Below are 72,089 nucleotides of genomic sequence, written 5' to 3'. Positions count from 1 at the left end.
CATTTACCGTAGCGTGTGTAATCGTCCGATCTATTAAAATAAAACAATACTATTTCTGCACGATGAACGGCTTTAACTAAAAGCGGTAAAAAAACGCAGAGATTGCTTTTTTAAATTACATTTTATGTATAAAAAAATTTGTAAAAAGCGGTCAATATGTTTGATCTAGAAAAAAATTTTACTAATAAAAACAAGAGATGGCGCAAAAAATGACACCCCATTCGACCCCATAGGTGAAAAAATAAAATTCACAATGAGTCACAATAGGGCCACCTATTTGAAAAGAAAAAGTTTTACTGCTAATAAAAATAGTAAAACGTTAGAAAACCTAGTAAACCTGAGTTCAGACCAACCTATAGAATAAAGTAAAAATGTCAGTTTTACCGTAAAGTGCATTACGTAAACACGGAACCCCCCAAAATTTGCAGAATCGCATATTTTGACCCAGATTCACCCCATAAATGATATTTTGGGGGGTTCCGTCATTCGTTTTATGGCAGATTGAAAATTGCTATTACAACGTACACCTCTTCCTGAAAAAAAGACAAGCCCTCACATAGCCCTGTAGATGGAAAAATAAGAGCGTTATGGGTCTTAGAAGGCGAGAAAGAAAAAACGGGGAGGTAAGTGACCTCCACCGTCCATAACCCCCCCTCCACAACCATAGCTTAAAAATACCCCTGGGCCGAAGTACCCCTTTAAGGTCATTTCAGGCACGGTCCTTAAGGTGTTAATGTGTGTGTCGCTTGTACTGTGACACACAAATTCCCCACAGCTTTGTTCTATGGAGAGCAAGACATGGTGCATGGTGCCTCTGTAGGGTGCCACGTTACAGAGAAATAACTCTGTAATTGGAGGCTTGTTAAGGTGCACTATGGCCTCATACACTCAGTTTGTACAGAGCTGTAACACAGCCATGCGTAAGGGGCCTAAATGTTTACTGAACTATTTTCTTACTCAGCAGGTAATCCTCATACAAATAATCATCGTGGTCCTGTGTCTTCTAAGCTTTATAGAAAGAAAAGTAAATTAAAAAAGGTAAAGGAAATTTATACATTGCAATATTTTTACTTTATAAATGAAAGGCATTTTTTATGGCTTGAGGGTGAAAGGTTTAATTCGGTGAAAATGTATTAGTATTTAATCTACCAACTTTTGATCCCAGTCTTTGATATTCATGGTTATGAAATTTGCATAGTGATTACATTTTCAACTGTGATGGCTCAGGAGATAAGCTTGTGATAATGGCAGCAGGGCTCATCTCTGTATTGCTGCTAATGCTCTGCAGCTACAGGCAGGAACTACCTCTGATCCTGGCCATTTAACCACTTAGATGCTCCCTCTATTACCCTGACATCTGTTGGACCTCACAGTGATCACTAGGGATGAGCGAACCGAACGAGGTTCGGGTTCGTATGAGGACCGCCTGGACAACCGGGATACAGCCATAGGCTGTATCCCAGTTTTCTAGGTGGTCCTCAGGCTGTATTCACCCTCTCCACGGAGCAGGCAGACAGCGGGTATCAGAAGCCGATAGTTCAGGTTCATACGAACCCGAACCTCGGCCAGTTCGCTCATCCCTAGTGATCACTGGGTGCCAATGAGTGGCCTCGGCAGGCTAGGCCATATTTCCCTGGGAGCAGTGCCTATAAGTATGCATGTGAGTATTAAAGGAGAAGTCCGGCAAAATTTTTTATTAAAGTTTTGTATTGCCCCAAAAGTAATACAAATCCCTAATATACACTTATTACAGGAAATGCTTATAAAGTGCTTTTTTCCCTGCACTTACTGCTGCATCAAGGCTTCACTTCCTGGATACCATGGTGATGTCACGACCCGACTCCCAGAGCTGTGCGGGCTGTGGCTGCTGGAGAGGATGATGTCAGAGGGATGCTCAGTGTCCCTCCAGTGCCCTGTGTCCCTCAGTGTCCCCTGCCATCATCCTTTCCAGCAGCCACAGCCAGCACAGCTCTAGGAGTCGGGTCGTGACATTACCGTGTTATCCATGAAGTGAAGCCTGGATGCAGTAGTAAGTGCGGGGAAAAAAGCACTTTATAAGCATTTCCCGTAATAAGTCTATATTGGGGATTTGTATAACTTTTGGGGGGCAGTACAGTACTGTAATACAAATTTTTGACGGACTTCTCCTTAACAGAAATATGGAACAATTTAAGTTTTTTTTCAGTCCCAGTCCCCCGTACTTCCCTACATACACACACACAGAAAATGAAAGGGGATGTCTGGGAAGCAAGAAAGGTATTATCTGTTTGCACTGCCCTTCCGACTTCTAAGAAAAGGGGTAGATGCAATATTGCAATGGCTGCATGCTGACAAAACCATGCCTAAATGTGGTATCCAATGGCAGCATGCATACGTTGATCACCATATGGTACTTGCCCCCTTTGTCTTAGGAGTAAATCTGAAAGCGACTCTGTACCCACAATCTGACCCCCCCAAACTGCTTGTACCTTCGGATAGCTGCTTTTAATCCAAGATCTGTCCTGTGGTCTGTTCGCCAGGTGATGCAGTTATTGTCCTAAAAAACAACTTTTAAACTGGGGGCTTAGAGTATCTGTGCCCTAACTTTGCACCACCCTTCCAACCCTCCTCCCCACCCTCTTCATCATTATGAACACCACTGAAACGTTTTCTCCTGTCTGAACATTGCACAGGTGTCTTAACGATCCAGCCCATGTTCATTATTCACACAGCTGATGAATAGGAGACAATCTGCCTGGAGCATTCCTAATGATGAGGAGGGCGGGAAGGAGAGACAAAGAGGTTGTGCCAGCCTAATGCATACACAGTCTAAGCCTGGCCGTTGGGCACGGGCCTGCCAGTTTAAAAGTTGTTTTTTAGCACAATAACTGCATCACCGGCCAAACGGACCCCAGGACAGATCTTGGATTAAAAGCAGCTATCTGAAGGTACAAGCGGTTTGGTGGGGTCAGATTGTGGGTACAGAGTCGCTTTAAGATACATGAGGGATGCAGAGCAACAGTGCAGCAGAGTAGGGATATATAATCTTGTCTGCTACCTGGACAATGCCTTTAATAGGGTGCATTCACACGTACAGGATCCGCAGCAGATTTAATAGCCCAGATTACAATCAAAGCTAATCTGCGCCATCAGATCTGCTGCGGATCCTGTACGTGTGAACATACCCTAATTAAAGGAAATGTCCGGCCATTTTCAAAAATGGGCAGCCGGCAGGGGCAGGGGGGAATGTAATATTGAGTTCTAACCTACCTCTCCCTGTGCCTGCAGTTAGCAGTGGAACCAGTCTTGGGACCCCTGCTGGAAGGCATTTTACACAACACCACCCCTCATGATGGCACCACAACTAGGGGTTTCCCCTCACTATCACTGTAGGCACAGTAAACAGAGCGATTAAAACCCCCTCCCTCTCAGTCCACCTCACTGTTTTTCCTTTTCCTATGGGGATGGGAGCAGAACGAGGGCCTGCACATCGATTGGGCCAGGGATTGCAGGCAAATTCTGGTCAGGTTGGCTCCATTTGTGCTCCTCCTGATGACGGACATTCCTGGCGATACAGCAGGCAGTGCCTGACGATGGGCCGCAGGCGCATTCTGGAGAGGGACCATTTGATCGCTATCCTCCTCACTGGCATCTGGTGCGGTCAGGGCCCTGAGAGTCTGTCATATGGGTGCCGTGTGTGACGCGCTGTGACGTCACTTCCGGAACTCCGGACAACACCAAGGCCTCAAAGCCTGAGCAGCTCCACACATGCTGGTGGCATTGCTGTGCTGCTACTCAGAACTATGGACGCTGCAGCCTCAAGGTCTGACCCTGCTGAGCCTTCAGGATCTCCGGAGTCTGTGAGTAGGGGAAGGTCCCCACTAAAAACCCTTTGGTTTGTTTTACCTGCTCATTTTTCCCTCTCTTTGCTTCTACCTATACAGGAGGAAAGAGTCGATTTTGAGATTTTTCCCCGAGTTGTGATGGTGTCATGAAAATACCTGTCCCGGCTGAAGGACAGCCTGCTAAGCCAATCAGTGACTGGAGTGATGCCCACCCTAGTCAGTGACATGTGCATCGCCGGAGATCCAGGAGCCTGGCAGGGATCCCTGAACGTAGGGCTGGGCGATATGGGCCTAAATCAATATCGCGGTTTATCGCACATGTAGCCGCGGTAACGATAATTCAACGATAATTATGACACGCCCCTTTTTGCAAACCACACCCACTTTCCATGCCAAACTGGCGATATTTTGATTAGAAAAAGTAAAAAAGAACTGAGCAGCAACCCATGGTTAGTCAATTATCATTATTACTATTTGTCATTATAAGGGGGTCTCAGCAGAGACCTGGATGTGTATATACAGGATGTGTATACACAGGGGGTCTTATAGGAATACATGTGTATAACTAAATGGGGGGAGGGGGGGATAGGTGCATATGACTATATGGGGGGGGGGGATGGATTGGGATGTATGACTATACAGGAGGTACATAGAGATAGGGCCAGATAGGGGTGTATGACTATACAGGGGGCACATAGGGGTAGGGGCGGATAGGGGTGTATGACAATACAGGGGGCACATAGGGGTAGGGGCAGATAGGGGTGTATGACTACAGGGGGCGGATAGGGGTGTATGACTATACATGGGAGTACATAGGGATAGGGGTGTATGACTATACAGGGGGCACATAGGGGTGTATGACTATACAGGGGGCACATAGGGGTGTATGACTATACAGGGGGATAGGGGTGTATGACTATACAGGGGGGGATAGGGGTGTATGACTATACAGGGGGGTATAGGGGGGTATGACTATACAGGGAGGGATAGGGGTGTATGACTATACAGGGGGGCGGATAGGGGTGTATGACTATACAGGGGGGATAGGGGTGTATGACTATACAGGGGGGCGGATAGGGGTGTATGACTACAGGGGGGATAGGGGGTGTATGCCTATACATGGGAGTACATAGGGATAGGGGGGCACATAGGGGTAGGGGCGGATAGGGGTGTATGACTATATGTGGGGGGGGCAGACAGGGGTGTATGACTATATGTGGGGGGGGGGGCAGACAGGGGTATATGACTATATGTGGGGGGGGATAGGGGTGTATTACTATATGGGGGGGTGGACAGGGGTGTAAGACTATATGGGGGGGTGGACAGGGGTGTAAGACTATATGGGGGGATAGGGGTCTATGACTATACAGGGAGGACGGGTGGACAGTGGTGTATGACTGTACAGGGGGGGACGGGGTGGACAGGGGTGTATGACTGTACAGGGGGGGCGGACAGGGGTGCATGACTATACGGGGGAGCGGACAGGGGTGCATGACTGCACGGGGGGGCGGACAGGGTTGCATGACTATACGCGGGGGGGGGGACAGGGGTGTATGACTATATGGGGGGGCGGACAGGGGTGCATGACTGTATAGGGGGGCGGACAGGGGTGTATGACTGTATAGGGGGGCGGACAGGGGTGTATGACTATACGGGGGGCAGGGGTGTATGACTACAGGGAGGACGGACAGGGGTGTATGACTATACGGGGGGGCAGGGGTGTATGACTATACAGGGAGGACGGACAGGGGTGTATGACTATACAGGGGGGCGGACAGGGGTGAATGACTGTATAGGGGGGCGGACAGCGGTGTATGACTATATGGGGGGGCGGACAGGGGTGAATGACTGTATAGGGGGGCGGACAGCGGTGTATGACTATATGGGGGGGCGGACAGGGGTGTATGACTGTATAGGGGGGCGGACAGGGGTGTATGACTGTATAGGGGGGCGGACAGCGGTGTATGACTATATGGGGGGGCGGACAGCGGTGTATGACTATATGGGGGGGCGGACAGGGGTGCATGACTGTATAGGGGGGCGGACAGGGGTGTATGACTGTATAGGGGGGTGGACAGGGGTGTATGACTGTATAGGGGGGCGGACAGGGGTGTATGACTGTATAGGGGGGCGGACAGGGGTGTATGACTATACGGGGGGATAGGGGTGTATGACTATACGGGGGGGCAGGGGTGTATGACTATACAGGGAGGACGGACAGGGGTGTATGACTATACAGGGGGGCGGACAGGGGTGTATGACTGTATAGGGGGGCGGACAGCGGTGTATGACTATATGGGGGGGGGCGGACAGGGGTGTATGACTGTATAGGGGGGAGGACAGGGGTGTATGACTGTATATGGGGGCGGACAGGGGTGTATGACTACGGGGGGGCAGGGGTGTATGACTATACAGGGAGGACGGACAGGGGTGTATGACTATATGGGGGGGGGGGTAGGGGTTTATGACTATACAGGGAGGACGGACAGAGGTGTATGACTATACAGGGGGCACATAGGGGTAGGGGCAGATAGGGGTGTATGACTATACAGGGGGGATAGGGGTGTACGACTATACAGGGGGGGATAGGGGTGTATGACTATACAGGGAGGGATAGGGGTGTATGACTATACAGGGGGGCGGATAGGGGTGTATGACTATACAGGGGGGGATAGGGGTGTATGACTATACAGGGAGGGAGGGTAGGGGTGTATGACTATATGGGGAGGAGGACAGGGGTGTATGACTATACGGGGGGGCGGACAGGTGTGTATGACTGTACGGGGCTGGAGGACAGGGGTGTATGACTGTACGGGGCTGGAGGACAGGGGTGTATGACTATACAGGGGGGGGCGGACAGGGGTGTATGACTGTACGGGGCTGGAGGACAGGGGTCTATGACTATACAGGGGGGGCGGACAGGGGTGTATGACTGTACGGGGCTGGAGGACAGGGGTGTATGACTTACGGGGCTGCAGGACAGGGGTGTATGACTGTACGGGGCTGGAGGACAGGGGTGTATGACTGTACAGGGCTGGGGGACAGGGGTGTATGACTGTACGGGGCTGGAGGACAGAGGTGTATGACTGTACGGGGCTGGAGGACAGGGGTGTATGACTGTAGTCCCCTCAGTAACAGTACAGGACTGTAACATAGGAGGAATGGATGTGCTGCAGTAGGCAGGATACCTCACACAACTATAACTTCTCCTGCCTGCTGCAGCCCATTATTCCTCCTATGTTTCAGCCCTGTACTGGTACTTAGGGGACGACTGGGCAGCCGCTCCTAAGTGCTGCTCCTCTACCTCCTGCTATCACATGGCAGCGTCCCTGCACACACAGGACAACGTGTGCAGCGCTCGCCGGCTGGGTGGGCACTCGGACGGGACTGGTCCGGGAGGGGGACCGGCAAAGTCCCGTCCGAGCGCCGCCCCCGGCCGGCCGGCGAGAGCTGCACACGTTGTCCTGTGTGTGCAGGGAGGCTGGCATGTCAGAGCTGGAGGAGCAGCATCACGTGGGGGCGGCTGTCCTGTACTCCCCTCAGTGTGCTGGGACGCCGGACCGGACGGGTGGTGGGTGCATGGACGGGACAGATGCGGCAGGACGGGGCCTCTGACCGGGCGGGTGGAGAGGGCGGACAGGTGCGCGCACGGAGCGGGGAGGGTCGCTTGGACCAGAAGGGGGCGGGGCAGGCGGCATTGTCATCTGGGCCCTGTTGCTCCTCCAGCTCCCGCTCCGATACTGGCGTCCCTGCACATGATGTGCAGCGCTCATGCCAGGCCGCTCGTGTGTGCTGGGGGCTCTGACAGGACGGGTGCGGGGACATAAAAATACCGCAATTACCGTCCTGGCTAAGTTGAAGTCGGTTAACCGACGCCAGTGACAGTATCGGTATTTTTGCGGTATACCGCCCAGCCCTACCTGAACGGCAATGCGGCGGTGGAGAGGCATGAGGATAGGTGATTTAATACTCTTTGTTACTTTCTACCGTGCCCCTGCCTTTCTTTAAACCCCCAATTAGCCCCCACCCACCCCCACCCCAGGGGGGTGCGGAAACATAATAAACAAAGTAAAATAAGCACCTTATTCAGCTGTAACGTCCCGTACCTGGCTGAGCGATCGCTCACTCAGCCAATCAGTGACTTGTGGGGGGGACAGTAGCTATGGAGGCATTGGGTAAGTTTACTTTGTTTTCCTGCACCCTCCCCTACCTATTGTTCCTGTTTGGGCAACAGTTTTGGTGTCCCGGAAAGGACTCAACTTTTTGCATGTAGTTACATAAGTATTCTAAAGACGTTTTTAATTCATTTTAAGTAGCTGGCTACACACATGGTACTTTCTAAACTAAACTTCCTTTTAGTTCCCAAAGAGAGAGAGACAAACAGTTGAGACACCACCTCAGACATTTATTATATAGGCTATAGATATGCTCTGAATGCTTGTAATTGGAGTAACCTTTTACTATTTTCCTCATAGATGTTACTTTTGTTTTCAGAAAGAAATTCAGCGTGTTGTGCTGAAACAAATTAGGAACATACTAAAAGAAAATAGACAACTAAGAATGAGATTACTGCAGTACAATTAGACACGTGAGTACAGTATATGTCTCTTATTTGATTCATAATTAAACTATTATAAAGATTAAAATCAAACTGTAGAATAGATCACCAACTATAGAAAAGATCACCTCATAGAAAACTGACATGTCAGTTTTGTGCAGCCACACAAAACTGACAGTGCAGACAATGTAAAGTGCGGCACTGGCCACACTTTACATTGTGTGCTATGGGGATTTGGAATGCGGGCACACCCAAATGCGCCCGCATTCCAAATCAAAAGAAGTGAAGTTCACCAGCCGGCTTGAACTTTACTGACAGCGGCCGTTCTGTGACACAGCTGTGTCACCAAATGGCCGTTGTCTTACTAAGTGTGAACCCGACTTGAATATGTAGTTGTTCCAATAATCATAGGTTTGCTTTTAAATAAATCAGTGGTAAATCTGAATACATAACACTATGTAACCTATCAGGGTTATGTGGCATTTTTCAGCAGCCTGTATCCCCCCTTTCCTGACGGCCATCTCTAAATGTTCAGAAATCATTCTCTGTAACCAAAATCTTATAAACAATTGTTTATTAGAAGGTTGATGCAGATGCAGTACAGCATGTCTACTTCTTGTGTTAGGCTATGTTCCCACACAGTATTTGGTTCAGTATTTAGCTTTTTTATCTATGCATTTGCATTTTTTTCTGGCATTTTTGACTGTATGTGTGAATGATCTTTTTTGTGGTTAGGGTGTTCTTCTGTGCGCTGAACTTTTTTTCATTCTGCCATCACGTGACCTAGTTGCAGGACCACAAAAGGTGACAAACGCCAGGAAAAAAAAAACGCTGTACACACAGCAAAGGCCTTTTTTGAAAAACTGCCTCACATAAAAAAAAGTGTGTGTAATAATTTATAAACCTCCATCGATTTCTGACATGTGGCTGCTGGCATTTTTTTTTTTTTTTTTTTGCCATGCTGATAGTTTCCTGAAGTACACTGTCATATTTTGGCAAAGATTATAAATGAGGTCTGATGTCATTTTACATGCATTAGACTGCCCCATTTCTGTATGTTTTGTATATTGTTAGTCAGGTCAACCCATCTAAAAACTTCCCCCATACACTGTGGCCCAAATTTCCCAAACTAGAAACTGGTGCAATCTTCATAGTAACCAATCACAGCTCAGTTTTGAGACTTGTGATTGGTTTCTGTGGGCAGTTTTTACCAGTTTCTATTTTATACAGTTGGATAAATGTGAGCCGTTATGTGACACAATAGTTTGCCTTATTATCCCAAATTTGAAATTATGCTGGAAATAGAAGAAAACAGCACCCGGCGTAAATAGTGTATTACCGTAGCATACTTTGTCCAATTAATTTAGATATGGTGTTGCTCACCTTTGGCGGTCGCGCTACTAGGCCGACACCGCCTGAAGCTTTAGCTGAACCAACTTAACGCCCGCTGCCCATCCGGGGGTCCGTAAATTTGGTGAGAAGATCCAAGAAAGTTTCACTCATCTGAGGTACGATGCGTGGAGTCCCTGGAAGCCTGGCGCAGAGCGAATCAGCCACGGATAGTAGTCCGATAGATGATTGTGTTAGATTGTTATTTATTGTTTATTGATATTAAGAAAGGTGTCTAACAATCTAACACCACGACTCCCATCATCTATCGGACTACTATCCGTGGCTGATTAGCTCTGCGTTAGGCTTCCAGGGACTCCACGCATCATACCTCAGATGTGTGAAACTTTCTTAAATTTGAAATTATGAAATATCCAATAGAAATGAAAAACTGCAGCTCACCAGTCCCCATGATGCTAGACTGTTATTGTTCATACAGCAAGTCTGGATTTTACAAGGTCTACATGCTAATATGAACCTATAGAGTACTATAATGTATTCCCAAATACATTAATATATTTTTATAACATATAAAGCATCATGATAATGCCATAACATTTGTGTTAAATATTTCCTATTATGTTAGTTTAAGGCCTAATTCACACGTCCTGTAACCTATTGATCCGTATTTCCGTATTTGAGTTAGTGCACATTGATATCTATTGGGTATTCACACTAGATCAGTAGATTACAAGGATGCAAACCGTAGATTACAAGGATGCAAACCAATGCTGGAAAGAAAAAAAAGAACATGTCCTAGTGCGGACCCAGATCATTTTTACGGATCCTCTCATAGAAATCATTTGGATCTGCTATTTTTTGTTTTTATGGATCGTAACCTGTTTGGCATCCATATTTCTGTAAAAAAAATTACGGATGACTCATAGGTCATAAGGTTGTGTTTCTAAGCAACAACTAGGAAGAAGGAACTACAGAAGCACATGTGCTTGCAAAAAGAGAATTAACTAAATAATTAATTAACAGAACTGTCTCACAGTAAAGCAAACCAGAAATGGCAAAGTAAAATGTCTGACAAGCAAACATGTGACTTATTTTAGGGGTTGGGCATACTGATGCTAGTTTTTTGTAACCTACCCAACTTTATAAACTAGCATTGTGCAGTCAGTAAAAAAATAAATGGAAATCCGCATGCAATTTGTAATTTTTTAGCGGATTGTGCGCAAGGACTCGAAAACAATACACACTTGAAAACAATACTGAATGTGTAAATAAGGCCTTAGTCTAGAATGAATATGTTGTAAAGTAGTACAGTTAAAACTGTAGAAAATCCTAAACCTGTTGTGAAGAGATCTGTTGCACCTGCATTACTTTACACTTCATGTAGTTTTATGGTGGTTTGTATGATGTAAATAATTGATGTAAATATAAATATTTTCATTTCAATTTCAGTGTAAAGCCGCTGATGGTTAAGACTGGAAGACAAAGCAGCTCAGAATCTGCACATTAAATGTTATTAGTTGGGGAAATTAAATTTGGAATGTATGCCACCTGTGAAAATAGGAGATCACCCTTTGGCATTGTTCACACTGCTATTTTACAATCTGTTTTTTTTTCATCCGTTTTATTAAAAAAAACATGCATTTGTGTGCATCTGTTTTCATCCATTTTCCCATTGACTTCCATTATAAAAAAAAAAAGATAAAAAAACTGATCATAATGCATCCATTTTTTTTAGCGTACAGAAAAAAGGCGGTCAAACATGTTTTTGTGTACACTAAAAAGGATGCATTTTGATCCTTTGTTATCGTAGAAGGCAATGGAAAAGCGAATGAAAACGGATGCACACAAATGCAAAAAAACAAGAACAAAAAAAAAAGAGATTGCAAAAACACAGTGTGAACCCAACCCTAGCAACATGTTGTAAATCTGTCAGTAGCAAATCAGGTTCCAACCCCTTGACACTGTTGGATAGCTGTTAAGGCACAAAAACACACCTTTTATATATCTGTGCTGTGTTGGTTTTCCAAGCTTCGGAAATATTGCAAGCTGCAATGCATCCTCACCTCCCCTCGCATCTCTATCCTCAATAGATTGTCAGTCAACTGGAAACTGAGGCCCAACTGTCAGTCAAAGAGGGACAGGAATGGGAGGACAAACAAGAAGGCATTACTGCTCTCTCTCTCTACACTTCAGGTGCTGGGGAACTCTTTGATACTTTGCAGTGGAGAATAAAAGCATTGCATACATTCTAGAAGCCCAGATACTGTATAAGGTACCATGTGTTCTTGTGCCCTAACAGGTATTCAAAATCTTTGTGTTTAGCATATACTATTGTTGTGCACTTTACTATAACTAATTATTATGATATTATTGCAATATATTTATAGCTGTAATTGTTGTAAAATTGTTTCAATGTACTGTCATTAAAACATATTTATTTCAATGTAGCCATTTTCTTTGTTTTCCATTCCCTTGGCAAGCTCAGAATTGACAATATGCAAATGAACCTCTCAGACTATAGGTAGATTTCTTTGGAATGTGTCATAACTATGCCACATGCCATTTAAAGGGTTATTCTGGGGATAGATTTTTTTTTTATAGTGTCACTATGTGCCTCTCCACAGTTAGAAGATTGGCTTGCAGGATGCAGGATTTCATCCACAGCATATTTTACACTTAAGGGTAAAAGGGTAAAATCTATGGGGAGACTCCAAAATACAAATTGCCATGCTTTAAATTAAAATCTGCACCTCTGCAGAAAGATTTCCACAGCACATGGAGATCTTACCTACGTAAACCTGCAGGTGATACTTGCAGCTTTTCTGTTTCATGTGGATTTATATTCTTATGCTTCATGCATAGGCCTCATGCATAGGCACTAGAGATGAGCAAACATCAAACATGCTGGTCTTCGTCCAATCCCGAACATGCATAATTTCTTAGGGCTGCATCCAACTTCAGCAACCATGGCTGATCAAATCCACACCCTATGGTCCGGACAAACCCAAATGTGGTTCAAGTTTGCTCAGTACTAATAACTACCTTATGCTGCTAAATTACAAAGTTTCAGTTTTTCCTTACAGAGTACTGTGTTAGTGAGCATCCAATCGTGGATGCCAAAAAAGATTTTTCTATCACATAACTCAGACTGAAAAAACTTTCATACAGAGGTGCAGTATGGTCCATAGACTGCTATGCTCTACGGAACAGTGTATGTGTCAGGAAACTGGCGGGGATAAGACACAGACTGTGCAAGCCCTAATACTGAGCCTGCCCCAGCTGTCCATACCTACTTGCCGGACTCCGACCTAGGTGGCAGCGGGCAACTGGGCGGCGTTCCCTATACTGCAGCAAGTGGTAACACAAAACGAGACAAGACAAAACACACACAATTAAAGAAGGGTCAGTGGTCCAAGTCGGCAACGTGCGAGAGATAATGTACAAAATCAGAGTCCGGAAGAGAAGTCAAGGTCACAGAAAGCCAAAGGTCAAAAACACACAGAACAGCCAAGTCAGGAGAATGCTAGATCAAGGCAATAGGAACTAGGCTGTATCACAGGCAAAGAACCTGAGACAAGTGAAAGTACTTATAGGGCTAGAAGGCCCAGCCCAGATACCGACAGCTAACTCTGAGAGTCAGTCAATCACTGTGATCACAAACACCTAGGGGGACATTTATTAAGTCTGGCGTTTTCTGCGTCGGACTTAAAAATGTCCCCGCAGCTCTGACAGTACGGACATTTATGTAGAGGCCCACTGCCTCCACATAAATCCCGTCGCACTAGTGTGCAGAGGTGGCGTAGGTTTCCTGATAATTTTTTTTGCAGAAAAATTATGAATTAAGCGGACTCTGAGTCCACTCCCTCTCCACACCCCTCCCAGCCCCCCTGGTGTACCAGGCGGAGAATGGCTAAATGCGAATATTTTATTCGCAAAACGTCCATTTGCGAATAAATTTATTCGCGTATGGCCATTTTTCGCCGAATAATACAGCCAGGGAGAGAATACTTTTCACTGCTACAACCAAGAATAGCAGAGAGTATTCTGGTTTCTATGTCCTAACAGTATGTGAGCCCTTAGTATTGTGTTCCTATCTGTAAACAGGTGAAGGATAATCCAACCTAATTCTAAGGCAGCAGTCACCAAGTAGTCTAAAGTGTCACTAAATTGATCACATTGGTTCTTGCGGTTTGATACATTTGGCATATTCTTAGACACTATTGTATAACTACTGTATATACTACCCGTTGGTTCAAACTTTATGCTAATGGACTATTCAATCATTTTAGTGCCCATGCTCCTTTTTTGCCCGCTTGGTGAGTGCTATATATGGTGAAAGACACATACTAGTTTTTTCCTTTTTTTTGTAACATGCAAATTGATTAAGAATTCTGGAGCATTTCAGCTGTAAATCTTCCACATCGTTCACATCTGCAGGCATTTATACAACCTACCACCAGGCCACAATAAACATTTCCATAGTGTAAAATTATTTATCATGAAGTGCAAACAATCTAAAACTGATGTGCTTGCAATACAGCCATGGAAAGTTTTCTGTTAGATTATAATGCTTGAAGTTTAATGGGAACTGTGAGGATTTGTGCTAAATCTGGGGATTTACTTGGGATTCTGAATGGAGGACTTTACAAGTGATTTAAAAGCCTTGGGAGTTTATACAAATAATATGTTGTTCTTTATTATGCATATGCACATTTGTAATACACTGGAGTGCCTACTTCCTTCTAATAAAACATATGGCATGTGAAATGCTATGAAGTAAAAATGCACGTGCATTAGTCTTAGTTGTTTTTTTTTTTTTTGGGGGGGGAGGGGGGAATGAATCTCTGGTTTTTCCTTTCCTTGTTTACTGAATTTTTTTCTCTTTTTATGGCCACTGTTGGCATCAAAAACACTAGAACTCCGACAGTAACATGGAAGACCTCACTATAAGTCATTGATATTCTTCAGGATTTACTAATAACCTATAAATGATGTATTTCTCATAGCAGGCATGACTTCATTAATAAAGGAAGCCAATGAGACTTTTTTATGCACTTTCCAGACTTCATTCAGAGACTGTTAGGTAAAAGCAGTATTTATTAATAAATTCTTGTCAAAATAAAAAAACATTTGACATATTAAAACTTTTGATCGGTGGGGTCTCTATAGTGATCAGGAAAACTAATGTTAAGACGAATGCGGCAGTGCACTGCACCTACTCTTTGTTAATCATCTTTGTCTAGGCATCCCTATAGATTTACAATGGAGCTGCCTGGACGAAGATCACTGTGAGCTAGGAAATGAAATGCACCCCTAATCATAGGATCGTACGCATTGACATATTTCAGTTTCTTTAACTGTGTGCACTCCTGATTAGGAGTGCATACAGTTAAATGCAGTACAGTGATTGTCCAGGCAAGAAGTCATTATGCCTTCAGCCACAAGAGGCCACTCTCTTCCACCAAAGCTACGGTGCACCAGTGACATCACTTGTGTGCTTGCAGAGCATGAATGGAGAGGAGAGGCCGAAGGAGAACATTGCTGCAGCCATGAGTGTGTTTTTTTTTTTCCACCTTTTCAGCTTTTACTAAAATACTGATGGTTTCCTGAAGCCTCCCTAAAGCAATCCCTCATAAGTATTTCCTGACAGTAAATACCAATGACCTCGATCTTCATTTTTTTCATTTTATGCAATGATATTTTGGGAACCTAAGAACCAATTACTAGTATGCCATTGGGCTGCGGTGTCAGGATACAATATTTTCAACATACAAATGGTAATCCTGGAACCAATTAAAGCAATATTCTGGATAGCAACAATTTTTGTTTTCAAATTTTTTACTATATTGCTTTAAAAAAGTTATACTACTTTGCAATATAATTTCATTAAAATAAATGTATTTATTTTTTTTATTTCAACAGCAATTTATGTAGACACACAGTCCTCTCTTCTGCCACCAATGTCCATGGTTGTAACTGCAGGGCTGTTCAAGCCCTGGTCCCCGCTCCCCCGCTTTGATCGGTTTCGCTCTGTGGGTGGCAGCCTCTGCACTGCTCAGTGGGCAGATGGCTGACAGTCAGCTCCATGGGGGATTGCTGATCTGTATAAATAGCGATGTGCATGCATCAGCACGGGATCAGTGCTGGGGAGTGGGTACCAGAGACAGATTTGCAGTTTTCAACACAAATGTTGGTGACATCAGAGAGGCCACATCGCCCATTTCTGCTGCCACTCAGCATAAAATGGTCCAATGGACCACTGTCAAAAATGTCTATATATCCATGTATCTATATGTTTAATCTATCTAATTAAAGGGGTTATTCAGCGCTACAAGAACATAGCCACTTTTCCCCCTACTGTTGTCTCCAGTTCAGGTGTGGTTTGCAAATAAAGGGGTTATCTAGCGCTACAAAAACATGGCCACTTTCCCCCTACTGTTGTCTCCAGTTTGGGTGGGGCTTTGAAACTCCGTTCCATTGAAGTAAATGGAGCTTAATTGCAAACCGCACCTGAACTGGAGACAACAGTAGGGGGAAAAGTGGCCATGTTTTTGTAGTGCTGGATAACCCCTTTAGGGTATATTCACACGAACGGGCTCGCGGCGAGATTCTCGCTGCGAGCCCGGCAGGTCCTGGCAGTTCCCATACACTACATACTTGCTGCGGTCTAAACGACCGCAGCGAGTATGTAATTCTGCCGCCCTTAACCCCTTCTGCTCCCGGCCGGCTCCCCCGCTGTAAGCATACTTTACCTGTCCTTGCTGCACGGGTCCGGCGTCCTGCTCTCCCGTCCGGCCAATCAGTGGCTGCGGCTGGGCAACACACTAATTGGCCGGACGGGAGAGCAGGACGCCGGGACCCCGTGCAGCAAGGACAGGTAAAGTATATACACAGCGGGGGAGCCGGCCGGGAGCAGAAGGGGTTAAGGGCGGCAGAATTACATACTCGCTGCGGTCGTTTAGACCGCAGCAAGTATGTAGTGTATGGGAACTGCCAGGGCCTGCCGGGCTCGCAGCGAGAATCTCGCTGCGAGCCCGTTCATGTGAATATACCCATAAGCTCCATTCACTTTAATGGAACGGAGTTTCAAAACCCCACCCAAACTGGAGACAACAGTAGGGGAAAAGTGGCCATGTTTTTGTAGCGCTGGATAACCCCTTTAATCTATCTTTGTATTTTTTGTTAATCTATGTATCTTTTATATTTATTACTTGTTTATATCTATTTATAACATATGGATCAGTTTGTTTCTCCCCATCCCATATCTATGTGCCTTTCTCATGGCTTTCTCTGTCTAGCATCTATCCACTCTATCTATCTATCTATCTATCTATCTATCTATCTATCTATCTATCTATCTATCAATCTCCTATCTATCTATCTATCTATCTATCTATCTATCTATCTATCTATCTATCTATCTATCTATCTATCTAATCTATCCAGCAACAGTCCGCAGCACACCAACTTGTAAAAAAACTGGTGATTTATTCCATCAAAAAGGTGCAGGTACAGGTTACAACATTTCAAATCAATTCTAGAAAATAATTCTGCGAGAGAACTGAAATGTAACCTGAACCTGCACCTTTTTGATGGAATAAATGACCTGTTTTATTACAGGTTGGTGTGCTGCGGACTGTTGCTGTATACTTTGGGATCCCTGGCCAACGGACTTTCTCTGCAAGCCCCCACTTCTCTACATCTGGATGTGCGGCTCTTCTCTACACTATCTATCTATCTATCTATCTATCTATCTATCTATCTATCTATCTATCTATCTGTTTATTTCTTTAGGTAAATGAGCCCTGTATGCTCAGAATTGCAATTCTGCAATATGTTTGTATGTTCGTTCTTCCCCTTTCTCTAAGATGCAAATAAGCTTTTATTGTTGCTATGTCGGTCTCTGGTAAACAAATTCTCCCATCTCTAGTCTCCAGCTGTCTAGGTTGCATTTCTTCCCTGAAGTACTCGATGCCTCTGCACACGTCTTAATCGCGTCTCCAAGGAAACATGACGCACATTCCTTATCCTGCTCTACAACAGGACCAGACACGTCCTCCAGTACCAAGTGCCTAGGAGCATGCATATTATGCTCTGTAGCCCTTATTTATGATTATGTTTTACCCCACAATAACATTTACTGTAAAGATAAAGGAAATAAAATTACATAAATGGTCCAGTATTCCGTTGGTTTTCCTCTAGGGGGCATTGCTGTCAGGTGTATGTATTGTTTTGCCGAACTCTTGCAGTGCGTTATTTCAACACCAGATGGCGCCAGTGTACAGGTGAATAGTGTATCTGCTTCAGTGTGAGTGCCGCAGGAAGCATGTACTGCAATAGGCGCCTTATTCCCCTCTAGTAGCTTTTAGAAGCCGCCGTTCTAGGAGCATTGTCTGCATCAGCACCACAGACAGGGCTCGCTGCTTCTGCCTTCACCAGCCTGGCCACAGACATAGAAGAAAGACGTCTTACTGTGAGTATTGTTACCTATTATGTTCCAGTATGTCTGCAGCTGGGCTTTGTATCAGACACTCCCTGGCTGCACTGTGATAGAATGCATGCACATACACATAGGCTGATACACATTTGCATGTCCAGCCATCTGCTAAATGCCAAATTAACACAGGCTCTAGGTTTTTAGAATAAAAGGTGGGATGAGATGCAGTGCATAGGATTGTCTTTTGTTTTTTTTTTTAAATGCACATTTTAATATATTTTACCTGTTTCCACAGCTTATGTATGTATATTATTTTCTATTATTCTGAAATATTCTCCTTCTATCCCAGGTCTGCAAGCAGAGGAATAAAGCATGGTGAAGCTGGGGAGTAATCTGAGTGACAAAACCAGTAAGGAGCCTTCTGGTGAAGATGGATTTCAGACGGTGCCTCTGATCACACCCTTGGATGTAAATCATCTGCAGTTCTCTGCCCCTGAGAAGGTAATATTGTAAATGGATGCCCTCATCTCCAAGGTCTAGACTTTTCTTTATATCTGGAATAGCTGCACACCCTGTCAATCTGTCAAATGCATTGTCTGTTCTATCTATGTGCAATAGTAGTACATACATGTTAGTGCTGCTCAGGCATGTCTGCCTAACAGATGAGCATACATAGTACACAGGGTCTACCTGGGTATTTACTGCAGCCAACTGTATATACCAGAGATTTTACTACAGATAGATTAATGGTCAGCTTTTTATTAGCTTACATTGCACAGAATTTATGATGTATTAACCTAAATATCATACAGAGCATGATTCAGCATCTGCTCATATACAGTGCTCTTTTATTGCTTGTTTATTACAGGTTGCCATATACTTTCTACAGAGAATAAAGAGACAGGCTGGGTTCACACTGCGTTTTTGTGTACATTTCAATGTTTCCTTTTCAATACATTTTTTTTTGCTATATACATAAACATTGAGAGACACATTTTATGTATCCAGCAAAAAAAACATACATTTCGATTGTTTTTTACTTATAATGTAGGTGACTAGAAAACAGATCTTGTTGTATGGCATAGAGCGGTATCCGTTTTTTGGCTTCAGTTTAATGCATACGTTTTTTTCTTTACAGCATTATCAAAAGTATATGTTAAATACACACAAAAACACATGGTGAACCCAGCCACACTCCCAAATAAAGGGAAACAAAGAAAAAAAAAATCAGCCATTGTAGTCTATGTGTGCACATAAAAATAATCTGCATGTCAAAATGATTAGCATACAGTTATAGAGGAATCCAGTGCCATGGTTACCAAGAAGACAACTAGTAATTTGTAAAGACTGCGTTTTGTTAGTTGGAGTCACTTGGATTTTCATGAATGTTTTAAGCAAACCTTTAAAGTGAATCTGGGATCCTCTAACTGCCTACAGAGCTGATGGCACCGCTGGATAGATATCAATAAAAACATTTAGAACATATTATTTAGAACATATATATTTTTACCTGTCTGTGTTTTTTTGGGCTGTGAATAGCGTCAAGGAGGTGGAGCTTATTATTTCCTGGGCCCTAGCACCGCTATACCTTACCATGCTGTATGCCTTCCTTTTGCATAATCAGCTTGTACAGTGTGACAGTGTGCATACAGCATAGTGAGGTGTAGCAACTCTTTGACACTGTTCACATTAAATATAAAGGTGTTTTTAATGAAAATAAAAACACAGACACAGGCAATAAAGGTATGTTCTGAATATTTCTATTGATTTCTGCCAACTCAGTAGGCAGCCAGGGGGTGACAGATTCACTTTGAATTAACACCATTTTATTTTTGTAATTTCAACACTCCAAAATTTTGTAGTATTTACATTTTCTATGTATCTTTATAGCATATGTGGCTGTTTTTATGGTGCAGAGATCAAAATCCACTGCATGGCCATAGAGTTAAATAATGAAATTTGTCTGCTTGTAGCTACCGCTAGCTAGAACGTAAGAGCATACTGCATACATAATGAATAATTAAGCAGGAAGCAGCTAAGCTCCATCTAGTGGTTTTTATAGGTAGAATTTTAGCATGTAAAGTGGGTTTTCCCATCGAATAACATTAAGATATAACACTAGGATATCTATGATTTTACAGTTAATGGGTGGTCCAATCTCATTGACCTCATTTGATTCTGAAAATAAAGAGATGAATCTCTGGTTTAGGGTTGTATCTCCTTCTAAATCCTCTTTAGTTGTGCAAGAATCTGAACAATCAGAAACTATGATGCCTTATAGCCATGGAAAATCAGTCAAACGTGCTCAGCGCTAATCTAGTGCTTTTTTCCATTGTTGGGTTCCGATTATCAGACCACAATTATAAATTGATGACAAATCCTAGCAATATGTCATAATGTAATAAGAACGGAAATCTGTCCTATAAAGGCCCCCACCAATCCTAAAAGTATAGGGATGCTGGTTTAGGGCTGCTTCTCAGCTTTCTCTGCACGGAGGCATTCCTGACCACCTGCAGTGAAAAGTCAGGACAGCGCGCTCAGCCAGTCAGTGACTGGGGCGGGATGCTGCTGCAGTCACTGATTGGCTGAGCGGCCAGACCATCAGCTGCGACAGGCATTTTGTGCTCAGTCGTGATGTCATCACAACTCGGGAAAATGCCTTCCAGTGGGGGGGTCCTGAGGCTGGTCCCACTGCTTATCGCGGGCACGGGGAGGGGTAGCCAATACTTCATTTTTTTTTTAAAGGTTTTATTTATTGCTTTTAAGATTTAACAGTAAAAGGCATAAACTAATTGTAACAGAGACAAAACATCCATACTAGTGAGCAAAAGCTGTAGTACATTTCAACCCTCAGATCAATGGAAAATATGCAGGTCAACCTCACTAGCCAATAGTTCATTCTTACTCTTTCCCCTGCTCCTGCCGCCTCAGAGAAGTCGTCTGAGGCTGGACTTCTCCTGTAATTCAAGTACCAAGCAGGTTATGCTCACTGTCATTCAGGAATCTGAGGGTATGTGTTTCACAGAAGCGCACTGATAATTTTCTTTTTCTGAATGGGTTGTTATACCATTGTATACAATAGTTAATACATTTACTTACATGTTGTATAGCACCACCTGGTGTTCAAAGTATATAGCAGTGTGCATGTACACCTACTAAGTGGAGTGCTGGTAGACACACATGCTTAATTGCTAAATAGCTGGTTGTGGGATTGGGGTGCCCATACAACTTATACTTAAAGGGGTTGGCCACTTTATAGTAAAATAGGTCAGTACAAAGTATTAGTCACTGTATATACTAACAGCAGCTCCCTGTGTACCTCATAGAGCTAAAATCAGACTCCCCTTCACCAGGCTGGGCTGCCCTGCTCTGTTTTGTTTCAGTCTATAAAATGGCTGACATCGAGGAGCATGTGACCCTGCCCTGTCCACTGTGTTCTCCATAGACATATACAGGCTGTGTGGTGTACACTGGGGGGCGCGGCCCCGGTCACATGCTCCTCCATGTCAGCAATCTTATGGACCAAAACACCACAGAGGAGGGGAGTCTGATTTTAGCTCTATGAGGTACACAGGGAGCTGCTGTCAGTAAGTGGAGTAAGTACAGTTACTAATACTGTACACTGACCTATTTTACTATAAAGTGGCCAACCCCTTTAAGCTGTCCAATACTATAGGTGTAGGAAGGCCTCACAACTTTTTGCTGGCCCACCCCTTTGTTCTGGGAGGAATAAGTGTGAATGTTTCTCCATGCTGAATGTTTGTGTGTATGGGGAGATAATATCCATTAAGCCCACAGTTGTTCAAAGTGTGTGGCAGTCTTTAGACTCAAAATTTATTTTATTTGACCCAATCAATCTTTTGTTTGTTAGACAGTGGAAGAAATGTACTGGTAGTCACCAGCCCCCCAATGTAAACATCATATCCAGCAAATCCCAGTGTGACAAAGATGGCTGTGGGAAATTGGATTAATTGCAGTCACACCTGATGTGAGGTATTAAAGGAGTTGTAGGAGGTTACCAAAAAGTATTTTCTTTCTCCAGAAAAGCCCTATTCTTGTATGTAGGCTGTGTATGTTATTGCTGCATAGCAACATTTCTTCCGTACTAAAAAGCTAACTAAACAGGTTTGGCCCTGTTTGCTTATTTGTGTATCCAACAATTTTTTTTATTTTACACAAATATTTAGAAAATGTGGCTTTGTTGGCAATCAGAAAGCAAAGAATTGTAAAAGCTTGATGTATCTCTTGTTCTGCAAGCAGGTAAAACTCAATTGTCGAGGAAATAAACACCTATGTACCACGCAACCAGGGCTTCTTTAACCATAACCCAATGGTGCAACAGTAACCATGCCCTTAGGACACATATACAGTTAGCAACTATGGTTGACAGGAAGCCTGCAAAACCTGTTTCTACTCCAGAGGCATTCTATCTATCTATCTATCTATCTATCTATCTATCTATCTATCTATCTATCTGTATATATTTTTTTCTGCACATGATAACGATCTGCTCATAGAGGGCACCTGTCAGCTCAGTGATGGCCTTTAACCTTCCCTGATAGGTAGGTGTGGAGGCAGAGCTGAGCAGTATCTAATCACGGTGCCTGCTCGCTCACTCAGGCTCCTGAGTGCTGGACTGTGTATGAGGCTCCTATCACTCCTGGCACTCATTGAAACCAACAGGGAGTTGACAAGGTACTTATAACACCATTCTGGTATTTGCTTTACAGAAACCACATGGGCCAAAGTAACTTGTAGTTACCAGACTCATTGACTTCTCTGTGAGAGTTTTTAGGTATGCTCTGTGATCTGTGCAGAGATAGGAGGTATGCTCTGACAATCACCTGTTATCAGTGGTGAATCCTGTATTACTTGGTAATAGATGTAACTTATCATTGTAATCCTGCCTGTAATGACACTGAGATGATAGCTGAAAAGGGATCTCTACGGAACTGGTAATGTCAGCCTCTTGTAAGGCCATAGTGAAAACTGGACTTGCTTTGTATAGCCAATGAGCAGATGTTCTTAGTTACTTCCTCTTCTACTTTTTGCTACATCTTATCTACAGTGGTGGACAGAGAACATAATCTGAAGGGTTGTTCATAGTACACAAATAGTCCTTCTTTATCTTTAACCTGATAAAAACATGGTACCCTGATGCCATTTGGGTATCACTAATAACAATGTTTTTCTGGAAGGTAGTGAAACAATATAGTACTCTAGTGCTGTTGTGGATTATTTATTGAATGAATTGAAATATTGTTTGGGTGCATTGCAAGTATTTTACCAATGATCTGACTTGATTAATTTAGAAAGGTATTTGATCCACTGATGTATTTTACCTGCCATATCTTAGGTTAGGAAGGACTAAAATATTGTTGGGAATAATATATGATGGCATTGTTAGCTTTCATGTGACCCTCTTTTATTATGCAATTTTTTCCTTTTCACATATTTTGTGTATCCTCTTGGTATTTTGTGGCAATGTAACAAAAATAATGTGTAGGATATTTATAAAATCACATAAAAAAACGAAAAAAAAAAAAAGATACAGATTGCAAAACAAACACTGATTAATTTCACTAGCCCACTGCTTGCAACGTCATGTCAGACAAATGTTTGAGTTATGCCAATAGGGTTCAGTCACCATTTGTTCTCATATGTGTACACTATATTTTATGACAAATTATAATCCTGACTGGATTTCCCCTTTTAAAGTAAATCCTTTATCTTAACCACATTAAGACGCAGCAAGTATGGCCGTAAAGGGATTTGGTTACATCCATCACCCTGTTTAAACCCTTCCTAGCACCTTATTTCTGTGGGTTTTGCATGAAGTTTCCAGCAGTCAAGCTGCCAATCAGGCGTAAGTGATTGAGCGGAGGATGGAGGTAGTATGACTACATGCTGCTGCGGCTCCACCACCATATCTGCTTACCAAGTGCTCTGCCACGCAGCTATACAGCACTGGGGAGGGTTTAAACAAGGTTGAGGGACTTGACTGGTTCCCAATAAGATCCAAATAAGTCTTTGTCAGATTTTTTATTATCAGATTGCATATAAAGAATCTAGATTTAAAGGATTTCACTACCTTTTTTTATCTTATTCATGTTTACTGTTAACTAATCTTCATAAATAGTTTATTCAGTTATTGTAGAGCGCACAATGACTACTCACTGAAGTGTCTCAGAAGTTCTGAAATTCCCCAAGTCTTCAGAAAAGAAAGTTGTGGACATGTGTGCCTTTTCTTCATTTGGTCTATTTACACAACTATTTAAAGGGGTTGTCCGGCGATAAAAAATTATTCACAGAATAACACACATTACAAAGTTATACAACTTTGTAATGTATGTTATGTCTGTGAATGGCCCCCTTCCCCGTGTTTCCCCCCACCCACGCTAGACCCGGAAGTGTGGTGCATTATACTCACCGCATCTCGTGTCGTCCACGGTCTCCGATCCTCAGCAGTGACGTCTTCTTCGGGAGACCGGCGGATCTTCCCGAGTGCCGGCCGCCCTCTGCAGCGTCATCCGAAGCTCAGCCGCGATTGGCTGAGCATAACTGTGCTTAGCCAATCGCGGCTGAGCGGCTGATGACGCGGCCACGTCTTCAGCTGCTCAGCCACGATTGTCTGAGCACAGTTATGCTCAGCCAATCGCGGCTGAGCTTCGGATGACGCTGCAGAGGGCGGCCGGCACTCGGGAAGATCCGCCAAGCTCCCGAAGAAGACGTCACTGCTGACGATCGGAGACCGTGGACGACACGAGATGCGGTGAGTATAATGCACCACACTTCCGGGTCTAGCGTGGGTGGGGGGAAACACGGGGAAGGGGGCCATTCACAGACATAACATACATTACAAAGTTGTATAACTTTGTAATGTGTGTTATTCTGTGAATAATTTTTTATCGCCGGACAACCCCTTTAAGGAACTTAAAGCGAACATGTCACCCCCGTGCCGGGGCAGCGACGCCCCCCCCCGCTAGAGACCCTTATACTTACACCCTGCACAAAGTCCCACTCCTCTCTCGCCGCCGAGATATCACTGTCTGAAGCCCGGCGCGTGTGCACCAGAGATGAGTCCAACGCTCATAGAGAATGGCCGTCATTCTCTATGAGCGTCGGACTCAGCTCTGATCAAGACAAGTATAACAATGGTGGGCACAGCTTAAATAAGTTAAATAAATATGTTGGGGTGCCAACACACATGACAAGTCCACCCTGGTATACGGTCACCTATACCTGTATATAGGTAATACACCTTTGGTATATCCTGTAAAGATCCCATAAATGTCTAAAGTGGAAAAACCTCTATAATAAATTAGACCATCTTTGTTCCTCAGAGACATCTATTGTCCAAAAACCAGACTATCCATTTGATAGGATACAAGTGTAAAAAGATTTCTTTGGATGTACCTCCTCATCTTTAAAGTTCTAATAAGCTGATGTGTTTTAGGTGGTTGTCAAGACAAGGACAGAATATCAGTCGGAACAAAAGAACAAGAAAATTAGAGTGCCAAAAATAGCAGAGTTCACTGTCAGCTTCACGGATGGGGTGACCGAGAGGTTAAAGGTATTGTATCCGCCTTCTTGTCTTTACTAACTCTAGTTCTAATTGTTTGGTATAGATTATACAAAAACATTATATACATATATATATATAATATATATATGAGTGTGTGTGTGTATATATTATGATTTTGTATTTCTTGCAAATATTTTATAAATTCAAAAATAATCTGCTTGCAAAATGATTGAACTTTATGGACATAATTATTTTCATTGCACCATGTAACTTGTAAGTTGAACCTAAAAGAATGAGCTTTTGGTGGGTTTATATAAGCCTGATGTCCCAAATCTTTATTACTCTACCATTCCTTTGTAACTTTTCTGCGCCAGTCTTTCCCTGTCAGTAGCTTTAGATTAAAGGGGTTGTCCGGCGAAAAAAATTATTCACAGAATAACACACATTAAAAAGTTATACAACTTTGTAATGTATGTTATGTCTGTGAATGGCCCCCTTCCCCGTGTTTCCCCCCACCCACGCTAGACCCGGAAGTGTGGTGCATTATACTCACCGCATGTCGTGTCGTCCACGGTCTCCGATCGTCAGCAGTGACGTCTTCTTCGTAAGTTCGGCGGATCTTCCCGAGTGCCGGCCGCCCTCTGCAGCGTCATCCGAAGCTCAGCCGCGATTGGCTGAGCATAACTGTGCTCAGCCAATCGCGGCTGAGCAGCTGATGACGTGGCCGCGTCATCAGCCGCTCAGCCGCGATTGGCTGAGCACAGTTATGCTCAGCCAATCGCGGCTGAGCGGCTGATGACGCGGCCACGTCATCAGCTGCTCAGCCGCGATTGGCTGAGCACAGTTATGCTCAGCCAATCGCGGCTGAGCTTCGGATGACGCTGCAGAGGGCGGCCAGCACTCGGGAAGATCCGCTGGCCTCCCGAAGAAGACGTCACTGCTGAGGATCGGAGACCGTGGTCGGCACGTGACAGGTAATGTATAGCGCACCACACTTCCGGGTACACGGGTGGGGGTGGTGGGACACGGGGAAGGGGGCCATTCACAGACATAACATACATTACAAAGTTGTATAACTTTGTAATGTGTGTTATTCTGTGAATAATTTTTTTCGCCGGACAACCCCTTTAAAGGAACACTAAACCAGAAATGAAAATTAAAACGGTACTTTCATTTATCTAAGCTTTTGATGTCATCCAGGCATGTGAATTTGGATTTTGGATTGCCAGTTAAATGTAGGTGTAGCATGCCTTAGCACTCTCCACTCCCTGTCTGGCCGCAAAATCTCACTTACTTCATAGACTATCATGGGGTGAATGAGTCAGATCAGGCATATAAACAGGACGTTGAGCTTATAACTAGCAATTGTAGCAGATCTCAGGATTGAGAGGCAGTGCGATCTAAGCATTTGTCATCTTGGTAACATATCAAAGGTTTAACTAAATGATAGATGATAAAACTGCAAAAAGGGTAGCTGTCCCTTTAAGAACCTTCTGATATGTCAAGGTAACATAGTAGCAGTTTTGATGAGAGTGGGTCCTCATGCTGAGACCCAATAATTGCCAAATGAAGGGGCTGTAGCGCTCAGCTTAGCCCTGCGCCTATTCAATTCTATTTGGCACCTTTAAGCTGTTCTCTGAGAGTTGCTTTTGTGGTGTACGTATGTTCAAATTCAATTGAAATCCTTTAGATATCTGTACATCATGCAAACTGCTCTAATTTGTTATTTGTCCAGAAGGGACGTTTCAGACATTTTCACCCTAGTTAATAGCGTCAAGTGTTTGGTTATTAATTAAAAAAAAAACTGCTATTATTGCTATTTACTATTGCCAAGTAGACATGAAAAGAAAAGTAATGGTAATTCTAAATCAGTAACTTGGGACTATTATTGTCTTCCTAATGTATGAGAGAGTGAACTGCTATGAAAATGCACGTTAAATTTGGGAGAGCATTCATTTATGCCAGACCCCTGTTTAGGCCACAATCCATTATAAATGTGGTACAGAGTCTCAGTGTAAAGTAATTCTTCATTTATATTAAGAGATACTATAAGCTGGTTTTTACACATGTTCTTGTAGCGGCAGAGTTGCTCATTCTGGGACATGTCTTATTATTTTGCTCTGTGGCATCATGTTTGAGTAGTTAGATCTAAAGCCAATATATAAATTAGTTCCTTGGCCCCTCAGTGCACTGTCCCACCTGCCGGCTTGTACCTCCTCTCCTACTTATACATATTCAACTATGCATACATAGCCATCTCTCCCTCCTCGGAGAGAGCGTGAGGGACATATGAGCCAGTGGTCGGAACAATGATGAGGAATGCTTCCAGTGCACCAAACTGACTAATTTGCATAGTGTACAAACTTGCTGATAGTTTCCCTTTAAGTTGCATTTTTTTCTTATGCTAAATTCTTTGCTAAGCTCCCATGAACCTTAACATGAAGGTAAGAGAAGTAGGTTATAGACAAAAGGATGTATATCTGCAGAAGAAGACTGCACAGGATACTTTTGTAGTCTTTTACCATGGACAGTTCTACACAGTAGCTATAGACACAAAACATTTTTTGTTAAAACTATTTGCACAGTTGCTCCATTTCTCATTCTAAATGCTTCGGAGACATAAAATGAAGATGAACAATAACCATTAATTTTGTTTTTTTTTTGCTAACAGTTATGAAAAATAATAAAGTTTGATGTTTATTGCTCCTGTGCAGACCTGTGTGTCTATGGTTACAGACTAGAAATAAAGCGGTATGTAGCCCTAATCCTGCTGTCCTTCATTACCCCACTCTCTTTACCCCCTGAAGGTAGTCAACAGACAAAAGGAAAGGGGGCATTGTCATTTCCTAACAATGCCTTGGAAATCTATGTCAAAAATATATAGGAAACTACTTTATATAAAGTATTTTAAACACGCAAAATGTTTTCTTAAATTATGCTCATGTGTAGCATCTTAACCCCTTAAGGTCAAAGCCTATTTTCGTTTTTGCGCTTTTGCTTATTCCATTTTAAGTTTAAAAGTCCATAGCGCTTGCATTTTTTCACCTAGAGACGCATATGAGCGCTTATTTTTTGCGAAACCAATTGTACTTTGCAATGACAGGCATTATTTTTCCATAACATATGCTGCGAAACCGGAAAAAAATCATCTGCGCTGTCAAATTGAAAAAAAAAAACGAATTTGTTTTGATTTCAGGGAGTTTTGCATTTACGCCGTCCGTCCTATGGTAAAACTGACTTGTTATGCATGTTCCTCAAGTCGTTACGATTACTATGATATATAACATGTATAACTTATATTGTATCGGATGGCCTGTAAAAAATTCAAACCATTGTTAACAAATATACGTTCCTTAAAATCGCTCCATTCCCAGGCTTATAACGCTTTTATCCTTTGGTCTATGGGGCTGTGTGAGGTGTCAGTTTTTGCGCCATGATGCGTTCTTTCTATTGGTACCTTGATTGCGCATATACGACTTTTTGATAGTTTTTTATTACATTTTTTCTGGATTTGATGCGACCAAAAATGCGCAATTTTGCACTTTGAAATTTTTTTGCGCTGACGCCGTTTACCGTGCAAGATCAGGAATGTGATTAAATAATAGTTCGGGCGATTACGCGCGCGGCGATACTAAATATGTTTATTTATTTATTTATTAATTCATATTTATAAAATGGGAAAAGGGGGGTGATTTGGACTTTTATTAGGGGAGGGGATTTTTTATTAATAAAAACACTTTTTTACAATTTTTTTTACTGTAACTAGAAGCCCCCCTGGGGGACTTGTATATAGACAGCACTGATCTCTCATAGAGATCAATGCTGTGTATATACACAGCAAAGATCGATTAGATCAGTCATAGATTACTATGGCCTGCTGCAGGCCATAGCAATCTATTGCCGAGCCGGGATCAGCGTCATTCCGACGCTGAGGCCCGGCACGGGCAGAAGAACGGATCTCCCCCCCGCGATCGCATCGCGGGGGGGAGATCCGTCCCACTAGACACCAGGGACGTGCGGCGCAGTGCCTCTAAATGCAGCTGTCAGGTTTGACAGCTGCACTTAGAGGCTTAATTAGCCGGCGCGGCAATGGGACCCGCGCCGGCTAATAGAGGCACTGCCCGGCTGCACGTGTTAGCCGGGATCAGCGCCGTTCAGAGCGGGGTCCCGGCGGGACCCCGCTCTGAACACCCCGAGCGGCACCATGACGTATCAGATACGTCATGGGTCGCTAAGGGGTTAAAGAGGTTGTCCAGAAAAATAAATGTTTTGGTTTTTAACAGGCAGACTAGTTTACATAAAGAAAATAATAATTGCCCACCAATCAGGGCCGGACTGCTCATCTGGCCAATTGGGCAAATGTCAGGTGGGCCGGTGTGCTCAGTGGGCCAGTCCATGAACAGCTTGATGGCTGGTTTTCCCCAGCACACTATTCTTTCTGCACTTCACAACATAGTAAGACATTAGTTATAGAAACCGTACAGTTAAGACAATACTGTGCAGGATAGGAGTGAGGCATCAGATTGGAGGCCTGTATCCAGCCAGCCCCATATCTTTTATCTACTAGTTCCCAGCAGGCCCAGCCTCCTCTGGCTCCTCTAGTTGCTCCTCCTCTCCTCTAGTGCAGTGATGCTGAAGGTCTGATCCTGGAGTAAAAGGAAACCCCTTATCAGTAATTAGACAGGGGTGACAATCAGAAAAGTAATTTAGTTCGAACCCCAAGGGCTGAATGCGAAGGTGGGTGTGGGGGTACTTAACAAAGGGGTGAGGCTTAGCAGGAATGTAGACAGAGCTTAGTGGTTGAAAGGAATCTTAGGTGCAGGGGTCCTGCCATCTCCCACTTGCCTATTACAAGCAGATGAATAGTAATGTGTGTGGTGTGTCCTGCTGACTGATGTGTAGTGAGAGTGATAGATGTATTGTCAATAGTATATGTATTTTACATTTTCAAAAAATTTCTAGGATACCAGTCCTTTCTTCTGGGTGCCTTACTTAGTCTGGCCTCTCCCCATTGACCTTACTGGCACAGGTGACCCCACCGGGAGTATTGCTTCCACCAGATTAGCTCAGTGGATCACCAAGGCACGCAAGTTCCCTCACCATGTCAAGGTGAAGGCACCATAAGGGAGCCCCTCCACCCTAACCCGATTAACCATCCCAACCCTTAATTTATCTGTCCTTAGTTGGACACCCGCAGCACCTTTTCAAGCCCAGGCCCTTCCCAGCCCCCTAACGCGGACCCCCACGGCGTCATTCCCAGCCCAGGCACTCCACAGCTCTGTAACGCAGACCCTCCCGGCACCCTCCCATACATAGCACAACAATATACACACAGGGATCTCTACACTATACATCATACTACATGTTATAAAGTTACCAAGATTTTAACTTTTTCCAGAGACACTTTATCTTTGACAAATAAGGCTTCTTGTGAGTGTGGCTTGTGTGTGTGTGTGTGTGTGTGTGTGTGAGCTATGTCACAGTCAGGGGTCCCCCCTCTTTTCCATAACCAGCCGGGTAAAATACAATTTTCAGCTGCCTAATCAGTGTAGAGAGGGCCCTGTATCTTGGCCCCATGTAAAGGCATATATATTTACCAGTGATATGCTATCACATTTTGTAATAGATCTGTTGTCTTCGAAAGTACCCGAAGCCTCTGTCATTCTTCCGAAGCTCTTCCGATGAGACACTTGGCTGTTTGGGAGATCTTTGCGGCGCCCCGGCGCAGTCATTGTACAGTACGTCACACTGCCTGTGTCGGGAACGGGCCAAGAGACACGCGGAGGCCGGGAACAGGCCCCAGGTGAGTTCACTTTTTTGTTTTTTTTTTAAATTTAGCTGCCAGTCAATCCCTGCCTGACCACAGTAGGGCTGCGGTCAGGCAGGGGTTAACATTTTCCGGCGGCGTCTTAAGTCAGGGCTCGTCTTATACGCCCAGTCGCCTTATATGCTGGAAAATATGGTAATAGTGTTTTTACAGCAATACATTTTCTGTACCCTGCCTCACTCATAAACGGTAATAAGACAGAGATCGGACCACAAGGCTCAACAAGCCCTAAAGGGTCACTTAACTATTAGACACTGCAGTGATATCAATATCCAATTCATCAATTGATATCATTGCAGTGTCTAATAGTGCAGTGATCCCTAAGGGCTTGCTGACTCTTGTAGTTCGATCTCTGTCTTATTATTATTTATAAGCGTGGCAGGGTACACAAAATTAATTGCATAGTACATACAACATTGGTATACAGGTAACCGATTCCCTGACCTGCAGCTGGTTAGTTAGTGAGTGTTTTTAATCATGATCATTCATTTCTTGGAAGCGCTTCTTGTTCCCTATCTATAATGTTTGTATAGTGCCAACAAATTCTGCAACACTTTGCAATTCTGAAAGTACATGAACAGGCCATCAGACGTTGCAGAATTTCACACTAATTACTGAAACAAGAGGAGTGAGGGCTCCACCAGCAAGAGCTTACCATCTAAGTGGAATGAGGTTGAGCTAGGATGCAAAGTGATTGGCTATGCAGGCATTTACTTTGTGTCAAGACATTCCCAGGAAATAAAGATCAACAGGGATGTGATTGTTGTAATGTTATTTACAGGCGATCTGTACAGTGAGTTTTTTTTTTTCTTAAACCAGTCTGTCTTAAAAAATATATATATATATATATATGTATATCATGCCGAGCTCCTACTCTTTACACCAGACAGTCACAGATACAAATAGCATTAGACTGAAGTTGTAAAAAATCTGCTCAATACTATTCCCCTTACAATAGAAGTATCAGATTGGTAAATGAATATTGTCAGGCAGGACCTGGCATACACCTTTTTCTCCTATTACCAAGCTAATCCAGTAAAGCAAAAGATAGATGAATAGTAGCTCATTATTGGCCATTATCGATGTCATGTGCTCTGTACTTTTTATGCTTTGTTATACCTTTGTTCATCTCTTTTTGTACTGACTGTCACAACATTGTACATTCCGTTCTTTAGAAGAGTGTTGCCAATCCTCTATTATCTTCCATTATCTACAAATTTAAAGACTTCAACAAACCCCACATTAGTAAATGGTTTCATTCTTTCCTAGGATACAAAGCGCATGGCTGTTCAATGCTTTATTTTATTTTCCATCAAGTATTTTAGAGCTTGCTGCTATGCAGTAGTATTCAGGCCACAATCTTATATTCACCCTCTGCCGCAAATTTTTACTTTGTAATCAAACAGTCTGGCAATTATACAGTGAGATGCTTTCATGTAATTGAGTCATTACTGTGAAGCAGTGCAACGCTGCAATTTACAGGTCATTTCTTTTAAAGTTAAGCATTTCTGGATGATTCAGCTTTAAAGTTGGAAGTCCTTTTTGTTGCTCAGTAAATAATTACAAAATAATTCATTCAATTTAATTTGTCAGAATGGCTGTTTTAGGCTGTGTTCCCACTACGTGAACAGGCTACCATTTAACAGTAAAAGGCAGGGATCTAGTGATAATAATCATTAGATCAATAGATGGCCTATTTCTGTAGTGGGAACCTAGCTCAATATAGGACACATTAGATTAACTCATCACTGGGATATCTTATTGCAGGAATGCGGAACCTTCGATCCTCCAGTGGTCGCAAAACTACAATTCCTAACACCTGGAGGGCTGAAGGTTGCCCATCTCTGTAACTTTACATGGTCTGACTTTGTGACTGAGTTGCTTTGGTTCCTAAATGCTTCCATGTTTCAATAATACTACTCACAGAAGTAGTGATTGCAGAAGATATAGGAGGAAAGAACCAGTGGACTTGGTTGTAATTTTCTACCTACTAGAGACAGATGTCTAATTAACAGGGAATTAACTAATAAGGGGTATTATTAACTTACAGGGAACATTTAACTAATAGGAAGAAATATCCTACCTACTTAGGGCATCTATTAAGTCAGTCTTTATAAAGTACATCATGGAAGTTATTAAATTGTGTAAAAATTAGGTAAAAAATGTTTTTGTCCTTATCAAACACAAATGCGTTTAAAAGAAAAAGGTTTTATTTTAAATCAACTGGTGCCAGAAAGTGCCAGAGATTTGTAATTTACTTCTGTTAAAAAATATTGAATCCTCCAGTACTTATCAGCTGTCACATGTCCTGCAGGAAGTGTTGTTGTCTTTCCAGTCTGACACAGGGCTCCCTGCTGCCATCTCTGCCCATGTCATGAACTGTCCAGAGCAGCAGCAAATCCCCATAGAAAACCTGTCCTGCTCTTCTGACTGGAAAGAATACATCACTTCCTGCAGGACATACAGCAGCTGATGAGTACTGGAAGACTTGACTTTTTTAATAGAACTAAATTACAAATCTCTGGCACTTTCTGGCACCAGTTGATATAAAAGATTTTTTATTTTTATTTAAAACCTTTAACTAAAGCAGTGATGAATATATAGGCACAACTCTATAAAGTATCTTAAAATTGGCCTAAGATCCACAGTGCTGAGCTGGCATCAGCAATATTGACAATTCAGAAGAAATTATTTATTCACGGAAGGACTGCACAACAAGGTTGTCTACACAGTGTTTATTTTATTGTGGTCAATGCATTTCAAGCTAACACAAATCATAAGGACCTTATAACAAGATTTTTGTAATCTCGAAATGCATGGTCCATAATAGAGTAAACATTGTGTAGACCACCTTGTTGTGCCCCATGACTGTCAACAGTAATCAATATTAATATTATTATAATCTTATTGGGCTGTGAGACACCTTGGATCAAAACATGCAATAACTTGAAAAATGTCTTTGAAACATTGCTCTTATTTGCCAGCTATAGAAATTTTGCATTCATAGACAGAAGACAGTAAGGTTCTGCATAGCTCATTTAACTCTGTAGTACTCAATCTGTTTCAGTACATTTTATGACCCTTTTCTTCATTAAATGTACTCTTAAATGTATATGTCCTTAATCATGTATTTAAATGGGCCATATCAGCTACTGTACTTAATCAAAATATATGGTGGCTTGTGGTGCAGTTAGATATACTTCTGAAGTGTTTTATGGCTGTACATTAAATGGCTTGTGCCAGAAAACCTGTTAACATTAGTTAAAGCATCATTTTTAGCTATTTTAATATAATATTAACCAAGCAAACGTCACTTTCAGTGCAGCACCAGATTCAGGGACTGAGATAAAGAATGAAATATGAAAATTCAACATGGAAACATTCACAAAATCATGCACTTAATAGGGTACTTTGGTAAATCTGTTTCTTTTAAATCAGCTGGTGTCAGAAAATAATATAGATTTGTAATTTACTCCTTTTTAAACATCTCAAGTCTTCCAGAACTTATCAGCTGCTGTATGCCCTACAGGAAGTGGTATTCTTTTTAGACACATGATTCTCTCTGCTGCCACCTCTGTCTATAACAGAACCTGTCCAAAGCAGGAGAGGTTTTCTATTGGGATTTGCTATTTGCTTTGTACCGTTCCTGTCTCAGACAGAGGTGGCAGCAGGTAGTATTGTATCAAAATGAAAAGAATACACCACTTCCTGTAAGACATACAGCAGCTGATAAGTACTAAAAGGATTAAGATTTCTGAATAGAAGTAAACTAGAAATCTATATAACTTTCTGAAAACAGTTCATTTTTATCAGTGTAAGATGCTTGACTGCTTTTTAGTTTTGCACCATTACGATCTTGCTTTCTGTGATTATCGACTACAAAGTGTCTGTATTATCTAAGAGGAGGTGATTTGTAACCACTCTCCCATTTGATCAGGATCATGGTCTATTGATCTAGCTTCTTCATATTCTTTACACTGCTGTTGTCTCTGTTCAGACCAGTTGTTGTTTGCAAGAACGGGCCTAATCATTAGCTTATTAACAAGCAAAGAATGATAAAATAGAAGCAACTAAAAGCCCTTTTACATGGTCTAACGCTGCCCCAATGAAGAGCACCAATTCCAGTGATCTACAGCTGATTGCTGACGCACAGGCTGATTATCAGGAAAGAGTGTTCCCATAACTGGCATGTGCAAAAGGGCCTTACGTCCATCATGGTCATGTCCATATTAACCCCTGTTCCCGCATATTGACACTTCAATTGTTGAAATGGGCACAGAAAATTAGGACATGTCCCATCTGTCAATTATAGCTGGTCACCCACCACAACTGTTGGGACCCGGATTCACGTTCCAGTTCCGACAGTTTACTTTATAGATGCTGTGGTCAGTACGACCACAGCATCTAGCAGCCGTAGCAGAGGGATAAATCTACCTCTGTTCACCATCAGGGCTCTGAAAAGTCATCTCAGATTCTTCCAATGGTAGCTATGGATACAGGAGGCCTTGTGATGTCCTTGCTACAGAAGCTGATCAGGCTTATCCCTGAGTCAGAGTTTGATCTGATACTCCTGTCAGTGTAACATTGCAGCCGTAGCTTTAGTAGGCAAAAAAAATAAGTTTTGCTATGCCGTGCGAGACAGGGAGTTGGGCAGCAACTAGTCATCTGCCCACACTGTGCACCAACAGGCAGAGATCCGTGACTAGTCTTGGACAGCTCCCCGACCCAGAAGACTAGTTGCTTCCCCTCTCCCTATCTCACGCAGCAGAATAAAACTTCCCTTTCTGCCTTACTAAAGCTGCAGCTGTGACAGGTACGTGTCGCGACTGCAGCAGTAGCTCTGTACGGTGCTTGAGGGAACCATATCAGCACATCATTGCTGGGGCAGATGCAGTGGGATCTCTATGGGAGGGGAGGGGAAGATGGTAGGGGCTGTCCGGTTATCTGCTGCTGTTACCTCCACAGTTGTTAACAGTCCCGCTATGTGCCTGGGAATAAACTTAAAGCAATGTTCCTGAGGGTACATTGCTTTAACCATAGGTTGACAGATAAAATGCACTTCCTGTAGTTTATCTTCAAATTCATGTCTTTTGGCTCAATAAAAAAATGACCAACTAGGCTCTCAATCTCAATACTCCCTCATTTAGGCCCTTGTTAACATTACCATTAATTCTTATTTGTAATAGAGGGTTCTCAATTGTCCATTGAATGTTGATTTATTTCTTTGTTCCCTACTGTTATATTATGTGACCTGTATGAGGCCTTCACATTGAAGATAAATTACCCAAATTACATAAAAATAGGCCCAGCGGCCATGGACATACTTCATATAAATTTGACTTTCTGTGTACTAGATTGATTTATTGCCTAGAATGGCTCACTTCAAACTAAAAATTATTATAGAGTGCTGAGCTTGGCCGATCCTCTACTCACAAAGTCATACTTCAAGTGAGAAAGAAAAATAAAAAACTAAATCAAAAGAATATTACCCTAGGGATAAATTGCTGAAACATTGTTCTTCTTTGGATTTAAAGGGAACCAGTCACTGCCAAAATGCCCAGGAAGCTATAAGTATGGCGTATTAAGATTTTATACAGTTGTTCTTGTACAGTAATTTCAACACTAGTTATCAGAGTTCCATGATGATATACAGTCAGCATACCATAATATGGTGCCCGAATACTTATCTGTTGGCTGTTACCAATTCTTTTTACTGTACAGCATTAAAACACCTAGCTCTTGTGAGAATCATCGCCCCCCACTGGCCATTTTGGATGAACACATACTTTTAGGCTTTTAGGAACTGGGCAACTACTTTATTTGTAGACTAATCACTAGAGTCTTTTTATATTCATGCGAAGGATGCTATCAGTGCATAAGGAAGGAACCGTATCAGTTGGTTTACATTTATCGGACAAATAATAATAAAGGGGTTTTCCAAGATAGGAATATTAATTGCCTATCTTCAGAATGGGTCATCAATATCAACTCTATAGGGGGCAGCTGATGTAGTTTGCTCCTGTGGTTTTCTTCCTCTGGGAAATGAATAGCCCAGTTTGCCACAATGCAACATGGACTCTCTTAGAAATTTAAGTTATATTAATCTAGAGTCTTATAAATTGATAAATTCCTTTTAATGGCATCTCTGACTAGGTAGTGGCATATATTGTTAATTTCTAAGTAATTCCTAATTACTTTCTTTCTCCAGGGGCTCATAATTTATGCAAGAGTAGTTTATATGCACTTTCTTCAATTATTCTACTTGCTTTTTCAGCTGGGAAAAATGTTGCTATAGCAACTTCGGTGTCACACAATGTACAAGACAATTGCAAATGTCAGACATTTAAGGTCACATTGTAGGAGCAGGGCTCTCTTGGCGTCTGAAAAAAGGTTAAATTAAAAATTCAAGACACAACCTCTCATGAATATGTTAGGTAGAAAATGTATTTGGTTTTTAACAACATTTAGGGTAAGATAACTTAGGTCGAATTTGCGGCAGAAATTTCACAAACAATCAACACCAAACTAAAAAGAAATTCGGATAAATCTCACCAACGTGTCCATGCACCCTTAGGCCATGTTCAGACCTTGTAAGAGACCGGCCATTCCATGAGCCGGTCTCAAAAAAGATCTTTAGCACCCCTTAGTTCTGATGCGGGCGCATCTGTGCGCATCTGATCAGCTTATTTTGAACCTTATTTTGAACCTTTATTTTGAAAATACATTGATTTAATAAAATTATATTTTGTAATAAAACTTCATTAGAATAAATGTATAGTTTTTTATTTACATATGTACAGGAGAGTGGCCAACACAATCACTGTGTGTAGCAGCCTCTGTACTACAAGCAGTGGTTGTTATCATTACTAGTGGTTCAAGCACAGTGATTGGTGATTGCAGACACAATGATTGTGTCAGGCAGGGTACCGTATATAAGAATATAAGCTCTGTTTAGCGCTGTGCACAAATGTTGGTGGCACCCCTCACTGCTGCGAATCAAAACAGGTGCATATGTCAATAAAAAAAAAAAACTAGTTTGGGATACCAATTGGAGTTTGGGTGTGACTTAATTGAAAAGTCCATTGAATTTAATAGTAAAAACGGAAAAAGAATGGTGGAAAAAGAAAAACTGTCGGTGAACAACTAATAAAAAACGTCTGCTGTTTGCAAAAGACGTCCGAAAATAATGATCATGGTTATTATTTTGACGTCCACCGTAAAAACGTCCATTATTTAATACATTGTGTGCATTGGACATCTGTCTTTCCATTGTGTTCAATGCATTGCCTTGCAGTCAGTTAAATCGTGGCAAAAATGGATGTTATTTTAAATAGCAAAATCGTCCGCCTTTTCTCTATTTTTGACTTTGTGTGAACATAGCCTAATGGTAACTGAAACAACAAGAAGGTACTAAAGTCCGAACACGTAGAAGCTGAGTACTCTGTACATACAGAGGTTGGCTGGTGACAGGCTCATCCACCTTTGTATGCAATATCCTATTTATATAAATAGATTTTAACCCCTTACAAGGGGGCAAGGATTTCTCCTCTTTGCTTTTATTATTTATTTTTAGGCATAATTTTCCTTTAATGTCATGAAATGCAATTTCTAATACTTTTCTAATCAGTCATATTAAAAAATAAAACCTCCTCCTAACTCATTCCTACAGAGGTATTTCAAGCACTTGTAGGAGCTGCTTGTCTTATTCCTTGAGATTGTAAACTGATGTTTTTGCCAGATGGCAGCATGCTGTGTGATAGAATAGCGCGTTGTCGCATAATAGTGTTGTGGTGTAAGCAAAATATCTAAACCGAGACAATACAAAACATGAACAAAACAAGCCCTGTGGTATTATTGCATAGTGATCTAGCCACATCCCAGTGAGCAGTCCTTGTTACTTTGATTTCATTGTTTGTATATTATTGTGCAGAAAAATGGTTGTCAATGTTTTTTTGTATACTGCAGTCCCTGTTTTTGCTATACTATTATCATCATTGCTATTATTACAAGTATATGAAGACAATGAACATGGCATTGAACTGTATGCTCCAGTGCTATTCCCCCTGCCTGCTTGTATTGTGCACAATCTACAGTATATAGCTGCACTTTAAACTCCTTTTCCAGCACCTTTCCTTTCAATACATAATTCTGTTCTGACAAAAGAAACTGCTGATCTGACTCCAGAAACACACAGCACTTTCTCCATTCACTTCTATGAGATGCTTGATATCAGTCTTATGGAAATTCACTGTAGAAGTGGCATCTGGTCTACACATCAGATGCGGTAGACCAGAGATAGGGAACCTTCGACCCTCCAGCTGTTGCAAACTACAATTCCAATCATGCCTGGACAGCCATAGCTTTAGCTTTGGCTGTCCAGGCATGATGGAAATTGTAGTTTTGCAACAGCTGGAGGGCCAAAGGTTCCCCATCCCTGCAGTAGAATTTAGCAAGTCAAATCAGTGGTCATTTGGTATCAGTAACAGAATGCAAATGTATATTAAAGGGGTTATCCAGCATTAGAAAAACATGTCCACTTTCATCCAGATATAACGTGACTCTTGTCTCCAGGTCAGGTGCGGTTTGCAATTAAGCTTTACTCACTTCAAATGGAACTTGCAAAACCTGGAGTTGCAAAACCTGCACCCAAACTGGAGACAAGAGTCTGTCTTGTCTCTGGAAGAAAGTGGGCATGTTCTAATGCTGGATAACCCCTTTAACCCCTTCCCGTCAGCAATATGTAGATATACACTCACCGGCCACTTTATTAGGTACACCATGCTAGTAACTGGTTGGACCCCCTTTTGCCTTCAGAACTGCCTCAATTCTTTGTGGCATAGATTCAACAAGGTGCTGGTAGCATTCCTCAGAGATTTTGGTCCATATTGACATGATGGCATCACACAGTTGCCGCAGATTTGTCGGCTGCACATCCATGATGCGAATTTCCCGTTCCACCACATCGCAAAGATGCTCTATTGGATTGAGATCTGGTGACTGTGGAGGCCATTTGAGTACAGTGAACTCATTGTCATGTTCAAGAAACCAGTCTGAGATGATTCTAGCTTTATGACATGGCGCATTATCCTGCTGAAAGTAGCCATCAGATGTTGGGTACATTGTGGTCAAAAAGGGATGGACATGGTCAGCAACAATACTCAGGTAGGCTGTGGCGTTGCAACGATGCTCAATTGGTACCAAGGGGCCCAAAGAGTGCCAAGAAAATATTCCCCACACCATGACACCACCACCACCAGCCTGAACCATTGATACAAGGCAGGATGGATCCATGCTTTCATGTTGTTGACGTCAAATTCTGACCCTACAATCCGAATGTCGCAGCAGAAATCGAGACTCATCAGACCAGGCAACGTTTTTCCAATCTTCTACTGTCCAATTTCGATGAGCTTGTGCAAATTGTAGCCTCAGTTTCCTGTTCTGCTGCTGTAGCCCATCTGCCTCAAAGTTCGACGTACTGTGCGTTCAGAGATGCTCTTCTGCCTACCTTGGTTGTAACGGTTGGCTATTTGAGTCACTGTTGCCTTTCTATCAGCTCCAACCAGTCTGCCCATTCTCCTCTGACCTCTGGCATCAACAAGGCATTTCCGCCCACAGAACTGCGGCTCACTGGATGTTTTTTCTTTTTCGGACCATTCTCTGTAAACCCTAGAGATGGTTTTGCGTGAAAATCCCAGTAGATCAGCAGTTTCTGAAATACTCAGACCAGCCCTTCTGGCACCCACCAACAACCATGCCACGTTCAAAGGCACTCAAATCACCTTTCTTCCCCATACTGATGCTCGGTTTGAACTGCAGGAGATTGTCTTGACCATGTCTATATGCATAAATGCACTGAGTTGCCGCCATGTGATTGGCTGATTAGAATTTAAGTGGTAACATGCAGTTGGACAGGTGTACCTAATAAAGTGGCTGGTGAGTGTATGTTCCCGCTGCACACACCAATCTATGCATAGATCGATAACATTGATCTATGCTATGGCATAGCATAGATCAGTACATGCAATCTAATGATTGCATGTTTAACTGTGAACAAAAGTGTAAAAAGAAAGTGTAGTAAAAAAAAGTTTTTAAAAGTTTTTTTTTTTAAAAAACCTTATATACTCCTTTCCCATTATAAAAATAAAAATATTTAAAAAATAAATAAACATATTATATACTGTAGCACGTGGAATTGTCCGATCTATTAATATATAACATTATTGTTCCCGTGAATAGCGTAGACGAGAAAAAAAAGACACAAGGATTGCTGATTTTTTTAAATTATATATCAGAAAAAAAAATTAATAAAAAGCGATCACAAATTGCTCTGTCTTGAAGGGGTTAACAACAAAGGGAATTTGCAGTGTGGCTATGTATGTTATGTACTGTACTAGTGCGCTATAGTGCTTCTTATTTTAGCACACATTCCTGAAAAATTTATTAGCACTGTACTCTGGAATGAAATACAGTAGAATACTGCAAAGTGTGAGGTGTCTTGTTGTAGCTCATTCAAGAAGTGTTATTGTAGGAAGTGCTACTAGTCAAAGTGATAATTATTAGTGATGCAGAGGTGCAAAGTAATACATTTCAGTCCACAGAGTGTAAAAACAAGCATAGTTATTTAGTTTGATAGAAAAAAACAAGCTTGTGTTATATGGTAAAGGTTCTTGGCATTGCTTGTATAATAGTAAATTAAAATGCCTAGTGGATTCCTTTGGAGGAGTAGGCACATGCATGGCAATTACATTCAGTTATATTACCAGCTATTCCTTAGTACACACCTTTTACAGGAATCACTTTTACTGCAAGCTAGAGCGACTTAGGTAATAGGGATGAGTTGTCCCAAGGAAATCAAATTTTCTGCGGCTGCTGTTGACAAATGGTCATCACGTCAAACCTTTGGCGTTTTCCATTAATATGTGCTGTAACTACGCCTCTGTTTTGCTGAAGGCACCAGGTACAGACAGTGCAGGGACTTTGATTTCCCAATGGATTCACTTCCCTGTTACTCAGATTTCTCCCACTTGTAAAATGAAAGATTAAAAAAAAAAAAAAAAAGGGGGGTAGAACAGAGACTTGCTAAATCTTTGTTTTAAAGACTTTACTGTGTGCATTGTTAGATCTTCTTGCCACACAGCATTGCTGCCATTATCCTAGTGTATACCCAGCATGACCAGACACAGAAGTAATTTGAAGCATCATTAATGTGACTATTCTACTACAGGAAACCAATAGACACATACATTATGTCACTTTTTCCGAAATTGCTAAATCTGAAGTTAGATAGCAGGCAGTAAAGTGGGCTAAAACTAATAATGTAGGTACATCTGCCCTAGCATTCACAGCTTCTTAAAAAAACATTTATATTGTACAAATATATTTGGGCAAGGTTAGGGGGAATGTTTAACATCTGAAATATACACTTAACATGCCCCCGGATATGCCACAGCGCCCCTTTATCCATAACTACCATAAATGTCAATGCCTAAAAATATTTTAGTGGTTGGACAGTTAAAGAGGTTGTGCTGGAATCTAAAAATGTATTCCTTTGGCTCCCCACTTCTGACACTGGCTATATTGATACATCATGCCGGGCGGGTAAACACTCCACTACAGTGCTTCCCCGTCCGTAGCATCTGTAAAATACAGGACGTGGGAATAAGCCCATATTGGCTTTAAGCAAGGAGGCTATTGGGCAGTGTCAGGAGTAAGGAGACGGTGAGCGAGTATAGTAATACATTTTAGATTCCAGGACAGCCCCTTAAATATTTTATTCTTAAAAATTGTTATTGACCAAATATTAAAAAATTATACAGCCAGTGCTAACTATACCACTTAGGGCCCTATTACAAAAAGCCATAATCAGGCGAATCAGGTTGATTTGGCTGATTATTGCTCCATGTAATCGAGAGAACGATCATCTTGTCTGATTTTGTCTGGATGTAAAATGATTGTTACATGTAATATCAATGCTTTGCTGATGGCTAACGATCAAATAGACTGTTATACATTTCCTCTCCACGCTCCTGGTGTTATCCTGCCTTCTGCTTTCACTCCGGCACCGCAGCTGCAGCTTCAGAGCGGCCTGGCCAGTGATTGGCTGAGTGGCCAGTCAGCTCAGACAGGTCGCTCTAAAGCCGCAGCCACAGTGCCGGGAGTGAAAGCAGAAGGCAGTAAGAGACGGGGAACGCAGAGAGGTAATATATAACAGTTTAGGGCAAGGGCTGCATGGACATCGCTAACGATTTCTGTGCAGCCCTTGCTAAATGATCATTGAGCCATGTTATGCTAAGTTTTCACAAGGCGCTTATTAGCCCGATCGCACGATTAACGATTTCGAAGTAACGATTTTTTTTTATAACAGCGTATAGACGGTACGATATATCATACGGAAAAATCATTTTGCGATCGCGCGCCCGTAGCCCGGCCCGCCCGCCGGGAATTTCAAACGGCTCCTCTTCAGCCAATCAGTGCTGAAGAGGAGCACTAATTGGCTGAAGAGGAGCCGTTTGAAATTCCCGGCTCCCCTCTTCAGCCAATCAGTGCGCTGAAGAGGGGAGCCGGGGATGTGGAAGACCTGCTACGTGGAGCAGGTAAAGTATGGTCGCGGGCGGGCCGGCGGGGGCGATTGGAGCGGCGGCGGCTGGGGTGGCGATTGGAGCGGCGGCGGGGGTGGCGATCGGAGCGGCGGCGGGGGTGGTGATCGAGCCGGCGCAGGGGGCTGCGAATGAGCGGGGGGCCGGGCTGCGAGCGGGAGGCCGGACGGCGGGCGGCCGGACTATCGCGCAACGACGGTTTACACGGAACAATCGGCGAATGTTTTGCGAACGACGATTTAAAAACCTGTTAAAAGATCAAAATGAACAATTTCTCGCTCGTGGTTCGATCGTTCGCTGCGTTTACACGTACAATTATCGTTCGAATTCGCACGATAATCGTTCCATGTAAACCCAGCATTAGGGTCCATTTACACAGAAAGATTATCTGACAGATTATCTGTCAAAGATTTGAACAAAAACCAGAAGCAGACTATAAACAGAGATCAGGTCATAAAGGAAAGCCTGAGATTTCTCCTCTTTTCAAATCCATTCCTGGCTTTGCATTCAAATCTTTGGCAGATAATCTTTCTGTGTAAATGGACCCTAATATGCTCAGTAAACGAGCCCCGTTCTAGCAGATCTGTGCTTGTTTACATTATTGATTGGCCTGTCTGATAAGACCCTTACAGTCAGTTGGCACTGTGATATAATACTTGTGAACCTAATGAGAATGTATTATTGCCTACTATGAAGCAGATAATAGAAGTGGCTCATTGACATTTCTTTTATTCATGGTGCAGCACAAAGAATCCCCACAGACTAATAAATAAGTCAACCTCAGCTCCACTAGAGGAGAATTTGCATGCTACGCCCACAACAACTTCAAATAGAGTAAGAACAGTTGCTTGATAATATGCATGAATGCTACAAAGGAGAAGGGGAGACAGAAACTCTTGCCTGGAAGAATCTGGCTTTTCATTTTCCAATAAGCTTAGTAGTTAAAGGGGTACTCCGGGCAATGATTTAACCTTTAATGGAGGTCTCAGCACCAAGACCCCAACTAATCAAAACATTTGACATGTCTGCATGGCATGTCAAAAGTTTTTTGTAATGAGAGTACGGCTTGGTATGGAGTTAGCTCTGATACTGTCTGTTGCAGAGAGAGTTTGGCTGTACGCTTGCTGCAGATGACGTGGCCCTCACCATCTATATGGACTTATTGTAATTTGGATAACAGTAAATTATTTTTGATTGTAATGTACCATTATGTTATTTTGCCACCAGTTTTTTTGGCCAAAAATATAAGGTGTATGAGGAACTCCCGATCCTCCATTAACAGAAAATATTGTGGACAGAAGGGTCAGGCTTGTTGGATTTTTACATATAACAGATGTCTTGCTGCGGCTTACCCCTTACGATCAGAGCGATCTATCTTTCTGCTAACACTGCCTCTACATAAATCCCATGCGCACAGAGCCCGTCCATGCGAATAAAGTGAAACTTATACCAGCTCAGAGCTGGCGTAGGTTTCACTATCATTTTTTCCCTGAAAAAAATTAGAAATGCCCCACACACAGAGGCCATGCCCCATCTGCGTGCTGCCGCACTTCTGTAACGCCCCGCCCCTCTGGCGCTGGAGGAGTAGATGGGTCCGATGTAAATCAAATATTCGCAAAAAGAGCATTTGTGAATATTTTTACGCAGATTGGGCCCATCTGCGCGTAAAAAAGGCATTTTAGCCTTTTAATAAATCTCCTCCATTGAGTTTTTGATGCATCATTCCTGGAATTTTGATTTACATTGATGCAAAAAAGAATGCCCTTATACCACAGTTGCATGAGAAGGGTAAAATTTCACTTTAATCCACATCAAAAACACAGTGGGGGACATTTTCCAGGCATATGACATGGAAAAGGGTCAGGTTGGCCCTATTCCCGTGGGTATGCTGACCTCATGATTTATGCTCGCAGGTATAAATCATGGCACAAATCTACACCTGCATCTGCTCCTGAGCAGGTGTAGATTTGTTGCGCAATGCCTGCACCAGGCTTAGGGCTTGCCAGATTTACTAAGAGTGTGCCTTCTAGTAAATTAGTCCAGGAAACTGGAGGTGGGGCTTTTTTTAAGACTGGCTGAACTTAAGTTTTATAGCTATTGGAGTGTGTCTAAAATATTATTTTTACTCCATAAACGTAAAAGATCACTAGATTTGAGAACTTTCCAGTTTTTGGTATTTTATTCTGTATTCGGAAAGCAGGCTATGACAGCAGAATGCTTGAACTGAGCTGCATTTGCATTGTCCTTGACTCTCTAGCAATGTTATGGAGATAACAACACTGTCCTCCAAGCCAGTAATTTAAAAAGTCAATGTGAACTCGACTTCCTCTAGGTGCAGGGATGCCAGTGGAAAACTGGGCAATGCATTCAGCTTTCATCTTCATTTTGTTTTAAGTTGGCAGATAAAAGCCATAGAGAAGGATGAATTGATTCTATGCAATTAGCGGCTCAAGTCTGATTGCTTCCTCAATGCTCTTACTGGGTAATGTGAGTTTTTTTCTTGCCAAACTGTGATTCCCAACTTAAAAGATAGAAAATAAATTATTGGGTAGCCACAGGTTCCATTGAAATCAATGACTTTGCTGAAAGATCATAACATGTAATATTACTGTTTATAAATGACCGTAACAGAAAAAAAAATAAGAGTGTACAATGAACCATTCCCTAAATTGCTAGTTGAGCCCTGTTCTTTATTTCATTAAAGGGGTTGGTCATTTTATAGTAAAATTGTTTAGTGTACAATATTAGTAACTGTGTGCACTGCACTGACAGGAAGTGTGCCCCTGATAAAGCCACCCCTCCTTTAGACTGCGCTGTCCTGGTCTGTATTCTTAATGGAGAGTCTGGCTATAAGGTGGCCAAGCATGAAGGACCATGCCCCTCCCTATGTGTCCTCCACTGAACCAGGTCAGCCATCTTATAGACAGGATGCTGTTCAGCATACAGAGCACAGCCCAGCCTGGAGGGAGGGGAGTGTGATTTTAGCTCTATGAGGTACACAGGGAGATGCTGTCAGTAAGTAATGTGATTACACTTACTAGTATTGTACACTGAACAATGTCACTATAAAGTAACCAACATGTTTGTTTTTTTCCGGAAGCACTGCAATACCAGGTCAATGCCTGCAGAGGACAGAGCAAGCTCTTTTTCCATCTCCCTGTTCTAAAAATCCATTTAATATATGGTCCCCAGATAGGGGACGTATCAGATATTAAACTGATAAGAACAGATACTACACTTGTTCTTAGCCAAAAGGCTGAGAAGCGATTAGCCAACACCTTTTAAAGGTGTATCTGATATCTCCCCCTTACCTTCATTCTTAGAGCCCTGTGTGCTATAGGGAGATATCAGCAGGTTAAATACTTCTACCCTGCAGAGTTTCCCTTTAATCCTTTGATGCAAGTTCACGTACATGTACGTCTGGGGTTGCTGCATATTAGTGAAATCGTGCAGTAATAGTTTGACGTTTAAGTAACGTCAATGAGTGGCGATAGGTACTGGTAACCACCTCTATCTCCACTTACCTGGGCCGAGGATCCCTTCTATTGGTCCATCATTACATATGGACTTATTGCAATGTAAAATAACAAGCTTGCTTTTGACAGTTATTTCTGCACTGATCTGCTTGTGTATGGGAGGAGATCAGAGCTGGGAGAGAAGAACAGCCCAACAGCACAGTACAGTAAAGACACCACACAGACACAAATTAACCCCTTTCTACCCTGATCGTCACCCCTGTCCCTGTTGCTGTACCTGGTCGTCTGCTCTTTTCCCTGTTGCTGTACCTTATAGTCTCCCCGTCCCCTGTGCTATGTTATTCCCCATCAAGCCACTCTGCTGCTCAAGGCAAACTACAGAAAGTTGCCCCCTGTATATATGTGGATATATATATATATATATATATTTTTATTTAACATATGTTTATATACAGACTAGTATTTAAAAGTGTGCTATACAGTACCAAAGTCATTACATGGGCCGAGAGCGCTAAACCCATTATATCCAGGAATCTCTCCCCACTAATGAGATTTCTTTTCAACGTCAGTAATTCTCGATAGTAGTCAGTAAATACCATCAGAAATCTGAATTTTGATGCACCCAGAAAAGTCTATGCAGTCATCCGTGACACAATTCTGCCCAAAAATAGGACTGGTTCTATGTTTTTTTTGTCTGTTTTACGGAACAGAAACCCTTCAGTAAAATACTAAAGGCTATCCTTGGCCAATAGACCTCAAGAGGTCCAGAAATTTATGAGGATTTTATAATGAGAAATCCTAATAAATTTTGTGGTCATTTGCATGGGGCCTGACTCTGACTTTCAGGGCACATTCACATGATAATGTTTTATAGTGGTGAAAAGAAACTTTATTAATACTGAATCTACGGGAATCTAGGCATTTCTTTTTTACAGGGGACACTTGTATCATAATTGTTTTTCACCTGTAAAACTGTATAACTAATAACCATTTTAGAAAAACTGTGGCAAACTGCAAAAAAAGCTGTGATTCTCCAATATACCACAATTTTGCAATGTGGTAATTAGCAGCAAAATTGATACAGGTGAAACACATTTTTTTTTAACTGTTTCACCTGTAACAACTTGATTGCCCTTTTGGGTATGTTTACACAACTCTTTTAGGCAAAAATATGGCCATAAGTAATGATTATTGATCTTGGTTAAGACCTTACTTGACCTCGCCCCTGAGGGGAGTATTGCTTCTCCATTGCAGCGCCTGGCCTGCTAACACTAAGGGTGTCAGAGCGGCACATTCCATATTGCGCATATATGGACCTTTAGCTTGTTCCCTGACTTTCACTAGTCTTATGATTTTGTAGTAGTACAGTTGTGCAGTTGGGGGTCTGCCATTTGGGCAATACATCAAGTTAGCAGGGACAGTGGGCTCAGATCCAATCGGGGCTCACTAAACTCCCTTTGAAGCTCTTTATTTATGGCCACAATTATGAAAATGTTAACAAGTGATGATCTTTTAGATCGGGTTGTGTTCACACTTGGTGTTTATTTTGAATTGCTGCGATTTTGAAGAAATTTTGATGCAAAATGTGCAATTGCTGTAAAATAGCACCATTTTGCCACAATTTTGATGGAATTGGGGCAAACGTGGTGCTATTTTACTGCAATTGCGCACTTCATGGTAAAATACCATTACAATTGTGTCAGAAAGGCATTATTAATGCACACTTATCGCCATGTGTAAGTCTATTACAAGGCTAAACTATTGTGAGTGGAAAGCCACACAAATGATCACTGGATTGTTTTTGTCAGGCCCTTTGCTTCGCCATTCTTCAGCTGCAAATCCCTTATTAAACTGTGAGATGTCCGCACAACAAGAAAAGTTTTTTTGACAGGACAGAACAAAAAGATCAGGTGACAGCTGCTTTTTAGTTTGCTGGCCCTATTATACAGGGTGTTATCAGCCTGTTTAGCCTATAATCTCCCTGTGTAATAGACCCTTACTCTGACCTGCACCCAATGTTATGATATGAGTGGAATAATTTAGAGGTCGTGGGGCCCATAGTTGTAGCCTTTTCTAGTTACGGACCTGGACATTTTCTATCTTTTTATCATATTGTGGTGGTTTTGTCCACAAAATTATCACAAACATAATTTTTTTCTGATGTTTTTGCAAAAGTTATAATTTTCTTTTGATTGATATTGTTGGAGAGCAATTCACAACAAGTGTCTTGTATGAAACGGTAATTTCACCCTACGAGTCAATTTTCACTTATTACAAGTAAGTGGTGCTTTATTCACAGGTTTTTCCTCGCCTTCTCTTGACATATTGTGCTGTCTCCATTTGTCAAGCAAAATAAAAGCAGGGAGAAATCTGGATTAGCATTTCCTTCGGCAGATGTCTGATTTAGCACAAAAGAAATTAGTTGAATTATATTATGCAAATATTCAACTAAAATGTATTTAGTAACATAGATTGAGGTCTCTTATTCACTTTGACCACAAGGTTATCATATGGAGATAGAATCTGTGCTTCCCAAAAAAACCTCATCTAAACCTTTCCCAATGATGACCGATGTGGCTCAGACTGTAGACCTCTTCTGGCCAGTAGTAGGACTCTCAGCGTCACAGCACAGTGACGGCACAATAACAATACAATATTGTATACAATACAATATATATTGCTATCACATTCTGCAGCATCTTTTATAAATAGGCAAATGAGCCCTGTATGAGTCCGTACTAGCCAGTCTGTTTACATACTGGTATAAAGTGCATGGAGCATAGGGGTACACTGCTGAATGAAAGGTGACAGTAAGGTAAAGGTAGAGCAGATCAGTTAGTCAATGAGATAGACCTGCCTTAAATCATAAAGTCTAATTGTCTGGAGCATCAAGCCACAGGACTGCTAAAGCACAAGCAAGGTAAGAGGTGTGAATTATGGAAAGTGTTAGTCTTAGCTTTAAGGGTGGGAGTTAGGACTATAAATTGTGTTCTGTACTGAGTGGGTAACCAGTGCAGTAAATGGCAAGTAATTGGGAAGGGGGTGTTGGGGCTACTTTGGTGCAGTGGCTGGACAGAAAAATGAGCCTTGCTTCTGTATATAGGATAGACTGAAGAGGGGAAAACTTAAAGAAATGAGGACCGATTAGCAACAAAAACAGTTTTCGCTGTTTCATCAGTAAGGAAAGTTCAGACTCTGCAGATGTTATATATATATATATATATATATATATATATATATATATATATATATATAACACACACCAATTATGGCAGAAATAATGTTAACCGTGGGCTTGATGTGTATGTGAGAGTGTATGGCAGAGCCATATTCTCTCTGCTTGCCTTATATCAAACAACCTTTTATAGTTGAAACAACCTTCTTGTGTATGCCCTTAAAGCAACCACCCAATTCAGGAGGGGGTGGCTGCATAGACTAGGTTCATAGACACTTTATATCCATTTCTTTATGACAATTTACCATATAGTTGGGAAGAGTACCCAATGCAAGCGTCTACTACTTCAAAAGCTAAATGTCTGGTATGTATTTTTTAAAATGTGAGTCAAATAGCACATTCATCTGAATAGGCAAACGGTTGAATACATTAAGGGACATACTGTACATTCAACAGACCATTTCATGTGGTCCTGACAAACATAATACGGACTTGGCATGAACAAAACCTCAGTATTACAGCATCTTAATGGAAACGGTTATTCTGTCCTGCCGTTATAGAAATGTCTCTTCTTTTCATTGACAAATTGCTACATGAAATCCATTGCACAGTAGGTTGATGTCTCTCTTGAAATCAAACATCATTATCTATTTATACTTATAGGATATTAGGCTGAATTGACTAGAAAAGGTCTCTTTTAGAGATCAAGCCACACATACCGTAAATGTAAATTCTAAGCCTATTCTGAGTAAATAAAAATGTATAAATTTGAATAAACAGTAATCTATCCAGACCTTGTAAGAAGTAATACATTTGGAACTATATTTAGAAATGTGTTCTTCTCTGACACAGAAGCAGATCCAAGCATACACAGAAGGCTGATTTGTCATGGCTCTTATGCTAAATTCAAGTTCTTGGTAAGCTTATTAAAATTCAGTAAGGTACATCCAAATGCTGACATTTGGTGCATTGGATTCAAAATATATCAAGTAATATAATATTAGCAGGATGATACATTTCATTGTGTTACTATACACAGTCTGTTTTTATTATATTCTCTATTAGCATGCCTTAAGGCTATGTCCACCTCAGTGGATCTAAATAAAACATGATGCAACCTTGAAAATGACTCTTTAAAGATATCCTACCATTCTACCTTGAGTGGTTGGCTACATAATCCATTGCCATTTAGGTCACTTCCAGGTTTGCCCCAAAACAGCTAAGAATGCCCTCTTAACCTCTTTTTCCTAGGACTGTTGCTAGCTATGCAGCAATTTTTATGATCTGTGTATTCATAGTTACAGACTACAAACAAACCCAGTGTAGTCAGATCCAACAATGATGTATTACCCCATGTGATCCTCTACTACTGTCTGAAAATGGGCCAGACAGAAGTAAACTACAGTTAATGCAAAAGGTTTGCACGGTAGTTGTGTACATATAGCAGATTATTTGTAAGGTTGCTTCCTCTTTTTATTTTACACACAGTACATTGGAGCGATAAAACAAAGTGCTCACAATGATGTAATCATTACTAGGACTTTAAACTCATGTTACAATGGTATTTTAAAACTTTTGATCTGCTTAGTTGTTTGTACCCAGACTGCTCATTTTAAAGAGTTGGTAGAAGCACAGAGGTAAAAGCATGGCTCCTTAGTTCATCATAGAAGATAGACTCCATATACTATTGAACCTTTCTCCTGCAGTTAGACTAGGTGTACATTTCTGAGTGTACTCTGGGACCTTTGAAGAGGTCATTCAACAGGGAGCTCCTATGGTCTTATACTGATGCTATCTATCTACTGGTGTTACCTGTTGCTGTAATTCACCTAGGATTTCACTGCATTGAGCACTTTAACCGGCAGCTGGCAGTGTTATTGTTTTGCTGGTCCTTCTGAGATCAGTGATCTGTTTCGCTTATGGCTTTGCTAGGTATTGCTCCCACCTAGCCAGAATCCTGCTTCACACTGATGAAGGGCAACACCCCAAAACAGTTGTCTGTAGATGGATACCTAGCCTTGGTTTTTCATTTGTCATTATATTGACTTATAGGGTCACTTAATAAGGTGGTTTTGGTCGTTTACTTACAGGAGCCATGCCTGAGCTGGGTCCTTCCCAGAGGGATATCTGGCTAGTCCTGTGTTTCGAGACTCTTAAATGAGGCTCCACAGGCTCTTCTTTTGCATATTCATGTTTCCCATGGAGCAATGCTCCAGCCGGCAGTGTTATTGTTTGATCTGTTTTTCCTATGTATTGGGGGGTTACTCTGCTGGCACTGTAAATGAGTTGTAATTGTAGGTGGAGTGCTCAGAAAAAATGGTTGCTACAGACCGCATCTCAAGTCTCCATGATAATGATTCTTAGAAAAGGGCAGGTATGGTGTGAATGATTTTTATTTAAACATTGTAGACTTTGTAAGTAAGTTATTTATACCTTGGATTGCACAGTATGGTGCAAAATCATCTTACATTTTCGTATTTTCATGTACCTGGATATGTCCATATATCCAAATTTCAGCTTTCAGCCACCTGAAGATGAAGCATGAATCGACAGCTTCCAGCTATGATACAGGTTGAAAAGGGCTAATTAATATCTAGCGTTCTAGGCAAACCACTGGGACAGATTGAATTAACCACCAGAAAACTTCTCATCAGAATCACTTGATCTTCACCTTTTATTTTAATGCTTTTCATGTGTCTGAGTAACTAGGTCAGCTCAAAATAGCTTAAACTAAATTTCTCTTGTATTTTGCCATAAAATAGTCTACTTTAAGGTTCGTTTCCACATTAAGACAATGTGTTTTATATAGTGTGTTAATTGGCTGCAATTTACAGCCCTTAAAAACTATGCTCACTTACTATTTGAAAACGCCCCCACTGTATATGGTTGTGGTTGTAGCCGCATAGTGCTGCCACAGTATGAGAGCCCCCATGCTGGTGACAGATATATATACTGCAACTAGAGATGAGTGAACCAGCCGGATTTCTGGTTCGTATGAATCAGTAATCTTGGCGGCTGACTCCCGCTGCCTGTTCCCTCCGTGCAGCGGGTGGATACATCGAAATGAATGCCTAGAAAAATGGGATACAGCCAATGCCATACGAACCAGAAATCCGGCTGGTTCGCTCATCTCTAATTGCAACAGCACAGGGCATCATCGGTGAAGGGGTTAAATTTTTTTTTTTTTATTAGATGTGTTATTTTGTTTTATTTTTTTAAATATAGGTAATGTTATAGATAAATAAAAATCACAAAAATGTAAATAAAAAAATGTCAATATCAGCACAATATATGCCACACAATAACAGTTAACCATTCAGACTAGATGCATTATCAATATACCACCTATGTGTTTACCACCTCAATGGTCACATGTATTAAAGTAAAATGCTTTGGTCACATGATTCTAGTCCAGCCTCTGTTAACATGGGAATAGGTGGACCTAAAGGCAGTGTGGGCTATGCTTTTTGCCACAGCACATCTGCTAGCTCAGCTTCTGTTAGGCTGATTAGTTCGATATTAAACTAGTTTTCTTAGTATCCTATGTATGGCTATGTTCACACTACGTAAGTTCCACAGTAATTACGGCCGTTGTGGCAAATCGGCTACAACGGCTGTGATTACTACGGAAACTTACGTAGTGCTGTGTTCTAAAAAATCCTGGCCAGAGTGTATACACATAGTATACACTCCGGCCGGGATCCCTAGCGGCGCCGCAAAAAAACTACATGTCAGTTTTCTGAGGCTGCTATTCACTGAATATCGGCTGCAGAAAACCTGTCAGTGCACATAATGGAGCGTGCGGCTCTGGCCGCATACTCCATTGTGTGCAGCCCCGAATTGGGATGCGGCCCCGCACTGCAGTACTGAACAGGATGATCTTCTCTGTAAGGTTAAGGTCAAGCAAAGGAGAAGACTTTCCCTCCATGCAAAGAGATGTGTTTCCTTTTCTTTGAACCTACTGTAAGTCACTATTCCAGTCCAAGCTTTGAGGATAAGTTCTACTTTCCACAACCTTCTTCTAGTCCAGGGTTTTATTGTGTCCTGCTCAATGGCATCTATCTTTCTCTTAGTAGGCCTTCGGTCTGAGATGGTGGCTGATCGGCTTCTATGTTGGTGATCCTGCTCGTGCACGCACCCCTTTGGGTCTGCAGAGTTTTTCTTTAAAAATATTTTTTAGTAACCACAGCAGTCTATTTGGACTGAGTTCTCTTTAAGTAGATCTGTAACTCATATTAACCAAGCTATGTACCACCACAGTACCTTACAGCCCAGTTCTACAGTTCATCTGCTATTTCCCGTATCCTTGCAGTGATCAACTCTTATTTTCACGCATTAAGCTGTATTTTCCTTGTGCTATACAAGACTCTAAGATTGTGGGATTTGTGCCCAAGAACTGCTCATAAAAATTACAGTTGTTTCACAGAATCCTAGTGTCAGAATTCATTTACCTGCACTTTGTGGCCCCTTTCACGCTGCTTTGAGTGAAGGAGAGGGCGCGCGCTCTTCTGCTGCTGCCGCTCTCCGCTCACAGACGTGACATGTCATTTCTTCGAGCGGAGAGGGGAGGAAGTGGACGTGTGTGCGCCCTCTCCTTCACTCAAAGCAGCACACTGAGCACGGCGGGTTTCGGCAACGGAGGGCTCCGCCGCGGAATTCCGACCTTTCTCAGTGTGAACGGGGCCTATCACTGAAAGAGGTCACTGACAAAGAAATGTAGACTGCCTTAGGGACATTAGGCTAACAACGCCACACTGCCACGTGACACACACAGGACACTACTACACCAAGCTAGCCCTGCACAACATAAGACCAATTGTGACTCCTCAAACTCTTTACTAAGAAAAGATGCTCAAACATTTTCTCAAGAATGGGCAATGCAGGTGTTTATTACAACAGACGCATCAGAAGAGCTGACAGGCTCTATATAACATGAAAACCTAAATAACCTATCAAGCCACAATGATGTGACTGTATAGTGTCTGGTAGGTTATTTTTCTTGACATTATATAACCAGATGATAACATTATTATGAGGGACCATTTCTAGAAACGTATTATATTGTGATATAGGAATTCAGTAGCTCGGGCGCTTGCCAGGTTACTTGTGATCTCTTGGAAAGTAGATTCAAAGAACATTTCTATGGCTAAGCAGATGTGCTGAAAGTGCAAACGCCTTGGAAAGCTTCTTTTTTCCTTTGAAAACCTTGAGATGCACTGTGTAATTTAATTCATGATGTATTATCAAAAAGCCATGCAAAGAAAGATGTGATGTCAGGTTCCAGGAAGATCAGAAGGAGCTCTCAGGTCCTAATGATGCTTACTTGTCTTCATTCCTAGGCGCTGCAAAAAGGAAGCTGTCAATTTCCTCCTTTCAGTACTGTAGTGTCCTTCCTTTGTATCCCAGAGGCAAAACATGCTTTTGAAAACAACATCTTTCCCATTGAAGTGTTTTTTTTTTTTTTTTTAAATTAATACATGAATGAGTCCCTACTAATAACACTGAGGAAGGGACGGTGCAGGTGACTTCTTTTTTTTTTTTTTGCAATGATCAGGTTTTTGCTTTGTTTAAAGTTTGCAATTTTATTTATGAATGCAATTCTTTTCCCTCTAGGTCACCATCCTAATAAGCCTGGCATTGGCTTTTCTTGCTTGCATAGTGTTCCTTGTGGTCTACAAAGCCTTCACATATGATCACAGCTGCCCAGATGGATTTGTATACAAGGTATGCAGTCATTTCTATTACAAAAGAAAAAAATAAAACAATATTGGGGCGTATTCACATGTACAGGGTTTATGGCTGCAGGTTTTTGCTTTTGTTACACGTTTGAAGCCCAAAAACAAGCAGGAGTAAAGCCAAAAACATGCAGCTGAAAACGCTTTAAGGTTGAATGGACCCAATAAGTGTGAAATACTGAAAATCATAATGACACATTGTACAGATGTATCAGGAGTAGAGATGGCTGAAGAAGTTGGATGCAGCCCTAATGGTGGCTTTAAACAGAGAGATTTATCTGACAGATCTTTGAAGCCAAAGCCAGGAACAGACTATAAACAGAGAACAGGTCATTTTCATATCCATTCCTGGCTTTGGCTTCAAAAATCTGTCAGATAAATCTCTCTGTGTATATGTCATGTTATAAGTTACTGTACAGTATAGCAATCAACATGTGGTGTATAATGTATAGTATGTGCATAGTATGTGCATAAACAGCTGCAGTTTGTAGATACAGGAAGGAGATATAGATCCCCATAATGCAGTAGCATAGTACAACAGGCTAGAATGGAGAAGCAGGGCTGATGTCAGAGGTCTGTGTGGTCACATGACAGCAATGGGGAAGGGGTGTGTGCTCAGCATGGACCAATCAGGAAGTGAGAATCACAGAGCTGTGCAGGAGGACAGAGACAGAAACTTTTCTATACAGCACTGTGTATAGCTGAGTGTAAGTGCAGGTACATTATAGCAGCAATGTGCATAGCTGAGTGCAGGCACCTTATAGCAGGAATGGAGAGGATGGGAAACACAAGAACTGACAGATCTGCCATGATTTGGAAGGTGAGGGAGACTTCTTGGGTCAGAGTACAATGCTGTAGACCACCCTGTGCAGGCTATGCCCCTCCCCCACTCCCATTCCCACCCAGTACATGAAGCTCTTAAACCAAGTTACAATTTTGAAAAACCGTGAGCTCTTCTTCCAAAACGCTCTTAATTCAAGTTGCTTTTAAACCAAGCTACCACTGAAAATGGATGTTTTGGGATGTTGATGTTCCCTCCAAAAAAGGTTATTTTATGTTAAATGCGTATTCTCATAACCAAAACTTTTATTAGGTGATTAGATTAGGTAACGCAAACAAAAAAAAAACTGTATTGTGGCCATTTTGTGACAGCTTTTAAAATCTAAATCTACAGATGTGAAATAAAGCAAGTGTACAATTTTTTTTTAGTTATCCTGGAAAACACGGCACTTCCTGTGTTTAGTCTAAAGGTGGTGTAAATGCAAGAAAAAATGCCTGCAAATTTGAGTTGTTTTTTTTGAGCCTTACAATATCCAATGTGAACATAGTCTAAATGTGAAAATCAAAATCAGATATTTGAATGCAGCGTAGCATAGAGTATGAAATGTAGTGTTTTATTCAGTATTTTCATGTAGAAAGGTGTTTGAATAGCAGTAGGGAGAAAAACTATGAGTCTTGTTTCCCTGACACCCGCAGAGTGATTTCTTATGAGTGTGTTTACAGAGAGAGCTGTCAAACAGTGTGTGGGCGGAAGGAAGCTAAACTCACAGGATTGTGCTACCAGTGATTTCTTTCTTTTTAGATCTATTAGTCTCACTAGGTGACTTTTTTTATTACTAGGTTATGTTCATACAGTGTATTCTGTATTTTCAAGCAAAATGAGCCTCACATTGTTAGGCCATGTTCACACAATGTATTTTTTGATTAAACAACGGCCATTGTTGCTAGTTTTCAACAACGGCTGTTGTTTAATCACAGAGTCTGATTGCATTAACCCTTATAAAATCCAGGCTGGAGTGTATACACACTGAATACACTCCGGCCGGAATTCCATGCGGCTGCACAGAAAACTCACAGGTCTATTTTGGGCGGCCACTATTCATTGAACAGCGGCCCAACGAAATAGACTGTGCGGAAAATGTAAAGTATGGCTCTGGACATTGTTTACATAATCTTCTATGGCTAATTGGAATGCGGGCACACCCGAATGTGCCCATATTCCAATTAAAAACTTCAGCAGCCAGATGTTTGCTGGAAGAAAATGAAAGTTTATGATGTAACTTACATACTTTATTGTTGTGACCCCAACCAATTGGTAGGTATAGAGTCAATAGTCTGGACAGTTTCTAGCAAGCTAGAATTTTATACCATTTTCCCACTGGTCTAAAATGTAACTTTTAATGTATCACACTTAAAATTCACTGTGGTTATATACAATAAGTCAATTTAAAATTTGTCTTGTGATAGTCTGATTCCGTCAGGGGTTTGCTGATTGCGGTGCCGTGCTGAGTGCACATTGAAGGCTACCGTCACTCAACAGTCCTAGCACAGGATTCCGGCACTAATAGTGCGGATCTCCAAGAGGGTCAAAGAGGGTCAAATCTTCGAATTTACTATGTATCTGGGGATAAGCACAAAACACCCCAATACAATTGACCCTCTATGAAGAATAAGATAGCAGTTCATCTGACAACCAATTGTGGTACTGACAGTGGGTGGCTAGAGAGCCCTCACTAACTAATCAGCTACAGAGCGATTTTGTTAGCGATAACTTACATACTTGGCTTTTTTTTGGGTGTGACATTTTTCTTTCCTCTCTGGAGTGTTTGAGGCTCTGTGGCAGTTTTTTTTTTTTTTTAATTCAGCATGCTGAGGGTGTGGCATTTTTTTGAAAACTGGTGTTTTTCTCCCATAGGGCCCTTGCACACAACAGAAATAGCACGGATAACTTGCTACGGATTCCGTGCAGGCTCCTGCTTGAACATCTGGCTGTCCCATAGGCTTTATTCTAGGCACAGGCGGATTCTGCCATCCGCCCAAAGAATTGACATGTCACTTCTTTGGGCCGACGGCGAAATCCACCTGACCATAGAATGAAGCCTATGGTACCAGCGGAACTTTGGGTGCGGGAGAGACAAAATCCACGTTAAGTTATCCACGTGATTACCTCTAAATGCAAAGGCCAATAAACTTCAAGGGGAAATCTTATGTTCATCTCAAAAACCCCATTGCTGTGTGTTTGGCATTTTCTTCTAGGAAGAGGCAAAATAAATGGCCTTGTCTATCATACAACTTCCACTACTAAGGCCCTGTTTACACACTGTATTTTTTTCAGTAAATAACAGCCGTTGTTACAGTTTGTAACACCGGCCTCTATTTATTGAAATTTTCAAATGACGTTGTGGTTTATGGAATCCCTGGCCGAAATGTATTCACACTGTATACACTCTGTCCGGGATTCCATGCGGCTCCTATGGTTAATTCCATGCGGTGCTATGGTTAATTGAAGCGCGGGCACGCCTGCATTCCAATTCAAAAGAATTGATGTTCATCCTGCCAATACTGCAGTACTGGCCGGGGTGAACTTCACAGACAGCGGCCGTTCTGTGACACAGAACAAGCACTGTCTTACAGCATGTGAACGAGGCATAAGCCTGTTAATTAATTAAAAAAAAACCATACCCTTCGCTGACCAGTTTATTTAACACCCCCTCCCCATTGGCAGGGATTGCAGGATCTCATACTGACAGCTGGGCCCCCTCTGTATCTATTAGACACCTTGGTTCCTGATATATTAACACGTCGGATTGCGACCACAACATGTAAAGAGACCAGAGCGGTGTACACTGTATACTTTTTTCAAAAAATATATTTGATATCTGGGTTTACATTTGCACTTGCACTTTCCCTTGATGTATATGGATATGTCTTATAGACTCATATGTAGTTTATATGGTTATATGGTACTTTTTTGTATGTAGAGGGGAGTTAGCTCTTTAAAAGCGTATTTGCTTCATTGCACGTCTTGAGACCATGACCACTGTTTCTGGCTCTATGTTGGGCAGTTTTTAAGTGTTTTTAATAATTTTGGGTCGGGAATTCTCTGTACAGTGATTTTCTTTGAATAAAGTGTATTGTTGACTTATCTTTTGGTGCTTCAATGCCTTCATAATGTACATCTTTCAGTGGTTGTCTATTGGTGTAATTTTGGTATGTTGGCATAGCAGCATCCATTATGCATAATCCATTAAGTTGGCAGTGCATCTCTCATTACTTTGTGTGGTGGCTTGTGCCCAGTTTTGGTCCATGTTTCTTCCTATCCTCAGTCTATTTTTATTTTGTTTTTTTTTGGCAGCCCATGGTTTAGCTCAACAAACACTCTGGTGTTGTTTGTGTTGGTTTGTAGCCATGTTTCTTTTTCACTGGTTTTGTATCCTGATCTTTCCCTGGTTTAATGTCCCATTGCCTCCTTCTCCTGTTAGGGTACAAACACACACACCGTATACGCAGCAGATCTGCAGCAGATCTGATGGTGCAGATTTGATGCTGTGTTCAGTTATTTAGATCTAATCTGCTGCGTATTTGTTGCGTATTTGCTTCGTATCACAGCAGTAAATACGCTGCGTATACAGTGTGTGTGTTTATACCCTTAACCATATCCAGTAGCTGAGAGACAAAGGAGGGGGTTTATCAAATTGGTGTAAAGTAGAATTGTCTCAGTTGCCCCTAGCGTTCCTGTGTATGAAGAGAACAGGCGCCGGACAGGATAGCTCAGCCATCAATTATTGAAATAGTGAAGGAGCACTATAGAAACAAATATTATTTTTACTTCTATTGTACAGACATAGTGGTATAAAATACACAGTAACACATTGGCAACTATTTCTTTCACATTAAAAGATATTTCTTTTGTTCATTTGCAGCATAAGAGATGTATACCCTCATCACTGGACGCCTACTACTCTGCACAGGATTCCAACTCACGAGGAAGATTTTACACTGTAATCAGCCACTACAGCATGGCTAAGCAAACAAGCTCCAGATCTGTCTCTCCATGGCTTTCTTCGGGATCCATTAATCATGATACCAAGGCTAGTAAAACTGAAGGTCACTAGAAGGTCAGCCAGACAAGGGACATCAGTGTTCCCAGAGCCCTGGGCGATGGCTCAGAAGAGGTGCCGCATTTAAGATGCAAAGCTAAAAACTTGCAGGAGTCTTTAATGAACAACAAGATGTTTCTTTTTTGTGCATTGTTATCGTTAATTTGTAACCGAGTCACAACCTTGTACAAAGGCATGTTCAATGTTTATTGTCAATCTGCAATGTAAAATTAGGAAAGAAGTGCAAAGAGTTTTTTTAAACATCGCCAAATCAATACCCTGTTAATAGAAAATGCAGACATATGCAACTGAATGGCTTGCTTATTGCTCATTTATATTAGTCCTTGTTTTGTGTGAGCTGGCACAGTGTTACTGTGTGCGGGGAAAGCTAGACCTACTATAGTATGAACAGACGTAATGTGAGAGATTTACTGGGCAGAGGTGAATGGAAGAGCAAATATGTAATGGAAGGATTCAGGTACAGGCTTGCTGTTAGAAATATACATCATGTTGTCATAGAATACCAGGTAGTGTTGATTCCCTCCATCACCCTGGAATTCTTTATTTTGAAGATCCAGGAAAATGTAATGTGTAGAGCTGGGGGCAAAACGTAATGGTTATATCTATCAGATGATGGGATTATAAGTAGGATAATTATTAATTTTGATGGGACCTTTCTATTGCACACTGCACAAAGGAATACAGAATGTTACGACTTTTTGGAAAAAGCGTTTGCTAATGCGATATCTGGGGTTCCTCTCGTATTCAGAAGTTTAGCAAAATCTGAAAAGGATGCAAGTTATCTAGATACAAATATCAGTGAATAGAGAATTATTTCTAACTAAATAATCAGACTACAAGGTAGGAGATTTGCCAACACTAAGGTCACATTCAGACAGGTGTATTATGCCTGTGTTCACATTAGGGATAAAACACAAGGACCCATAGCCATGACTTTACTGAACCAACCTTACAACACCATAGGGATGGGTATATACACCCACCTGAAATGAAGCCTAATGCAAGGGAAAAGTGGTGCAGTAGCCCATAATAACCAGTCAGGTTGCTGGATTCCATTGTCAGAGATCTGAGAACATAGAGCTGGAGGCTGCACTGTTTCTATGGGCAACTGCCTTCTCTTTCTTTGCACCAGATTTGCCAAATCTCTTACCATGAAACATTACTGAGGGTAATGTGAGGATAATATATCAATGTAGCTTCAAACTGGCCCCAGTTTGCTCTAACAACTCAAAAGATGTAACATTTCTCTTCTGTCATAATACAATGGCCTGGTGGGGAAGCTTCCCTTTGTCGTTCTCTACAAGCATTTTTGTGTAGAATAGAAATGACTGATTTTTGCAGCTCTGTCTGAGGGGTCTGTCCAGGCAATGCTACTTTTTTTCTTTTTGCTAAATCTGCTTAAGCTTATGGTACTCAATAAAAGGTCACTTTAATGGTTACAACTGACTGTGCAGTAGACCTGAGTTGACATCCACCAGCCTTGATAGACTTTTTACATTGCATTTTCATAAGCCATAAATGCATTTTTATAAATGGATTGTAGGCTCACACAGTCACATTTTACACAGTCAAGCATTAGGCCAACATGGCATTACCCTTAGGCTAGCACTACATGCATTACATTTATAGACATTGACGATCATGATGATGTACACATTGTTGTTTGTTAACCTGGATTCTTGTTCCTTTTAAAGGGGTCTAGTTCAAAAAAATTTCATATATCTCTTAATTCCAATCATTTCTTTTGTAGTGTGAACTGTGTCGAGCTTTTCTGAACTGTGATCTGCTGCCATATGTACCCCATAAACCTGAGCTGAAGGTGTAGTATGTGCTGTACCCAGACTTTAGTGCCAAATTCTCTAATGGACTTCTCTACACTACTTTTTCTCACCTGTAAATCCATGATCACTATGTATTATATCATCTGCCCTCTCAATAGTTTCTAATTTTGTGGTGTGTTTCTTGTTAGTAGCTAGCAGAGACTGGAATATTTTGATGTAATCCTTGCACTCTTTTCTGACAGGAAAATAAAGCTGGATGTGTCTGAATTGTGGCTAATGATTCATCCAATATTTATAAATAACTGCAAAATGACACCAAGAATCCAAATGATACAAACTCCACATAATGAGTCATTCTCTATTATTGATATTGATTTTTCCATTGTCCTAGTTAGAAGTTATTTTTTTATTATTATAGCAAATCTATGAAAACTCTTATTATGGAATTATATTCTTATTGTGAAGCTATAGTGAACGTATGTGACAATGGAGACTGAGATACAAGGACTTATTTCAGCATTGCAGTCTACATTGATTCATATACATATATTGATTCATATACAGAAAATACAGAATAAACTTCTATTAGCAAAATGGAAACAAAGATCATTTTCACAGATAAATGCATGTCAGTTTGTTATATTTGTCTATTAATAATGCTGTTTTACTTAAGAAGGATGCTTAAAGGGGTACTCCAGAGAAAAAAAATGTTTTAAATCAACTGGTAGCAGAGAGTTATAAAGATTTGTAAAAATCTATTTAAAAAATCTCAAGTCTTCTCATACTTATCAGCTGCTGTGTGTCATGCAGGAAGTGGTGTGTTCTTTTCAGTCTGACATGGTACTTGTTGATGCCACCTCCGCCTGTTTCAGGAGCTGTCCATAGTAATAAGAAATACTCATAGAAAACTTCTCCTGCTCTGGACAGTTTCTGATAGGGACAGAGGGTGCAGCGGAGAGCACCGCGTCAGACTGGGGAAAAAAAACTCCACTTCCTGCAGGACATATAGCAGCTGATAAGTACTGGAAGACCTGAGATTTTTAAATTGAACTATTATACAAATATGTATAACTATCTGACACCAGTTGATTTGAATTGATTTTTTCTGAAGAACTCCCTGAACTAATCTGTGCTGGAGTAAATTGCTACAAATACAGTCGTGCCTTGGATTACGAGCATAATTTGTTCCGGGACCGTGCTTGTAATCCAAATCCACTTTTAAACCGAATAAAATTTTCCCATAAGAAATCATTGAAATGCAGATAATTGGTTCCCCGCCTCAAAAATAATTATTTTTTATTCTGAATAACATGTAAAACAAATAAAACAATGAGAAGCATCTGAATATGGGATATTATAAATTACTGTACAGTATAGCAATCAGCATGTAGATTATAATGTATAGTAAGTGCATAATCCTGAAAAAACAGCAGAAGTTTGTAGATACAGAATGGAGATGCAGATCTCCATAATTCAGTAGCGTAGTACAATAGGCTAGAATAGAGAAGCAGGGCTGCTGTCAGAGGTCTGTGTGGTCACTTGACAGCAATGGGGAAAGGGGGGGTGTTCAGCATGGTCCAATTAGGAAGGGAGAATCACAGAGCTGTGCAGGAGGACAGTGACAAAAAAGTTTCTATACAGCAATATAGAAGGAATGAGCAGGACATATGTGGACACATACATGCAGCACTCTCTGTCCAGGGAGAGAGAGGTTACAGCTATGGAGAGATTACCTCCAGAGTCCTGTCCCCTGATGTAAGCCCCAGCCTGAAGTGGCTCTGTATGATTTGGAAGGTGAGGGAGACTTCCTGGGACTTCCTGCCCCTCCTCAATGTTCCCTCCCACCCAGTACAGGGACCTCTTAAACCAAAGCAATGCTCCTAAACCAAGTTACAATATTGCAAAACTGTGAGCTCTTCTTGCAAAATGCTCTCAATCCAAGTTACTCTTAAACTGAGGTACCAGTGTTTATTCAATTTCACATTTTAAAATTGATTATACTGAAATTTCATTCAGGATCCTTAATGTGTATTGTATTGGGGATCCCACAGACAACATGGAGGCTGAAAAGCAGTCCATACATGAGGCGTGTTTTCTTTCTGAGTACAGAGCCGTTCAGCTTCTACATATACTGTTGTCAAGGCTGTGTGAGACACTGTATTTACATAGATACTCTCCTCTAGAAGCACAGTTTCTAGGAGAGAATAATTCTGTACATAGCAGGTTTGATGGAGCGAGCAATGATTTACTTTCTGTCAGATTTGTATTGAATCAGACAGATAAAAACCTAATTTTTTCTTTGCATGCAGTCAGAGATAGTGTAAGGTACAGTAGAATATCCATAAATGTCAATGAAAATCCTTCTGTGCCTGAACTGTAATATGGCCAGATGCATGAGAAGTTAGGACTGAACCTTAAAGTGTCACTGTCATTATATCTTTCAAAATCTAAATCAGCAGTAGATATGATATAAAGCAAGTTTGCACTTTACATTTAATATTATTATTCTTAGTTATCATGGAAAACACGGCACTTCCTGTATTTAGTCTCTTTAAACAAAAAACCTCTGAACACAGGAAGTCCAGTGTTTCCTAGGCCATATGAGCGCTCACAGAGAGAAGGCAGTCATGTTATTGGTGACACATTAAGCCTTGACTCTCTGTACTGGCCTGAATTACTGTGTTCAGTCTCTTTTTTTCAACCAGCACAAAACTAAAAAGCTTCAGAAGACTGGACCTGGATTTCTGGTAAGTATAGCTTTTAAAGCATGAGCACCAAGAAAAAAAACTTGCTTTATATCACATATGCCACTGATTTAGATTTTGAAAGTTGTAACAACATTGACACTTTAAATATGCATACATCAAAGCAGATCCACTGCCACTCCTGCACTCTGACACTCCTAGCCTCACCAGATGGATTAATGTCTGGCATGGATCCAATCCACAAGGGGTGCTCAGCTCACTATCTAGAGTCTAACAAGAAATCCAACAAAGAAGGATTGTAGCGGCACTCACCATATATGAAAACAGTGCTTTATTTCAGTTACATACCAAACAAAAATTCAGGTTCATTCTACAAATTAAGCTACAACCGCTTCTCGACTTGCACTTCTTCCAGCTCAACTTTAACACGTCATGTGTCCGGCACTGCTTAAAGGAGAAGTCCAGCAAAAATTTTTATTAAAGTATTGTATTGCCCCCCAAATTACCAATATACACTTATGCACATTAAGTGCTTTTTTCCCTGCACTTACTACTGCATCAAGGCTTCACTTCCTGGATAAAATGGTGATTTTACGACCAGACTCCCAGAGCTGTGTGTGCTGTGGCTGCTGGAGATGATGATGGCAGAGGGATGGTCAGTGTCCCTCCAGTGCCCTGTGTCCCTCAGTGTCCCCCTGCCATCATCCTCTCCAGCAGCCACAGCCCGCACAGCTCTGGGAGTCGGCTTGTTGGATTGTGCAAGAAAATGTTTTTGTAAACTGCTGCTTTCATGTTTGACTGAGGTTTCCTATGTCGTGCCGTGCTCTTATGTCGTGAGCACGGCAAGTCTGCTATCAACAGCAAAGATTTTAAAACATGCCCCTGGTGTAGATAAGAGCTTGCTGGGGTGACTGTGCCTGAGCAGGGAACTTATAGTGTAGGCAGCTGTGTTTCAGACTGTCTGCATGGTAAGCTTTTTGAGAAGATGCTGAGTGGAGCTCCCAAAGGAGAGAGTGGCTCCTGAGCGATGGAAAGGGTGAGTATGCTTTTTGTTTTTTTGTTATTTTAGTAGCTATAATATATGGGGACTGTTGGAAAGGGGGCTATACTATATGGGGACTGCTGGACAGGGGGGGGCTAAACTATACGGAGACTACTGGACAGGGGCTAAATTATATGGGGCCTGCTGCACAGGGGGCTATATTATATGGGGGCCGCTGGAGAACGGCTAAGTTATATGGCAAGTCACTGAAAGGGGGCCATATTATATAGGGGCTGCTGCACAGGAGGACCATTTATGATATGGGAAAAGCTGCATGGGGACCCATACTAAATGGAAATGGCTGCACAAGCGGCCTATACTATACAGGGGCACAGTTAGGGCGTATACTTTATGCAGGCACAGAGGTGGGTCTAATACTATGTGGGGGTAGAGAGGAGGCCTATACTATATGGGAGCACAGAAAGGACATAGATGGAATATGGGGCACAGAGAGGTCCAAACTGCTATATGGCGACAAAGAGGGGACCTAACTACAATATGTGCTGGAACAAAGAACCTATAATGTTTCTCTGGCAGATTCTGAAGAGAAGAGTCATTACTTGGGCCGATTAGAGAAGAAAAAGAAATGTGAGCGTATGAGCGACTTCAATCAGAGAAGACGTCACCTGTGAGTCACTGGATAGAAGTCACTGTTTCAAATGCCAGCCTGTCGTCTTGATAAAAATACCAGCCTGTCATCTTGATAAGAATCAAGATGACCAATCCATGTATGCCACATCCACTAAAACAAGTATACACAAAAGTATCTACTTTATTAGCTAATATAAAAGCTAAGAAATATTTCGACTGCATCCTTCTTCATGACAGCACTATAATAAAGGATTTTCTACTTGTCTCTGTAGGGATAGGATAAAGAAATTAAAAAGCCACTCCCCAGAACATACCCCCAAAGTTTTCTGTCTCCACAGAGAGGACAATCCCGCTTCCACTTCGGGGAAGGAAGAAACTCAGCAGCCCAGGGTGCTCCAGTTTAAGGATTGTGTGGGTCTCTGTATAGGAAATCCTAATCATTAATTTTGATGCTACAAAATATGAATTTGGTTGCAAAGGCATTTCTAGATTTCAACCCTTTATATGAACATCCCAAAAATGAATGGGCACCAAACAATTGAGTATCAGGTTGCAAATAGATTGATACAAAATACAAAATTTCAAAAAAGAAACTAGCTCCGTGTTTGGACACTGTCCCACAGCAGAGAGATGTACACATCCTCCCTTTATATTTTCCATTCCATTTGAATCCACTTCTGGTTTTGGCACGAACACTGCTGTGGCAGTTTTCCAAAAAAACTGCTGTGTGCGTTTGCAGCCCAACTCTTTACATTTGGATTGCATTTGAATTTGGAAGAGACGGGCATGTGTTTCCAGCCCTACAGCACTCCCAAGTTTCTCATTGAAAATGGATGTAATTATTCACCCACACGGGTGACATTTCAGCTCCACACATTTCACTCGCATTGTCACACATGGGTACATTAATAGATCCTTTTATTATTGGAAACTTGGAATGTTTTCTCTCTTGGCGGGTACAGTATGCATACAATATATGTCCAGAAAGTCTAATTTGATATACCTGGGACCCAAAGCAATATTTATATCAGGGCCCCTAACTACCTCATTCCATTTAGAATATTGTTTCTATGATGCTGTAGAGCAGCGCTTCCCGAAGTGTGAGGTACACTTCCATCCGTCCGCGGCACCGTTCCTATGCATATTCATGTATGCACACTCTCAGGACGGCAGCTGAGCTTCCTGACCGGCCTGAGTGTGCATACATGTATATGCATAAGAAAGGCACCGTGGACAGATGGCGCCTCACCAACCTGTGACCCGCCTGACAGCTGGGAGCTTCCTTGAGGGGAGGGGGGGATTTGTTAAGGGAGCCTTTCAAAGTAGAACAGGTAGCCTGAACCTTGGCCAGCAGCAAAGGTCTTCCTGGTGGCCAAGTTTCAGGCTGTCTGTTCCACCTTTAATAAGCTCCCTTAACAAATCCCCCCTCCCCTCTGCTCTGACAAGCCTCAACATTTGGGTGTCCACAGGTCTGGCGGTAAGTGAGAACAGACAGTGCACACACCTCACACATCCCTGCCCTCTGCCCCCACATCCCTGCTGTCTGCCACCCACATCCCTGCCAACAGCTTCCTGCCCCCACATCCCTGCCAACAGCTTCCTGCCCTCACATAACTGCCCTTTTCTCCCTGTCTCCACATCCCTGCCCTCTGCTCCCTGTTCCCACATCCCTGCCCTCTGCTCCCACAACCTTGCCCTCTGCTCCCATATCCCTACCCTCTGTTCCCTGTCCCCACATCCCTGCCCTCTGCTCCCATATCCCTACCCTCTGCTCCCATATCCCTACCCTCTGCTCCCTGCCCCCAAACCCCTGCCCTCTGCTCCCATATCAATGCCCTCTGCCCCCACATTCCTGCCCTCTGCTCCCACATCCCTGCCCTCTGCTTCTTGCGCCCACATCCAGGCCCTCTCTGCTCCCTGACCCACATCCCTGCCCTCTGCTCCCTGCCCCTACATCCCTGCCTTCTGCTCCCTGCCCCCACATCCCTGCCCTCTGCTCCCGGCCCCCACATCCCTGCCCTTTGCTTCCTGCCCCCACATCCCTGCCCTCTGCTCCCTGCCCCTGATAATCTTTTAACTCTTTTTTTTCCCTTCTGGCTTCAACATCCACCAATGGTGAGGCCCGAGCAACACTGGTTTGGTTGGTGAGGCCCGAACTGAAAATGTTTGAGAAGTACTGCTGTAGAGGATATAGGTTGGAATGCCAGCGAAATAATTCTAGAATATAAATGGATACACCTAACGGGTCATCGGGTTTTGTGTCTGCAACAATTCTGTCACTAGCACAGTAAGAAGACATTATGTGCCAAATAATTCCTCAAAGGACGTTATCCAGTATGATGATGTTTATAATCAGCTTAAACAAAATGAAGGACAGGGGCAGTGTCGGTTTGGGGTACCTAGGGCCCACCAGGGAATTTAATTCTAGGGACCCACCCTACATATATCAGATATAACCAGCACAAAACCTTTCACATTACTATAGCGACTTTGCACAGTGCTGTGTATATGACCAGCGATACTAGCTCACTGCTAGTAACTTGTCAGTCACCCTATGCGAACAGCATAATGTGCCACATAAGTTTCTTAAAAGGAGAAGTCCCATGAAACTAACAAATGTCAAGCAGGCGGCGGGGGGGGGGGGGGGGAGGGGTGTTGCGAGAACATAATAACAAAAGTATATTTACCCTTCCCCATGCCCTTATAGTGCTTCCTTAACCCTTTAAAGTGTTACTGTCATTTAGTTTTTTTTCTGGGTTTTTTTTTGGCAGAAATCAATATTACAAGCGATTTTAAGAAACTTTGTAATTGGGTTTATTAGGCAGATATGCCATTATCTGCATTCAAAAAGACTTTTCCCAGGTTCCCTCCCTCCTTTCTCTCATTCACTGCTCATTATCACTAAATCTCTACTCTTTTACATCAGTCGAGCCCTGTCTAAAGCCCCTATTCCACGGGCCGACTGAGAGGAGCAAATAAGCTCTATTGGCGCTCGTTTGCTCCTCATTCCCCACTTGCTGCCGCCACTATAATGCGCAGCAGCAGCGAGCGGGTGAGTCCGAGGGGGGCGCGGGGAGCTACGGGGGGGCTGCCCGGGTGATCGCTCCTATTCCGCGGAGTGACGGCAGCAGATCGCTGCTATGTGAGTCGTTTGTCTTTCAACATGTTTGAAAGACAAACGACGCAACGATCAGCCGACATGAACGATGTCGGCTGATCGTTGCCTTCTATCCCAGAGGACGATTATCAGCTGTAACGGTGGATATCGGCTGAATACGGACGATAATCGTTCTGTGGAATAGGGCCTTAACCTATGGAGGGGGGAGGGGGGAAATTAATCGCCAGCGGAGAGCAGAGAACAAAGGATTACACAGTGGAAGCTGTATGAAAGCCGATATTCAGGGGTTAGAGAGGTTAGTGCTGACTTCAGAGGAGATAGCCCGGTGATGTAGCTGTAAATTAACTCTTTGTTGTCCTATTTTGGTGTCCATCTCCCTCCACTCCTCCCCTCTTTATAAAAAACCATGAAGACAGGGGAGAGAGCTTCAAACTGCTTTTTTATGATAAAAATGCATTTTTCGGCTGATAAACCTAATCAAAAAGTTTCTTAAAATCGCCCGTACTATTGATTTCTGCGAATGTCCGTTTACCTGCTTTTGTTTTTTCCTCCTCGTGTGTAAACGGCCATAGTGCTTGCATTTTTTCACCTATTTTTTACATAAAATATTCAGCGAAACAAGAAAAATTATTTGTGCAGTGAAATTGAAAATAAAATGCATTTTCTTTTAATTTGGTGTGCGTGTGTGTGTGTGGGGGGAACATGTGTTTACTTTGTTCGCCCTGACCGCCATGATCTGTACTTTCTATTGGTAGCTTTCTTGCATATATTCAGCTTTTTATTGCAATTTTTCTGGATTTGATGTGACCAAAAATGTGCACTTTAGCTTTTTCTGCACTTATGCTGTTTACCTTGCATGATCAGGAATGTGATAATTAATAGTTCGAGAGGGTACGCAAGCCGCAATACCAAATTTCTTTATTTTTATTCATAAAATGGGAAACTTTTATTAGGGTAGGGTTTTTTTTTTTAAATCAAAAAACAACTTTTTTTTTTACACATATATTAATTTTAAAGTCTCACTGGGGCACTTCTAATACAACTGCACTGATCTATCATAGAAATAAGTGCAGTGTACATGTACAGCACTGATCCATGAGATCAATGCTGTATTGCTCCCGGCTGCTGCTATGGATTGCCAAGTCGGGATCAGTGCCATTGTGATGCTGAGGCCCAGCCGGGTAAGATGAAGTGATCGCCCCTCAGTGATGCGATCGCAGGAGCGATCTGTCCACTAGACACCAGGGATGGGGTTCTGAATGCATTTAAATGCAGCTGTCAGTTTTGTCTTAATTAGCGAGGGGTAGCGATCAGCCTGCGCCTGCTAATAGCCGTGGTCTCCAGCTGCTAATAGCAGCCGACAACACGGCTGTTCAGAAAGGGGTCACTGCGCGGCCCTCTCTGAACCCCCCTTACCGGCGCCATAATGTACCAGATACGTCATGGGA

At 42.0% G+C, this 72,089-nt stretch overlaps 1 protein-coding gene, 1 long non-coding RNA gene and 1 other non-coding gene across 4 annotated transcripts in view; 2 read left to right on the top strand and 1 right to left on the bottom strand.

Annotated features, from left to right (window-relative positions):
* LOC138774264 (uncharacterized) overlaps window positions 1-12,179 on the top strand; it is a 15,282-nt gene extending 3,103 nt beyond the window's left edge. Inside the window, exons 2-4 of one of the 2 annotated variants that reach the window (XR_011360281.1) lie at window positions 965-1,038; window positions 8,319-8,412; window positions 11,182-12,179. This is a non-coding gene — a long non-coding RNA (uncharacterized lncRNA). Of the gene's footprint in view, window positions 1-961; window positions 1,039-8,318; window positions 8,413-11,181 lie in introns of both variants that reach the window. The other variant, XR_011360280.1, reaches the window with a different exon arrangement.
* A 5,589-nt stretch (window positions 12,180-17,768) lies between these two features.
* On the top strand, window positions 17,769-63,452 carry NSG2 (neuronal vesicle trafficking associated 2). The gene is made up of 5 exons (XM_069954972.1): window positions 17,769-18,205; window positions 18,519-18,670; window positions 25,626-25,742; window positions 56,382-56,492; window positions 61,207-63,452. Exons 2-5 carry the CDS (start codon window positions 18,542-18,544, stop codon window positions 61,396-61,398), a joined length of 549 nt encoding a protein of 182 aa, XP_069811073.1. The 5' UTR covers window positions 17,769-18,205; window positions 18,519-18,541; the 3' UTR covers window positions 61,399-63,452.
* On the bottom strand, window positions 47,196-47,385 carry LOC138781694 (U2 spliceosomal RNA). The gene has a single exon (XR_011361500.1). It is a non-coding gene; the product is annotated as a U2 spliceosomal RNA (small nuclear RNA).
* Window positions 63,453-72,089: the final 8,637 nt, after the last annotated feature.

Source organism: Dendropsophus ebraccatus, chromosome 1 (assembly GCF_027789765.1).
Source record: "Dendropsophus ebraccatus isolate aDenEbr1 chromosome 1, aDenEbr1.pat, whole genome shotgun sequence".
Lineage (NCBI taxonomy): Eukaryota > Metazoa > Chordata > Amphibia > Anura > Hylidae > Dendropsophus > Dendropsophus ebraccatus.
Note: the sequence above shows the minus strand (reverse complement) of the source record. Positions and strands in the feature narration are given on the sequence as shown.

Bases quoted from the DNA above. Each gene is read 5' to 3' on its own strand.
- NSG2 (XM_069954972.1), top strand. From the start codon at position 18,542: ATGGTGAAGCTGGGGAGTAATCTGAGTGACAAAACCAGTAAGGAGCCT. The intron at 18,671-25,625 runs GTAATATTGTAA...GATGTGTTTTAG, and splicing joins AGTTCTCTGCCCCTGAGAAG to GTGGTTGTCAAGACAAGGAC. The intron at 25,743-56,381 runs GTATTGTATCCG...TTTTCCCTCTAG, and splicing joins GGGTGACCGAGAGGTTAAAG to GTCACCATCCTAATAAGCCT.